Below are 66,479 nucleotides of genomic sequence, written 5' to 3' on the forward strand. Positions count from 1 at the left end.
GCCGTCGCTCTGACTCTGTGGAACGCTTTTTCAGGGGTCTCCCTGTTGCCGAGTGCAGTCATCACTCACGCAGAACCATCTGTTGTCCTTCGCAGGTACACAAGGAACCTGGTTGATGAGGGCAACGGCAAGTTCAACCTCATGATTCTATGCTGGGGTGAAGGGCACGGCAGGTGAGACGGCAGGGATATGCGACATGCGAAAATGTTGAAAAACCTTTGTCGTTTGGCTGCATAATAATTTCCCTGCCATTATTATTTTATTAGTGAGTGAAGATAAGCGGGTCCAATGTTCTAGTGACAGAACGGTTGTGCGAATAACGTTATTTGACGTGTCGCATGCGCCGTTGCGTCCGACGTTGCCCGAACACCTGACGTGCTTATCGTGACGCGCCGCGGCCGTCTGCTCTGACGCTTTGCAGCAGCATCCACGACCACACGGACTCCCACTGCTTCATGAAGCTGCTGCAGGGCCACCTGAAGGAGACGCTGTTCAAGTGGCCGGACAGCAAACCTCACGGGGAGATGGTCCAGAAGTCGCAGAGAATCCTGCAGGAGAACAAGGTTGCTTATATAAACGGTAGGAGGCGCGCCGCCGCTATCGCCGCCGCGCGTCCAGTAAAATGTGACGTTCAGAGGCAGCTGTCGGTTCCCCCTCAGACTCCATCGGCCTGCACCGCGTGGAGAACGTCAGCCACACGGAGGGGGCCGTCAGCCTGCACCTCTACAGCCCCCCGTTCCAGACCTGCCAGACCTTCGACCAGAGGACGGGCCACAAGAACACGGTCAAGATGACCTTCTGGAGCAAATATGGGGAGAGGACCTCATTTGTGAGTGGCGTTCTGCGTCGGGTCCATGCTTCGCTGCACGCGTTCACGCCTTAATCTGGTGTTTTACTGCAGTTTCAGTTGGGGTCCAAACCCAACTGGCAGGTTTTATTGTGCCTCGCACCTTTTCATTTAATAAGCACCCCTTGAAGTTTCAGGAGTTTAATGACATGTTTCCATTAATTATTACGTGTTTCCAGATACAGATGCAGGACAATAGGAGTAGAAATCATTATGTAACAAGTGAAAGCACCTTTTTAACAAGTGAACCTTTGAAGTCAATGCATCCTCTTAAACGATCGTCTCTGCCCATATAACGATTAATATTAGTCAACAGTGTTGTAGACAGGCTGCCTCCTGCTGTGCCACTCTGCCAGCAGCTTATCTGCAGCAGTTGTATAAGCACACCTTGACCACAACAATCAAGGCTCCTCACTGCGTTGCAACACAGACGAGATAAGATAGAAGTTAGGTAGAAGTAGTGCACTCAGGTGAAGTTAATGAGGCGTCTGTGAATGCACAGAGGCACGCTTTAACCCCCTGCTTTGACCCCTCAGGACAGCACGGTGTCACAGGAGAACAACTAAGGCGACGCGAAGGAGGCTGCCGACGGGGAAGACTCCACGTTTCAACGGTCGTCAAATTGATTCGAGGGAAACTGCTGGGAAAGCGAAATGCGGGCCTACTATGAGTGAGCAGCCCATTTAGAAATCAGGAGCGGGCCTGTTCAAAAGCATGGCCCGGTAATTAGAATGGCTTTATCGCTGCCCAGTGCGAGCTTGGCAAATACTGATGAGCACAGGACGAATGTGTGAATAGGCCTGGACGTGGGTTGAATCTGCCTTTTGTCTGCCGGGCCTGAGGAGACCTCTTTCCAATAACAACATTCCTGTGTAACCACACTTTTGTAAAGTTATGGCCCATAGTGGAAGAACGGAGCATGAGCGTTCTAAAATAATGAGAAGTATCGCTGTTCTACACTTCACTTCTGTATCTAAACAGCCAGCAGTTCCGTTCCCAGTGGAGCCCTTCAATAGCTGGATTTACCGTCGATTCATACTGTACCGCTCAAATTAGTTTTACCGCCTGTTTAACATTGTAATGAAATGTAACATTGTACAGTTTGATTAAAAAGAGTTTGTTTTCACTTACTTTTTGGGGGGGAGGAGAGAAATGTAAAGCTTGAGAAATGTGTTGTTTTTAAAAGTGTGACGCTTGTAATTTATTCACAGTAATGTGTTTACAGTAAATCACCAGGCCGTGTTCCTCCTAGACGTATGCGAGGAGCCTGTTTTGTATTAGACAGTTTTAGATGAATCTCAGGATGTTGGCATGTTTTAATCCTAGCTCTGTGCAACAATGACTAGTTCCACAGCATCATTTCTGCAATGCAGTAATTAATAAATCTGCCCATAACTGTAGACCATTAAACGCTTTTACCCTTTACAGAACCTCCTCTGTCCTGTGGTCATTGTCCAACGCGGTCCTCGCCGGTTTCGGCCCGTTCTGCTCGGCGCCGGTCCGACGAGCGGAGTCGGGCGTCGTTGCATGTGCACTTTGGTTTAGAGCGAGTGCAAATGGGTCATTACGGTGCTAATAAATTAATACTGCCCTGATAACAGTGTTACAGCATCGGGGCAATAGAATTTGTGGCAAACTGTCAAACGAGTGCGTTTGAATGGGAAGATAAGACAGAGCAGACGAAGAGCGGACGTGCGAAGCCTCGTCTCGCTGCACATGTGACCTCAGACTCAGACTATAAATATTAATGCGTCAGGTTTCAGCTGCAGGTATCAGGCCAGACTGTCGCAAACCTTAATGACCAGATAAGAGAGTGGGTAACAGTGGAGACGCTAATAATCTGCTGCTTCCTAATGTACTCATTACTTCAGCTCAGCAGTGAGTGAGGCCAGCGGTCGCGGGGTTCACGGCCTTTTTCCACAGTCTGACTCTTTCGTCACAGAAATGGCCGCTCGGTCAGCAAACGCATGGGGCTGCGTTTCCCCATTGTTTGCGTTGGCTGAGGGCACGCGGCGTGCGGGTAAACAGCCTCCCTCCGGTTGCCTGTGCAGCAGGTCACCGCGGAACACGCTTATGTAACGGGACGCTGACGGCCTTCGTTTCCCGGCGAGGCACCGGTCGATAAGAGGCCGCGATAAGACGGTGGCAGCGCGGAGGCTCCTGCAGACGCCCGCCATCGGCGCCGGGCCGTAAACGTAGCGCTCAGCGCCTCCTATCAGCGCCGACCCGGCAAAAAAAACGGGAACAGTGCGGCGTCAGAACCTGGACGGACGGCGGTCCATCAGCAGGACAACAACAACAACCCTGTTGCACTGAACCACGGGCGCTGCTCACTTTGTTGTTGCTAAAGCAGAGAAGCTGCTTTCAACCTGAAGGCCTTTCAGTTTGAATAGGTTCATTATGATGTGGGACGGCTGTTAACGAGAGCAGGGCTGTGATTGCTTCTTCTGGGTGTAATGACCTCACAAGACCTGCTTCATGCATTACTGCCATCTATTTCACTGGAGTTACTCCAGTTGACCTGTTGCTTATTAATACATGTGTCACCTTGCTGTTAAACCTAATGACTACTTAAATTAAAGGTTTTCTTATTCTTGTTTCTCCTGTAGTTAGTTAGTTGTGATGGTTTTCACGCTGCCGTTGTCATGACTCACGCCCGTCTCCTCATGTTTCCCTCCGCGTTTCAGATACTGTACATTCCTCAGCATGTCACAAGTTTTACTGCGATTTTTATCTGACTAATATCTATTATTACCGCAGAGGTTAAATGCAATCATTTGGTTTTCCCTGTGTAGACGTTGCTGATTAATGCTACTGACCCAGAAACAGCCAACGTCAGCGTCGTAGTATCTGCTGCTTCAGGAGTGAGCGTTTGTGTTGTTCACATCATAAAGGTGAAAGCAGCCTTGTTTTTCTGTTTGTCACTTGTTCTGGCTGCTGAGACACAAGGTGCAAAGTAGAGTGTGTCCTGTGACGATAACAATTAGGCGGTGCTATAGAAAGTTCTATCATATAGAAGCGGAAGACCATTGATAATTTACTTATCGGCGTGCCCTCCGTACATTGATAGTGAAACACTCATTCATTCAGCAGGTTATTCTATCAAGGCTGATTTATTACATGGCTGATAACACCTGCTCTCGACCTCATGATTGGCAACATCCCAATAATAATGCAAAAAAACATTTTGTCATTATTCAGTGTTTTCTCTATGCATTTGTCTGAAACCCTGGATGGGGAATAGAAAAGAGGAACTTTAGCCATAAAGGAAAAGACCACAGCCCAGTCAAAAATCAATCAGCAGTGTGGACATTCAGTACGAGACCCTATGAGGGTAAAGAGCTGCAGCCAGCGGCTCCAGGGTCAAAGTCAAGTCTGGAGCCGGTGCAGATGTTCCTCTGCTCTGTAATAATGCTGTTTTGCTCTTCTTAAAGGTGTTTTTTCCATTTTTACAGCACTGAATCCTTATTGATTTAGTTCCACATTTACAGCTCTGCACACACGGGAAACAGTGATTTTAGCCTGCACTCATACTTTAATTGCACTAAGCTCCGCTCCGTGAATCAGACAGAGCAGAAAAGCTGTTGTTCCCAAACCATCTGTGCAGCTGAGTGTTTGTGAAGAAGCCGGTGTTACAGAGTGGAGCCCTCGGCTTCACCGTCCGTCCATGTGGACGTGGCTGATCATTAATCCGGGCCACAGCTGGGTTTGTTTTACATTTATTTACCTGCTCACTCGCTTTAGCTCTTTTTCATCCTTTACAGCAGTGATCTGGCTTCTGGTGTAGTAAAATGCAGTCATTTGCCAACCGTTGTGTGTGGAGATGGAGCATGAAGGAAGATTCTGCTGAGCCTTTGCCTGTTCTGCAGAGATCATCGCGTCACTGGGTCGTTCTTGGCCTCTTGCCTGAGAGGAGCATCCCTTCTGCTTTGTTTACCCAGATTCCAGTGAAGCCAAGGTCACTCCACTTTCTCAAGCAGTGGACCTTGTCTACCTGCCCGGCCTTCAGGCCTGTTGTTGCCTGTTCCGCCTCAGCCCACAGAACCTACATGGGTTTGACTTTGATTACTGTGGTTTTGGGACTTTGGACTCTTCTTTCTGCCTCTGGCCCTGTTTCACCTGAGCTCTGCGTCCTCTGACTTCTGAACCCGCGTGTTCTGTTGTGTTTATTTTTCTAGATGAACTGTACTTTTGGCCTTTTTCGTCCTTACTCACCTGTGAACACCTTTGGCACCTCCAGTCAACACGCGTCACCTGTATCAACACAACCCTGCATTCAACTTGCATCTACAGCAAAAAGAGCTCTAACACTCCAGAAACACAAACACTGCTTTAAACTAATATCTCCTGCTTTCATATTCAAATCATTCTTACTCCCTTTATTTTTCTCAGACTTTCTATCATCTGATCCTTTTGTATTTGTACAGTAGACTAGACTACCACTACAGTAGACAATAGACCAGTATCACGCTCTACTGTTTCCTCTGCTCCACATTCACACTCTCCTGCTTCTTTTTTTGTACTGTTGAGTCTGGAGTGACCAAACCTCATCCTATGATCTTGACACCCCTCCTCCTATTTCTCCCACTTTCCTTTGTTTATGCTCTGCTCTGACTCTATTGATAACACATTGATCGCTGATTGTGTATCCTTCTTCAAATTAATTTTTCATCATTCAAACATACCAACTCTTTCTCGTCTATTATCTCTTCTATTATTTCTATGTTTCTATCTCCCTGTCTCTCACTACCAATATCTGTTCTTTTTCGCTTTCTCTAACTTCTTACATGGATTCAATTGTGAATATTAACTCATGTTCTGACACAGTTCTTTTATGCATATAATATCTAGTTTTCTTTTTAGTTTGTGCTGTTAAAATGTTTGCATTCCATTAGCTCATCCCCATTCACTACTCATGCTTCTGCACCCGATTGCTCCTTCTCCTTGACATAGCTTCTTCAACAGCTTTTTTTAATATCTAAACATGTTGTTGCTGCTATCACTTTTATCCGCAGTTTATCCGTTTGTTTGTTCTCCATCTATTTTCATCTCCTGTTCTTTCCTGTCTCTCCCTGACTTGTCACTTCTTCTTCCTCCCTCCCTTTGACCTTTACCATTTGTCTGTATATGTTACAACTTTCCGTCCATTTTAATCTTATGAATCATCTCTGATAAGTCTACGTTGTCAAATGTCCACCACAATTACAAAACCTTGTTCCATCCTGATTCACACAGTCTTCATATTGAGGTCCTCCCACATCTGTGTTTACTGTACCCCTACACACATTTAAGCTAAATATATATCCTACATGATACTTTGACTCTATTCTCCTCCTCCTCAGACTCAGGTCGAGTGCCATCTAGTGCACTGGAGGACAAACTACAGCTCCCTGTCTAAGACTACAGAAAAGCAGAAATTGTCATTTTGCAGATAAATGTGCATTAATTTATAAGCAAATGCAAAAGCATTTCAAAGCTGAGGTGAAGTGGTTTTTGGTCTTTCATCACATATGCAGAGATCAAGGAAAAGAAGAATTTCAGCTCACAAGGAAACATCACACCCTGGATTTTGAAACCAGTACTTAGTCAGTCAGCGTTTCCATCCGGCACCATGGGACCGGCTCCACATGACATTCTTTGAGAATATTTGGTTCTGTACACTTTCATTTTGAGTCAGTGGCTTCTCCATTGTATTATTAGCTGCTTGTTATTAGTGTACCCTGTTTCTACACTGCCTCTATGTATTTTTTACTCTCCTTGACCTTTTAGTTTACAACAACAATGAACTACAGACTATTTTATTTGGCTTTTGCACTATGCCCTAAATAAACACAATCAACTGTGCTAATCTCTGAACATTACAGTATGTAAAGTACACATTAACAAACAAAACACTGGATAAAAGATTAGGCAAGACAGGGTGACATTTCAAGCACTGCTTGCCTCGGCAGGCTGCTTTTCTTTTGGCTTTTAGTGGCGTTAACTGCTGCTTTGTAATGGAAAACATTGAACACGCTCCAACAGAACACTATGTCCTATTCCAAGCCACCAAAGTCATACTTTGGGCCTGATCTCTCAGGACACGGCACCACAAGTGAGTGTAAACAGCATAATGCAATAAACAGATTGTCAGACTGGAGAAGGATCATTTTCTCCAATAAAGATTGTCTGACAGGCTGCATGAAGTACACGGTGGGGACAGGAAGGTTCCAGTCAACAAGCAAGTAATGTGGTTCAGACTGGCTAATATTACACTTTCATTTAGGGGCTAGTGTGATGTTACGTGATCACAGGAATCACATCACAACATGTTGAATTTATCTAATATGTAGCTAAATTCAATAGAGTGATCGTGCTGCCAGTACAGAATCCATGACATCACAAAAAACCTTGGTGCTGATGAACTGTATTTTATTTAAAATGTACCTTTGACAGTAGTGAAAAAATGTCATCAATAGAATTGGAATAAGGCAATTTTATTATACATCACTTCAAAAATAAAATATCTGAAGATGTGTGAAGTGAATAAAAACACATAAAACGAGCAGTAAATTTTTATTTGCTCTCATGTTAAAGCCCTCATAAAATAAGTTTAAATTTTCATCTGAACTCCAGCGTGTTATGGCATAAGAAACAATTACTCTGGGAGGAACTGGATTTGAGTATATGAAATGAAAAGCAAGACTGTTAGTTTACTATTACGCATAACTATATAGTCCCTAAGTGCAAAGTGTGTCTTCACAATAAATTACTGTCAGCAATAAACAGAATAAAAATGAGTCAAATAAATGAGTCACTTTAGTCAAAGGGCACACAGGAAAAAAGCCTCCCTCCCTTCAGCTGGTCAGAAGGATTCATTATCACAGATCACAGATCGCCCAGAGATCTGATCTGCTCTGCGGCCTCTCTCCCAGCGCAGGATGTCTCCTCCGACCCCGACTGACCTACTGCCATTAGGCTTCTCTTTCCCCTGCTCCTTGACCCTTCTGACCCCACAGACTCTGCCTTGTCACTTAAAATTTCACTAACACTTGACCTTGCTGAAAATCCACCATGATGCCCATTGCCTTGAGATGCATAATTATTGCTATAACTGTATCCATGGAAACTGTTACTATGATGAGAATCGCTTCTGTTGGAGCTACTCTTGTGGCTTCTCGGTTGACTTCTGGTTGATTTTTGGCTATAAACACTTCGCTCAGAGCTTGAGTCAAGCTTGGTAACAGGCTTGAAAAATGTATCATCCTCTTCTACAACAGGTCCAATAACCTTATTAAAAGTCACATCAAGTAGCCTGTCTTCAGGTGCAGACTCCCTCAAAGGGACCAGAGAGCTAGGAGTTCGGGTGTCAGCCAGGCCAAGAGGAGAAGCAGTCCGGAACAATGCTTCAGAATGAACACCCTGATACTCCCCTCTAGTCAGAGACGCTGCACCATCCAAGCGTGGTCCTGCAGTAGAGGAGAGCTGTGGTCCTCCAAGATGCTGGAAATCGGACTTGTCTATTCCAGCCAATGATGCTAGCTGGCCTAAACTACAGAGACATAGAAAAACACAAAATATTAAACTAAAGGTCCAGAATAGACAGCACTTTGTTTCCACTAAAGCACCTACTGAAGTGTAGGCTGAAAGAACATGAGCTGTTCCTATCTTTCATATCGGTGAGAAGACTTGGATCTGTTGATGCAAAGCAAGTGCAAATACACAACTTAAAAATAAATGAAAATCAAGAAGTAAAAAAAGTTCTGAATGATGAAACGGCAGGGCATTGGCTTTTGTGTTACACCATTCATCATGGCATAATGAAACTTGGGCTCAGAATCAAGTTACCAAACACGGGAAGCAGGACCAAAACAAATAAGTGGGTGTTGGGGACATTTCAGAATGAAACAGAAACCTGGCAAAACGTATAATCAACTTAAGAAATATATATAACAATGTTTTTTCAGGTACATAAAGTGTGCCCTGTGAGCCTGGTGTACTTGCTACAGTTATACTCAGTCACGTGTAAAAGTACATACTGTAATTCACGTGTTGTGGATATTTTTAGGTAGCATGATTCACTCAAACAAACGGACTAGAGAAGCATAATGAAACTGAAAGAGCCCTGATTAAACAACCCAGAGCCAAACCCAAACGGATCCAGTCCAAATTAAAGGTGAACTTTTGTCCTGGCCAGATTTCAGAAGACTCACCCAGCATCTTTGAGGAGATCCAGGAAAGCATGAAACTTGTTAAATGAGCTCTCAATGCTCTCGAGAACAGCCTCATCTTCAAGAGCACTGAAGGCAGGTGGTGCTGATGCAGAGCCAGTGGCTGCAAGCGCCTCAGACAGAGAGTGGTTGGCATCACGGAGACGAGCATTCTCTAACTCGTACTGAATAGAAATAAGAAAATACCAGGCATAAAAGGTATAATATAGTACTGTGACTGTTTAATCTAAAGTGACTTTCAATGCCCATGTGGAGTTTTAAAAATGACAGTGAAATAAAAACCCCACTGGCTGACAGTAAAGCTAAGGCTATTACAATGTGCGTATTTACTCTTTATAGAGCATGTCCTGCAGATGAAATGATACAATTATTGTAAGCATTGTTAATGTCATCATTACCTCCATGAGCCTTGACTCAGCTTTCAGTCTGGCTCTGCGCTCCTCTGCCAGCCTGAGACGACATTCCTTCAGCTCCATCTGCAGGGCACGTAGAACATTCACACATATACTGTACAGTCTACTGGAAGTGTTGCTAAGTCAAATATTTAGGTGCTCAAAGTTCACATTAGTGGATAAATAACCTAAATGTGACTTTTCATAACAGACCTGGATACGGTCGTACTGGCGTCCACTGATTTTGTCCTGGAGACTGGGTGAAGGTCTCTGCTCCACTTCAACCACCACTACTTTTTCCTCCTCTGCCTCTGAATCTGACTCCATGTCAACTTTTACAGTAGCTCCTCCCTAAGGAAAATCATGTATTTAAAAAATCTAATGTAAAATAGTAGATTTAGGGAAAACTGGTCTTCTCAGGACAGTGGTTAAGTTAATACAAACAACTTAAATGCAACCTACCTGAAAGCTTTGGTCAATCACAGTAACTCCCGGTGGCAAACCTCTGTAACAGACACGAAAAATATAATCTAATTTACATTAGGTTCTATGCTGGATCTAGAAAACCACAATATGATTGAACACCTTGTGAAAGTGAGACTTTCCTGACACCAAAGGTAAACTTCTCACCTCTGACGTTCAGCTCGTGCAGCGGCACGCCAAGGCACGTATCGACCACGGGAGTATGGCTTCTTGTTTTGGGTGACACCTGAACTCCGTCCTGGAGGAGATGATCCTTTACGAGGGGCTGCATCCAAAAGAACAAATAAATAATAAAAAAAAATAATAATTATAAAAACAAACAGAATGGAAACCAGGACACAGATAGGACTGCCAGGGTTTACTGGTAATGAGGAAGTGATAGCTACAAGGTGCTGTCTGTCTAAAAAAGCTAATTATCACAAATAGGATAAGCAGTGCTTGGTAGAACTGTCCAATGTAACAATGGGAGGACAGGATGGAAACAAATTACATTCTTACCAAGTCTCCAGATGACTTAAACGCAACAATGCAAAAATTCAGAAATAGATAAATTAAATAGGAGATAATAAAAAGTCAAGAGATTTTAACATATTGATTAATGTGTGTTGTAGTCCCCCCTGCACTCAGAGACATTCAACGCCTCATCTGCAGTTTGAGAGCTGACAGATTTCAGGACTCGAAGGCTTGTGTAGTGAATATGAAGTAGGGAAGTCTGACGACATCGCGTCAAACAAATTGTGTCTTAAGAAGATAGTTAACCATTTTTATAAGGTCCAACAACAATACATAGAATATACCTATTCTGAAGGTAGGTTTTCCTCTTGCTGAACTAGGCACTACTCCTTTTCTTGGACCAGGAGACCTCTGTGTCTCTGTGGCTGCAGGCTTGATCCAGGAATACTGTAGGTGAAAAATACTAATTATCAAATGTTTTTTATTCTAACATTAGGCATCTTTGTAAATACAGAAATGATGTCCTTTTTTATAGCTGATGACATCATATGCTAACACTGACCTCTGTTGGCTGTCCGTCAGCATTCATCAGTACTTTCTCTATTATCGTTTTAATGAGGTCTTTGTCTATAAAAGGAAAAATACAGGATTATGGGGGTACTGTATAGGCTGTTAAAAAATCACAATAATAAATTGCTTTTAAACAGGAAAACAATAATTTTTAGTCCATGACAAAGTGGACACAGTGCCAACAACATCTTACCAACCAAAGGGTTATTCCGAACATCCAGTACACAAATAGTAGTATTTGTTTTCAAAGCTTCCAGCAAATGTCGAGCTCCTACATTGGACAGGCCACACTTCTGTAGGTCCACCGCTGTTCAGAACATGAAACCAGAAACAGAATGCCTGAACAAAATTCCCTCAAACAGGAAAACTGCTACTAAGTATCTTTGTACTCCTTTCAAACCAAGATTCATCTACTGTACTAACCTTTAACCCAGAGGTCCTCTGTTATTTCATGTGCAAGTGCAGCAGCACCTCGGTCCCCAATTAAAGTGTTACAGTTAAGGGTGATGCGCCGAAGACCTCCCATTCCTTCAAACTGTGGTTGTCTGTACCTCAGAGACTCTGCCCATGCAGTACCATGTCTCTGCATCCCCTGATGCTGAAAAAGAAATACACCAACTGATACAAATATGCTTTATATTACATATTTATAAATAGCTATTTATTTAAGTCTGGTTTTACAAGCAATAGTTACTGCTTTACTAGATACACACATGGATATTTTACTTCCTTTTACTCAGTCGACAAATATTTGTTTAAAATCAAGGTCACTTTATTCATCTCCCTTGGGAGAAATGTGACTCCGACAGAGGGCCAAAATAAAAGGTTGCTGAGCTAAGCATAAAAAACAAGTACTACACAAAGGAAAGAACACAGAGAAAAGAACAGCACAATTTTAAGTTAAAAATAGATATTGCACCTTTATGATGTTGGCCATATACTCTGCTCCTCTCCAAGTGAGATTGCACCCTGTAAAATCAATTGCCTTGATGCTTGAAGAATACTTCACACTTTGGCAAATGACTAAAACATATAAAAATAACATAAAAAAGACATTGTCACATACAGAGTAGCATTTATAGCATAGCATGGCACGTTTGTACAATAAAATAAACTAATATTATCATTATAGATACCTTCTAAGCCCAGATCAGTAATTGGACACTTAGCCAGGGACAGGTTTTCCAAGGAAATACTTTTTGCCAGACCCTAGAACGTATTACATATGGCTAATTATATATATTCTTAAAACATTAGCAGTGGAGCTAAACTAAAAAATAACAACAGCGTAGTTACAACTTTTTTGTGTGCATCAAATTGTAGCTGTTTTTACCTTAGTCAAAGTGATGAGGTCTCTCTCTCTCAGTGGAAGTCCAATAAGCTGAAGAGTCTTGAGGTTTGGAGAGACAGTCAGACACTCTCTTAAAGCCTTGCACAACTTAAAGGTCATGTCCTTAGTGCGGATGGCTGGGATCTTCTTCCTGATGCCAGATCTATACAACCTTCTATCTGAAAACGTGATTACATGTTGATATGCCTAATTGGTACATTGTTCGGGTCCTGTGAGTGCTTGAATAACAAAGTGTTGCTTAATGTGCCAGGTTGATTTTATATCTTACCTTCATTTCCAAAGCCCAGACTAGCCTGATACGTGCTACTTATTGCAATGTGGTGCAGGTGTTTGTTGATGGATATGGAGCTGAGAATGGGGGGCCAGTCGGTTAGTTTAAGTCTGTCCCCATTAAAGTCAAGCATCCCTTTATCAAGGTTGATCTTGACAGCAGGAAGAGGCACTGATTCCTGCCGAGCACAAGAAAAGTCATAGTATGCCATAAAGTTCTGGGCACCCTGGCGCCGGATCTGAGCGTTGTCTTGAACCATTGTTGACCTAGGAACACAAACATTCTTACAATGTAATTACAAATGCTTTGAAATGTCATACTATGAGAGCTTTAACTATCAGATGCATGATGTCACTTCTTTAGATAATTCTGTATGTTTGGTTAGTTGTTATACAGTAGTCGCCATTCCACTGCAAAAAGAAACAGTTTTCCTACTGTGTTAATTTACAGCTTTCCACAAAGCTGAGATTCAGACTATGTAGTTACGTGTCCTGTTATTACAGATAACAGTACATCGTTAACCTGTCTATATTTATCAAGGAGGACGAATGTTAGCGTTAACTCTTATTAAGGAGTTGCACATCTGACAACTTTACTGCACTAACGCTAATCATTATAATAACTTTAACTCTGATGCTTAGCTCATAACGTTACTTTGGTTTGGTAGTACCTACTAAACAGAAATTAATTTAAACCTACATGTTAATGTCCCATGAGCAAAAACAAATTCCCATAGCACTTCAAGGTCTTTGCGAACCAGCTGGTGGAGCTATAGTAGCCAGCTAACTAAGCTCCTAGTAACCGTCGGTCGTAAAGGAAGCTAGCAGATTCTGCTAAAAAGTTAAAGATTCAAATATCCCATGCATTATTCGTTTTTAAACGAGGTCAAACAGTAAAATGTCCCTTACACATAAACCAAATGATCGGTCGCAGTGCCTCCGCTCTCCCAGCCTTCCACGAACACTGCCCGTTAGCTACTGCGGTTTGTTATTGTTGGACGAGTTGATCAACCGCTCAAAAGTGGCGCTGCTGCCCGTCGCCCACGTCTCTTACTCGGTGTATGACTGTGGAAGCACACACAGTTCTGCTGCCCCCTGCTGATACGGCAGTAAAATTACGTGTCCTGGGAAGATTGTTAGGCAAAAGGCCATACTGTATATGTGTAGAATGTGCGTAGAATTGCAATGTTTTTATTTTACAAGTACAAATTTAAATTGTACAAAATGTAAAAAAAATGTTTTTATTAATTTACAGTGTTCTTTTAATTTGTTGGACACATACCCAAAGGTTCTGGCGTTTGGGCGTCTTTTTTTGATTTTACATAAACAATATTTAGGAATGTATATTTTTTTATACAAAAAGCATTTCGTCAATTTGTTGTATTTTTGGCAGAAACCTCCGTGTCTGTTTTACCGTTTAACATGAACGCAGCACGTTAGTGGTCCATCGCTGCTGCATCCCTCGTGGGCGAAGCGGTTTGCTTGAAGCTCATTGGTCTGTGGTCCTGTCAATCAAGCCGTTGGTTCGTTGTATTCCAGTAATCCCAGCCTCTTCTAAATCCAGTGGGAATGATGTAACTACGCGCCTGTGAAAAGCAGTTAGTACGTTGTTTACGAAGCAAGATTAGCAGAAAAGTCGACGAAATACCATTAGTGGGTATTTCTTGCTGCATCACAGGTGGGTTTGGTCTCATTTCTAAACTCAGTGACCGTTAGTTCGTGGATGACAGCTAACGCCAACTAGCCTTAGCTAATGTTTGCTCCCCACACCAGTGGCCTGGCTGCGTGTCCGTGGCGTGCTCTGAGTGCTGGGTGAATTTACCGTGTAAACCAGTTCATCCCTGTTATTCACACCGGGTGCATTAATGAGACGTTCCAAATAAGTTTTTTATTCATGTTGTCTGGCTGGTGTTTAATCCTCGGTGTATTTAAAAGGGTCCATCAAGCTGCCCTGTTGCTAAAGCTAAGAATGGAATTCGTAACGTTAATACAATGATGTGCTTGAAGAAACTAATTTCGGTCAATTTCTATGCTGTGTAAATGAATATGAATAATTGTATTAATGTTTTCGTATAATTGTTATGTGGTTGGTGCCCAATTTACATTATATTGGTATTGTATAGTCGTTAACAGTACTATAGTAAAGAGGGTCGGATAAATGAGCTTTAATCATAATATATACATTTTATACATACTTTTTTTTCAGTTTACAAACTAATATGATTGATGTTTTTACTGCGGTCATCTGCGCTATGTTGTTTGTTGCTCTAACATAAGCACCATACACAGACAACTGTTCACTGATTTTTCTTCTCTCCTTCATTTTTTCACCCTAAGGAAAAAGAAGTTAATAAATTAATGATGATTGCGTGCACATCTGTATTCTGTACCAGTGCTGAGCTGCACCAGTACTGCAAATTAGTGTTGTAAATAGGACCTATATCGGACATATTGAACTGTTAAATACTAATTTAAAATGTTAATAACTATCAAGAAACCCTTGATTATATTTTTAAAACATTTGATCCTCTCTAAAGCTCCACCCTGAACGAGTCTCCATAACAAGCTGAAAAAATACCTATCTAGCAGAACACGTTTTTCCTGTCCATGAATTCCTCAGCCAGAACATCAGAAGTAAGAATTCGAATTCGAATGTATATTTTTAAAATGACTTTTTTTTAATTCCTTGTGCCCCTGAGTTCACATTTACATTCCTAAAGCTTCACTGGAAAAGGAGTGAAGGAAGGAAACAGTCTTTGGCAGTAATTCAAAAGACACACACACACACACACACACACACACACACACACACACACACACACAGAACTGAATGTTCTTTCTCTGCTGAGGTCAGTGCACCAGCAATTCATTCAATCACTTTTTGTTTGTCACTTTTTTTTCTCCAGCATCCGGTCGTCCTGTCGCCCCCAAGCAAAGGTCAGACATAATTAGCTGCAACTGTAGGTTGGGTTTCAAAGTGTCACCATACTTTTCTAGTACAGCCACTCGGTCCTGGTGATCATTTTGTGATGGTGTAATGATAGTTTTGTGTGTGGGCCGCGAACAGAAGCTCAGGAAGCTAAATTTTTCTTTAGGTGCAAAGTGCTAGCGCTAGTGTTGTTGTTTCTATGACGTTTAAACATCATAGAAATTTAGGGTGGACAAATTAAGACTTTCGAATACCTTTGAATTTGAACTCCTGAGACCAGAGTGTGGGGAGTCCTGCACCGTGCATTTTGTCTAACATTTTCCCTGGTTGTCTCTAAGAGTGTCCTACAGGGTTCGAGTGTGTGTTTGTTTAATAAAACTACAGCAGACATATAGAGGAGGTGTAGTTGGCTTGGATTTCATGTAATAACAATGATCCTGTGATGTTTTTATGATTTGTGGTGACATTTATTACTGCTGCAAGGACAGGACCCAGAGCCTAGCAGAGCAATATTGATTTGTTTGTGGGTGTTCAGTTGCAGCTATCACTTTCTTGCTGAGATTTCCCAGAATTGACAACTTTTTTTTCCCCACTTACCATCGGCGTGTTTCACTACCTATCACCATGTTTTTCCTCGGTCTTAGCGGTCAAAGATTGTAAAGTTCTGTTTAGAATGTAGAGCTGCCGAAGCAGACAGTAGGCTCAGAGACTGAACAAAAACACATCTGCTGTTATGTTGGTCTGTCCCCCTGAATTTCATCTTGTGGGTGAAGTTCCTTAAGCAGGAAGAACACCGGAAACCTATTATAATGCAGCCAAAACAAACATCTGGATGAATGTGAAGTTAGTCACTGTAGGCCACAGCAGATTTCTAATTAAGAGTTATTTTGAAACCAAATGTGAAACCACTTTAGCCACTTGTAGGAACACGAAAGGGATTTGAAATGTGTCTTTCCCTCTACCGCTGCTGCATTATGCAAAATGCTGGAATTCACATGTAGATGAGTATGAAGGTGTTGTTAAAGTAGCTCCTCATTCGTGCAAGCAAACAAAGTCACAGTGTTTTGCTTGTTCCACTCCTGCTGCATAAGCGTGTGTTCCATGAAATCAGGGTGTATTTGTTTTTCTTGTCTTATGTGCATTGACTTTCTCCATTCGTGCCAAGATGTTTGCACCTGCAGCAACTTGTTTTTTCAACTTCAGTGTTTTGTTTTATTGTCAGATTTTTATAGTTTGCTTCCACTTGAAAGGAATATACAAGTACAGGAAAAGAAGAACACTTGCTTTGTTTGTTTTTTTAAATCTAATGGAGCTATAACATGGCCTAAAAATATCACAGATGAGGATCACAATATCAGTCCAATAAACTGTTGTTAGGGTTGTAATAGGGTCACACCTCTGTGTAACTGTCAGGGTTGTTTGTAACAGATTTGCACCAACGTTTAATTGTTGCAGTAACGGGTTTGGCATTGTTTAAGAACACAGTATTACTGAGGCTGCCTAGCAGCTGAGGCCTGTCCCAGCCTGTCTCAGTGCAAACCAGACGAACAGCACAGCAACGTCTGTGAAAGTCAGACACAGAAGCAGAGTTACATACACAAACATGCTCTTCCTGTTCTGGCTGACTGCTGCTCTCCCACACACTGAACATAAACAGCGGAGGAGTCACAACCCGAGCTGTCAAAGTACTAACAATTAGTCAAAGCACCTTTTGATTTTTGGTTAGCACCCATTATGCACAGTTTCAGGCAGTAATAACACTAATATAATACCAATACTGAAACAAACTTTAAAGTAATTTACTGAATGTGTGTACTGTAAGTGAATGCTTGGCTGTGTGAAGCAAAAGCAGCGAATTCAAGCATTCAAATGCTGCTTAGTTATCAGTAAAGCATAGACTTCTATGACTTATGTTTTCCAGCATGTAGCTGCCAGACATAACTTGTTGAGGTCACTCTTCTTGGCAGTGGTACAGGAGCTCTGTTGGACTTGGCCTGCAATCAGAATGCATCTCCTCCCTAAACCCCGCTGCAGCAGTTAAACAGCAAACCTTCCAAATCTGATGAGTTCTCATTGAGTTTCCTCACAGCTGGGTTCGAACATGTTTTTGGTATGCATGTGTCTTTGCGTGTTCATAATAGCTTAACTTTTTTTTTTTTTCCTCCCTCCTGTGTTTTTTTTCTCATAGGCTGCCTCTGTGTCTTGCCTCGCAGAATGTTGACATTACTGTCACTGTAGTGGAAAGGACCACATCTGTAGACAGCCGCTTTGACAGTTCTCCACCATGTCCTGCTTTAATGTCAGTCCTTTCACCCTGGTCTGGCTCACCTGTGTTGTCCTAGGCCTCTTGGTTGGACACACTCATGCCCAAGTTGGTAAGAGCAACACTGTGTTAAAATGGCAGCCTTACAGTAATATTGAAATGAAATTAGCAACTCATTGTGTGTAATGTGTATCCTATGCTACACCGCAGTCCTTACAGTACCCCAGGAGCTGAGCCTGTCACCCAACAAGAGTACACAGCAACTCTCCATATCCTGGTTGGGAGGAGATGCAACATACTTTGACCTAATGATCCTCAGAACGGAACTCAATGAAACTGTCTTCTATGTAAGATCATTTAATATTTAAATGTTTTATTGCATTTGTTGGATAATTTGTCATGTCAATAAGATACAAGGATTTTTGAGGCTGATATTGACATTTGAGAGTTTAAGAAACTCTCAAATATCCAAATAATAATTTTTTTCATCAGCAATCGTCTGTCAGCTTCATGTTGTTGTGGTTGTTGGTTTCTCACTGTGTTTGTGTTCTGTGGTTCATCTATAGGAGACCGTGTCTTCACGAGTGAATCCATTGAGTGGTCGACACCACTGGACCTGGACCTCAGTTGAACCTCTAGAGTGTACCTCACTGTCAGTCCAAGTCCGCTCAAGAGATGGACAGGCAACAAGTGAATGGAGCAGCACTCAGATACTTCAAGGTCAGAGAGTTAATAATAACTTCTAGATTTAATGCAACATTAATTATAACTCAAACCTAAATACTGCTATAAATAATTATTAATATATTAATAATTTATTCTGTGGCCATTCCTCATAACAAAACTCTTTCTTTTCAGGAAATGATATTCCCAGCATTGAAAAATCCCAGATGTTTCCCCAAGACAGAATTGTATATGTGGGGTCAAACACCACTTTCTGCTGTATTGTGAAAGAGGGAAACCAATTTGATACCATCCACTACGGAAGCACAGTCATGAATGTAACAAGACTGAGTAGACGAACTTACACCATCACAGTGACCAATCAAATGCCATCTCAACCCTCGGGAACTAACGTTTTTTGTAGGAACAAACCAGATCTTTGTGGAACAGTCGTTTTTGTTGGATGTAAGTTGGCTTTTAATCGTCATACAGTATGTAGGATAGAAATGTGTTTGGAGTGGCAGTGATATAGGAATTTTGTTGCATACTTTTATGTAGAGAATAAATTCGTATTTATGCTTGTTGTTCACATCCTCAGACCCACCACAGCCCAGTGATTTTGCGTGTGAGACTAAAGATTTAAAATCAGCTGTGTGCTACTGGAATGAAGGCAGAGACACACACCTGTATGGCATACGACGAACACTATATTCCCTGAACAATAGGTATAATGGCCGTCTGCAAATACACAATCTTCCTTTAATTACCTGAAAGCCAAAACAAACAATAACTGGCAAAGGTCGCAAAATATTTGTGATTTTCAGATCGGTTTCTAAGCAGAACAATGACTTGTTGATGAAATGCTACTTTATTAAAAACACCTGCTGTCACTGAGGAGACCAGTCATACCAGAGCTACCTGGATTTAGAAAAGAGCCCACAGTACTTAGTGGTATCTACAGTATCATTCCATGTCATGCATACATCACATGCATTTACTTAATTATGGGAAAAAGTATATGAACCTTTGTAGATTGGTTTGGGAGTTGCTAAGCCTGCTGACGGGATGAACAGAAAAATCACTTAGTCTAAGTAACCACTTGCTGCTTCTGTTGATCCATTAAATGCTGATAGCGGCGTAGCTGTCTGCCAGACCTTTACATAAATCATTGAAAGACTGTCCAGAGGACCAAAAATAATGACAGTTTTTGGGTATTTGAAATCATTTGATTTGCTTGTTTTGTTGTTTTTAGGACCTGTGTTGTCAGTGATACAGAGAAGCATAAACAGTGTGCTTCAGCTCAGTGGGAGGGGACCTGGACACTGAAAGCTAAGAATGATCTTGGCCAGTACACACTGAGTGACTCGGCAGAAATTCGTCACAGAGGTACAGTTGGCAGTGTCCTTTAATTAGAATCACAAATCTGATGCAAATCACCTATTAAACATCTGATTGTTGAACTTACTTACTACAGGGTTTTTATTTAGGGGTACCGTTGTTTCTTTCTCTTCAGTAATTTTTTTTCTACTTCTTTCCTTAGTGCATCCAGTAGCACCACAGGAGCTCACCTCTGTTGCCTTTTCCAGCAATTCCACTGTCCAATGGAAGTGGAAGTATGACAGCTATGCCTCCCTAGCTCTTGTCTGTGAAGTAGTTCTTACCTCCCAAGAGTTTGAAAAAAAAGTAAGGGGATTGCGTCTGTTTGTCTGCCTCAGCAGCTTTTTTTATTTTTGTATTTACATTATTGCAGCCTTCAATTATCAATATACCAGTTATTAACAAGTTTACTGTATGTGTACAGTATACGTTCTCAGGTGTGGGCCTGCAGTCTGCGTTTTTCTCAGACCTGTATCCTGATGAAGAATATGTTGGTAAAGTCCGCTGTGGTGCTCAGCAGAATTTCTGGAAGTGGGGAAACTGGAGTGAACCATTTAACTTTAAAACTAAAGTTTCTGGTAAATATTTATATTTTTTTATTCTTTCTTTTTTTATAAATCTTAAAGTCACAATCTTACTGTAACCAGTAGGTACACATTAAATATTTTGTTTTACTATTAGAAAAATAACAGTCAGGGAAATTAGACAGCAATGCCTTCAATTTAAAAGCTCAATTCTAAAAAATTTTAAAAGCTTTAATTTAGAATTAAAGAATTTTAATTTTAGAATTATTGCTTTGTTGTCTCAGCTCCAGATCCTCCTGATGTGTGGATGCGGATGAACGGAGACGACAGTGTTCAGATCATTTGGAAGGTAATTTTGTTTACTTTTGATTGATTTTGTTTTAGACTTTGATGATTTTTTTTTTATGTAGAGAAATATCTTAGAAATAAAACGTGACTCCAAATATTTCTGTCTTCTTTTTAGCGTCTGTCACGAAAACAGAGTCATGGTCGTATCACAGGTTTTATTGTTACTCTCTGGAGCTCTGAAGAAGATCTACAGCAAAATCATTTTTCGGCAAATACTTTGACTGTCTCTATCAACTTGACAGAGATATCTACGTTGAGCAGAGACAGGAAGGTCACAGCAAGCATTTTTGCAAAGAATGCTGGCGGGTTATCTCAACCCGCAAACCTAGTTCTACCTCTACATTTCACAGGTATATGGAAGTCGGGGAAAAATGCATATAACTTGTTTTTGCATATTACAAGCGAATACGAGTGCAAAATGAGATGTTTATTAAGCTATGCGTTATTTTTCTCATGCAGAACCCACTGTTGTGTCGAGGGTAGTTTATTCCGATGGGGGTTTCCCTCTGTCCTGGCAGAGTGATGCCAACGCCCCCTGTGGTTATGTGGTGGATTGGCATGATGCCTTCTGCATGCCTAACTGCTCTGTGGAGTGGATCAAGGTGGCTGCTGAAATCACTGATATCTCCATTGAGTCAGGTATGACGACTCCAAAAATAGTTTTCACCATTTTGTGTTTCTCTTGATAGCCCATAATACCAATCCTTTTTGTCCATTAGTAAACTTTGAGCCGGGTGTGAGGTACAACCTTTCCCTGTACAGCTGCTCCTCAGAGGCACCAAAACTCCTGCACCGTTGGCAGGGTTACATGCAAGAGCTGGGTAAGGACAACGCTGCATATATAAAGCTTATTCTTTTAGGACAATAGACAATGACAATTGAATTCATACTCTGCATTCTAGGGCTGCAAATAATGATTATTTTGATAATTCAGTTAATCCATTAATTGGATAAAAAAATAGAAATTATTATTTGATGTTTTGCTTAATAGAAATTCCTTATCAGGGTTTTTTAAACAAAATTTAGATTTTGACTGTTTAAATCCCAAACAAAACACAAAATCCAGCGTTTGAATAATAATAACCTCAATATACAAAATATAAATAAACAAAGCAGCAATAGAGTTTTGTTCCAACGTGAAAATGTAGAGCAACTCAACTCTCTCCTGACTGGAGTTTACATGTTCTCCCGTGTCTTCATGGGTTTTCTTCCACAGAAACTCCTGGGCTCCTTCTGGCTCTGAGGCAACAATAACAACCACTAAAAACCATGCCGTCATATTTTAATGCTGCTGTTAGATTTAGTGTCTGCACTGTTTAAGTTGCTGTTCCGTGGTGGCACCATTCATCACTATGTAGCTGACAGTCACGACAGAACACATTAAGTAACAAATGTGTAGTAACTTAACTCTTAACACAGCAGCACAATCAAGCGTCTTCACGTGTTCAATAAACAGCGTTTGTTACCACTGCTACATTCGGGACACAAGTGTTTCATTCTTATTTTCTCCTGTGTCGCTGTAGTATTTACAAACCACGAGCTGAACTGAAGAAATTAGGGCGCCCGTAAAATGAGTAGTCTGACTAATCGGTAACAGCAAATCATTATTGATAAATTTCCGTCATTGATTATTATCAAGTCGTCGATTCGTTGTTTGCAGCCCTACTGCGTTCCTTTTGCTTGCTCCTTGGTTTTTCTCTTGTTAATCATACCTCCCCTCTTTCTCTTCTGTTGTTTCCACAGTCCCCTCCAGTGCCGTCTCACAGCTGATAGCCAACCAGCAGGACTCTGCTGTTCTCCTCACCTGGAAAGAGATCCCATTGTTTAACAGAAGAGGCTTCCTCCAAGGCTACAACATTTACATTTCCAATGGCTCACAGCTCACACTTCTAGGTAACAGTTATGTGTACTTGATAAATTGTACATAGCACATATAATTCATACCTACCTTTTATCAAATTAAGTTGACAAAAGTGCATTTTGTGATTCCTTAAACTCACTCTGCTCTGTTACTATCTCCTGCTTCTCTCCTTGCCTCATTTTTTTTCTTTCCTCCTGTGCCCTGTCCTTGGAACAGCTAATCTGTTAGACCCAGGAAGAAGAGAATACAGAGTACAGGGCCTTTCTGAGGGGTCCTATAAATTCACTGTCAAGGCCTATACCTCAGCAGGGGAGGATACAGGAACTACGTCTTCCATAACGCTGGAAACACCCAGTATGTGAATCTATAGATATATGGACACTTTTAACTTGTATGAATAATATGGGTGTTTGTTATAACAATTTAAAACATATATCCTTTTTTTCATACGTTTACGTTCGGTTTACACTGTTTTTTGCTCTGTAATATAACAAAATGTTGACGCTCATATAAAGTCTTAATTCAGTTCTCCTGCCTTGTCTGCACAGTTTATAGGTTCATCCTGGCAATCTTGGCTTCTTTGGGATTCACATCCTTGTTCATGGTGGTTGTCGCCTTCTTTTGCTACAAGAAAAGAAAATGGTGAGACTGCTTTGGACTATAAATGAAGCATTTATATAACCAATCACCAAAATGTGTTATTACAACACACGGGGTTCAGAATTACAGTAAATGTTACATGAAAATTTGTCGCCAGGGTGAAAACGGCATTCTATCCTGACATACCTGAGCCCAAGCTGCCTGGTGATTGGTCTAGAACACAGGTACAGTATTTGTTAGATCGAGCCTGCCCTCTGTGAGTAAAGTCTCACAACTATTACATTTTAACATTTTGTATTCATACCTGGTGAGAATGACAATGTTGTCAGCCGTTTAAACAGAGCCTGTGTTAAACTACTTTGTATGTTTTACAGAGACCGCTGGATGTGAAGCCATCTCCCCATAGTATGGTTCATATTGTCGAAAAGCCAGAATGGGACTCCAGTAAGGAAGTGCTCATCGCTATTCCTGAAGACAATGAGGGTGAAGATGGGTTGGGAGATGAGCCGGCTGACACCGATGAGCCTACATCACTGCGTTACTACAACCAAGTGGTAGATGAGAGGCCGATTAGACCACGTTTCCCAGACTCTTCTCTTTCTTCTACGTCTTCTCTGGATTCAGGACGCACTGATGTAACATACACAGGGATACAGACTTCAGGCTCTTCGTTTGTATTCCAGCTTGATTCAGAGGCCTCCTCTGAGGACCACAAACAACAGTTAGCAGTCGAGCACTCGGCCAGCTGTGAAGATGGGGGGCTAGGTTACCGGCCTCAGATGCAGCCTAGTGCGCCAAGTGATGACATGGGCCCAATGTCAGCAGAGGCTTTTGATGATCCCCAGGGTGGCCCTGGTTCTTGGGGCTACAAGCCCCAGTGCTCCTGGCATTTAGACTCCCCCGTGGAAGCAGAGGAAAGTGCTGGTTTTGCGCCTTCTCTTGGATCCCCGACCTCTGTTGCTTCCACTCAGTTCCTCCTCGCTGATGGTGAGGAACATGTAGAAGAGAAACGACAGTCATCAACGGCAGCAACCTGGTTCACCAACCTGCTGTCATCCACAAAACAGTGATAATATCTCTGTGTAACTAGTAGCAGCCAGGCCAAAGGGTCTAACAAAAGACTTTCAGATTTAATAACAGTATGTGAATCAGAGTTGGCTGGGTAAATCTGCCTTTTGTTATAGCACTACAGTGTACATTCTTCACAAATCTATAGTATATTGAATTCATACTATAATGTTTCTCTTTCGTGATCATGAATTGGAATCTATATATTCATGTCAACACCATTCTATTTCCATATCAAAATATATTTTGAGAACTTATTTTTAACCTTATTTATTCAATCCCTTTGGCAATTCTCTGATGGCGACTATATCCTTTCACTGCCTATTCAATGTGTTTCTAGAGCACATGCAGTTTTTAGAATACTTTCAAATGTTTTTATTTCCAGTGAACCTTATTACACTACAAAAACTGAATGGAAGGACATTTTCAAGCTACATAGCAGCTTAAAGGAAATCTTAGGACAAAAAAATGTGTACGGCTAAAGCTCTGCGTTATTACACTAGCAGTGTCTTGTTCTGGTTACTCTTGCCTGCTTTCTGACAGCTGTAAACAACTTTTATGTTAAGATGGAATTATTTTTGAAATGTTACTGTAGAATCAGTGACATACTATTATAAATGAGAACAGGCATTACTGTATTTCACAGATACAGGAGTGGTGCTTTCTGTAAATGGTCTGGAATTATGTGGGTGATGAATACACTGATATAAGCTAGAGCAAACATGAAAAACCGATGTGATTCAATGACCAAATACAATATTATGCTACTTAGTACTTGTTACCGTTTATTTTGTCTTCCTCAACCAGTTCACCTATTTTTCATAAGGTATTACACAATAAGGCCAGTGTCGTCTTTACATTGTGACTCGTCATTAAGTTGATTATTATTGATATTGAACAGCTTGTAAGATTTGACTTGAATTTAAATTTTCTAGTTAAACCAATTGCTTCCACTTAATTGCACCATATAATTTCACATGCTGCCTTACTCCTAAACAGTACTTCTAATGAAAACTATATTTGACTAGTTCACCAATCCAGTATACTGGACATCCAGAGTCCACCGGCACTGAGTGTAATATACAATGTTCCGTTCTGTTCATTCTAGCAGTGCTGAAACTCCTCCTCATGATGTTACTTACAACCCCTCTTAGTTACTGTGTGTTTCTGATGAATCCTGAAAGAGAGAGAGATGAATTTTTTTGTCGCTGTTCTTGGAAGCCTGTTTATTTTTAAAAAGCGTTAATCCTACACTACATTTAAAGAACTGTGTATTTTTTATGGAAAAATGGAGAATTTACAGAAATGCTGCCAGTTTTAATGTGGGGAAAATAACTTGGATGATTGATAGTTTCATAATTCTGTCAAACACTGGTTCCTAATTGCCCAAGTTATTTCACATTCTCTATTAGCTTTCCCACTTGTGCTACTTAGTGGTTGTTTGTGAGTCATCGTTGACTGGATTTCTCAGAATTCTCATTATGCAAATGATATCCTTTGACTCTCTAATCCAATGTTAATCAAGATGTTTGCTTTATTGTATTTTGTGGTCAGCTGTGGCTTGCTGATGTGGCAGTCTGTGGTTGACTGATGCACAGTGCCTCCAGCCAACAAGCTTTAAGTAAAACTACTGTGACATGAACATGACTTCTAATGGATGGCTTCACTGATTACTATATACCCGGCTGGCAGTCTTCTTTACTACTGAGAAATATGCATCTCTTTTTGTCTTTGTCAAAAAACACTGATCTTAACTGTAACCTGCAAATGAGGGAAATGGTTGACAGAATTTGCCACATCCTGCCCCAGTGAAACTGAAAGAAAAATCAATTTTCTTACAGTTATCAGTGATCACTTCCAAGACCGGGTACAGTGGATGTAGCTTTGGGTATTTAAATGTGGCTGCAAACAATTTTTCTTAGCTCACTGTTAAGCAAAGCAAAGCTTTAGAGACTAACCGATGAACGCTGTATGCTTTAACGTTGACTTGGATCAACAAATGGCGCACTTTTATATTCCTCGCTTTTATGCAACTAACTGTAGATAATTGTGAATGTTATTTCATTTGTTTCAAATGTAATTTCTTGTTAAAATGCAAAGTTTTAAGTTACATTGTAAATAATATTCCTATCAACATGCAGATTTAATGTTGTCTGACCACTTTTCTTGTGGCAGATGTTACTGTTGACAACACCAGATTTGTAATCCCATCCAATGATGTGGTGTCACACTACTTGTTGTGTGTTTGCCCTGTAGAAACGTAGGTGTGAGTGAAGAAACATGTACAGTATGATAAAATGGCTTGGTATAATGGTGGAAATCTGCTTTGCAACCCTGTCAGCAGTGTGTGTTTGCCAGACGCTTTGAAAGTAGGGAGGAATTCTCACCATAAAGACCGGTATGTCACTGGTGGCGAGCTACAATCCTTTCATTGTTTGTGTAAACATAAATGCAGTTTTTGTCTCTTCTGTGGATTGTACACCTGCTGCCTTATATGTGCCCCTACGTATTTTGCAATACTGAAGCATGCTGTGTAAACTATAACTGCAGTATCAAATTTTTTAACCATGTTTATGTTAATCTGTAGCTTTAACACTAACACAGACTAATGTGCATGAGAATGTGATTAAAGCAATGTGCACCTAAAGAGTTTTTATTTCTGAAAGTGCTTTGCTGTTTGTGATATTTTGATATATTGATTGACAGATGGTAAAGTGCTTCTGAACTTAACACTAATAACACGAACTGAAATGTTATGTTTAAAGGCAATAAAGTTTATTAGCAGACTATACGCTGTTGTTGTTTACTTTTCTATTTGTCTAAAATCTACTTGAATGTATAGTATGTATATACAGTACATAGTATGTATATGTGTGTATATATATATATATATATATATATATATATATATATATATATATATATATATATATACACATATTTATTAATTTGTATTTATACTTAATATCAGTGTAACAGACCACAGTTCAAGCATAGCTAGTTTAAAAGTGTTTGTAGTCATTTTACATTTCGGTAGAGATATAAAAACTGATGTACGAGGCGCGAGGCCCGCCCGCTCCCGCGAGAGCCCTCCTGCGGCATTCTGGGCAACCCTGTTGACTTGTCGCCATGGTTACAGTTTACCGCTGGGATTTTGGTGTTTTTTTATGTTTGTCGGCGAGCCAAGGAGCCAAACAAACAAAATAGTAACATAATAGTGATATGTAGATGATTTAAACTGAATGTAAAGATGTCGGAAATATTATGCAGGTGGCTGAACCAGGAGCTGCAACTATCAAAAGCTGTTGGTAAGTGTGTTTATCATTCTACCCTAGCTACAGTATTTTGCTAACCTGGCAAAGCTGCTAGCTTACTTGCGAACTCAAATTATGTGATCTCTCGTTATTTTGTTGCTTTAGTAACTGTTACCCTTAAAACGTAGTAGCTGGTTAAATATTAAAGTCATCTAATAACGTTACTCGGTAGTTATAAACTAGCAGTATAGTTTATATTCAATCAAGTGTTATCCACCAGTATCCATTATTTTTCAAATAAACTAAACAAAAGACAAGGTTTAGAGACCATATCATTCATGATCATATTAAAAAAGAGTTCCAAAAGAAAGGGGAATTACGTAATTTGTCTTTTTACAATAGGAGATTAGTATTGTGTGTCTTTTTTAAACTTAAGTGATTAAATTAATTATAATACAGTTACAATTATAATAAAGTTTTTTTTTAAGTTTTTTAATAAAAAAATAAATTGTGTGTTAATTTCCACAGAGCCAAAGACCTTTGCAAAAGATTTCTCAAGTGGTTACCTAATTGGAGAGGTCCTACATAAATATCAGTTGCAAAACGATTTCAGTATGTTTATGAAAAATGAGTAAGTTGAAATCTCTGCCCTGTCTATCTATGCTCTTTTATATCTCCTTTGTGTTTAGCTGTTTATTTAGAAGGATCACAATCATTAATTTTAATTGTGCATTTTATCACACTTGTAGCACCTCCATCTCCAAACTCAACAATTTTACCCGCCTGGAGCCGACTCTTCACTTACTGGGGATATCTTTTAACCTAAACACAGCACAGGAACTGATACAGGAAAAGCAAGGTGTTGCCACCCACCTACTTTACCAACTGTATGTATCACTTGAAAAGAAGAAAAGAGTGGAAATCAGCAGGACCATGTTGGAAATGATGCAGCCTGTAGCCATTGCAAACCTCCACAAAAAGGAGTTTGACAACTACTCTGACGTAAGGGTGGTTGTTTATGTATATTATTATGTGAATGTGGGTAACGCAGTCACTCCGTTTGGGCAACCGCATGTTTTGATTTGTAGAGACATATTAAACAGGGTTTCCTTGTATTACTAAAAAAACTGTAGGATGTATATAACGTCTAATAGTCTTTTAGTCTATTTTTAATTTTTGATTTTCACTTCATTACTTCTACGTAACATCATTGTCTCCAGAAAACGTGAATTTTCCAACATCATAATGTGTTTTTTTTAATAAAGCGACTGCATCACGTAGTTAAACGTGACACAGAGCTGAAGCTGCAGAAGATTTCTCAGCACTATCAAGAGAAATTCCAGCTACTGAATGACAGGTCTGTCGTACCCCATCCCATCTATCAAAACAGACAACTCCTCCAGAGTGAGAAAAGAGTGAAGAATATTGAAAAGGTACTAGGAATAATGTTGACTCAACAGTGTTGTAAAACTTAACCTCTGTATACAATTACATTTAAATGAAAATGCTGAACTGTGAAAATGTTGTATGTCGTTGTATGCAGCTACGCTTGAGTCGTCAGAGGCACAATGGCATCATGCCTTTTAACCCGGCCACTATTATCCAAGTTCCCAAGCCACCATCCTACACTTCAAAGTTCAGCCTAAAGAAGACACAGCAGGAGCAGCAACAGCAACGCAGACAAAGTCAAGTACAGGTGCACCAAATAATAATGTTTATAGCTTGCTAATCAAGGGGTCTTGAGTTATGTTCTTACATAACGTAGCGTACAAAGAGAATTGTTCATAAAATACAATATTATTTTTTAGTTAGTTAGTTAGACACAGTTGTAACAGTGTTTATTCTGCACTAGACATTGTTTACAGAGAGGTAATACTTATTATTTCCTGTAATTTATTTATTTTATGTACGTTGTCAGACTTTTCAGATTTACTAATAATTATTTGGTAGATGCATGCAAGATATTTGACCTTTTAATAACATTGCACTTTGTGTCATTTTTGTCATTGCAGAAGGTGCAGACTGAAATAGACCAGTTTGAGACAAACAGGAAGAAACTTCTAGTTACACCTGGCTTTGCTTCATCTACAAGGCAAGCAAAAACAGACCTGTACTGTACAGTACTTTGTTTGTTACTATTAACATTATTATAAGGGCAATAAATATGTTTTTACATTTCTAATTGCAGTGGCCAGCCCTTCCATATAAATTCCCCCCTCGTGGGCAGTAGCCTCGACTGCGAAGTCCCTGAAAGTGGAACAAAGTTAATATTACAGTCCAATAGCAAGTATATACAGGAGATCCGTCAAAGGCTGAAGGAGAATGCTACAGCTCAGGAGCACAGGGCGAAAAGACGTGAAAGATTCATTGTGGAGCAGCTCAAAGCCCATGAAGCCCATGAGGTGAAACTCCTTTCAGTGAAAAATATTAATACAGTACAATAATAGAAATAAATGCCCAAATAGGTGACATAAGAATACATTCTTCAGTCATGTATATCTAGTAAAATATCAATATTTCAATACCATCAAGATACTCTCTCCTAAATTAATCCTGCACACTATGCTTTCTTTGACTTTATGATTTTTCTCAGAATTTTTTCAGAATTTTAATTCAGTATCGATTGTGTGATTTTTCATTTCTGTCTCACCCTGCAGGAGTCAAAGCGTGAGGATCAGCTGGTGAAGCGCCTCACACGTCAGACTCAGCAGGAGCAACGCCTGGCTGCTCAGCTCCTCCAGATTCGCATGCAAAAGGATGTGATCTTTGAAAACCGTCTGGCCAGAGAGCAGCAGTACCAGCAAAGAAGAGAAAAAGACTTCCAGGAAGCTCTGGAGAGGGAGGCGGTGAGCTAGGATGGATAATGAATGAATAAAGAAGATGAATAACTCACTTTTGTTGCTTTGTTTTAGACTGTTATTGTTAATACGGTTGGTGTCTTAGGTAAAACAGGTTACAGTAGGTAAAGACAGGATGGATTATGATAATTTGTATAGTATCAAAAGGTATTATGTAAAATTAATTATGACAAATCAAATACAGTTGAACCCAAATTAATTCCCTAAAAATTCTTAATTTTATATAAGTTATTCTTTAAATACATTTTATTATTTAAATTTAATTTAAAGAGTTTAATTAAACAACAAAGATCTCCACTAAGTTGGATCTAAATTTTGTTTTTGACCTTTTATTTGTTGTTTGCTTTTTTTATGAATTTAGTTACCAGGCATGGTCCAGCAGTGTTAAATATGGAGCATGTTGTAGAATCTTACAGACCTTGTGTGCAAAATAACAGAATTTGTTAAACAGCAACAGAAGACATTGTCATCATTGATCAATCAATCACTGAGTTAGAGACAAAATCATGTGTATATTAAACTCTTGTATATTACTTATACAGTACTATCTATTGCTGTCTGGTGAAATAGGAAGCTGAGATCTTACCGCCTGCATAATATCAGATGCTCAAGCCAACAACATATAAATTTACATTTCTTTTTTTTCTGCATAATGTTCACTAGAAAACTGACAAGATGGTGATTGAGTGATATGTACACCTGTCTATGTGTTTCAATATTGTAAATCATCTACATCAGTGAATAGTGGGAGAATTTACGCTATGCTTTCTCCGCTCATTTCATGTTTCTGACTGGCACCTGGTGCAGGCTTTGGCTCAGCAGGCTAAGCTGGACTTTGCGGAAAATATCAGAAAAGAGCTTGAACTCTTTAACAAGACTGCCACTGAGCGATCACAGATCAAACACCAGAAGCACTTTAAAACCTGCAAAGACATCTTGGAGCAGATAGTGGACTTGGCCACCAAGGTTGGAGAATATCGACTTCTTGCAGGGTAGGTAGATGCTAGGGTAGATGTAACGCTTCTGAAATGACTGGCTGTTGTGTGGAAATTTCAAATCAACAAGCATATATGTACAGTATATCAAATAGGTTTTTTAGCTGTAGGTTTGTTACTATTAATGGAATTGCCCGTTTCTTTATTTCTTCGAGAATATATTAACATGTGACACTACTGTACAGCCCAGTTACTGTACTTGCATTAAATAAAACAGGTCAACTCAGTTCAACCATTGTCAGATTGTATGAGATTTTGTTTTCACACTTCCTCTTTTTAATTAGAGCTTTGCACTCTTTAATTCCTTTGTATTTTTATTCTGCTACCATGTGCAGTTTGATTCCAGAGAAGCAAATGAGAGAGTGGAAGGAGTTGCTGGTCAGTGGTCTACCTCTCTATGAGCCCATCGAGAGCCAGCAGACCACTGCTGGGTTCTCTACCATACTAGATCCTGTAGAGCTTCAGAAGCAGAAGATACTCAACAATCAGGACTATGATGAATACACTGTGAGTGAGTGTGGTGTGTTTTCAGGTTTATACGTGTGTGCTTGTATGCCCTGTACCTGTGTAGATGAAAAAATAATTTAAGTTCCTATTTTCAAATACATGTAAATGCTGTTGGGATTAGATGTTTAGTACAGGAGCCAAAAAAGCCGTGTCTAAAGCGTTTAAATAGTTAAAAAGTTGGAATTGTGCTTCAGACACAATAAACTACCTAAATGCTGAAGATAATCTTTATCTTGGCCATATTTTATGTTTGTAGAACATGGCAGGTGAGTGGGTATGGCCAGAGGAAGCAGGGGCCGCCTCATTTCCCCCAACCAACAACAACATTCTCGGACATGTTGTCCTGCGGCTGAGGAACATAGTTCATCCACCTGTCATGGAACTCTCAACCCAACAATGTCAACCATGTCCTCACTTCACCTTAAAGGCCTGTGTCCTTGGCAAATTCTGTTCTGGCAAGACCACCTGTCTGACCAAGATGGCTGAAGGCATGCTATGCAGACCTGTGCACACACAAACACTATGACACAACATTGAACTATTTTACTGTAATATAGTAATATATGGATAATATTGAATGACTTTTTGGTTGCTGAGTGTGCTTTATTTTCTGCATTAGCCCATGGGATCTATGTTTTATCAGCTGACAGACTGATTATGGAAGCTTTGAATGCTTATCATGATGGAGCAGTTAGTCAGGTAATATTCACCATTATTGCAATCTGAATATTATTTGTTTATTTATTCAAGTTGCTCAGGACCACAACATTCAGAAATTACCTACCAGTGCCACCAGTAAATCTGTTAAACTCTTTACAAACTGAGAGCTTCCTCAGTGGTTAAATAATTTGCAAGTAATTTGCAAATAATTGCAGACTGTACCATTGATGTACAGCTCGCCTGTCACACATCACTGAAATCTAGTAGGTTGCTAATCTGTTGCTTAAATGTGTTCAGGCCATGCAGGGAGCAGTTGTAGAAGAAGAGCTGAGGAAAGGCAACGTCATCCCTAATGAGTTATTAGTGGACATCATAGTGGAGGCTATTAGGTACAGTAAGCACGCTGCCTGTATGGAATTAAAGTACTGTATATAGAATCTGTCATTTCTTACATGTAAAATCTATTACTGTAAGTCTACATTGTTAAAATTAAATTCTGAATTACACAATCAGATGTTTTTACAATTTGCATTACGTAAAACAATGACAAAGCATGTGTGTCCTTAAAAGGCAGGTTCCAGTTGAGTCAGGTTGGATTCTGGATGGTTTTCCAGTAGACATCACCCAGGCTCATCTGCTAGAGAAAGCTCTGGGAGGGTCTGTAAGCATAAGGAGTAAGACTGAAGACAGCAGAACGAACCTTGCTGCTCATCCTAATCCACCCACACCTCCACCACCACCGTCTCCTGTACTGAACCTGGCTCTGCTGCTGGATATCCCTGATGAGAGTGTGGTCCGACGTGCATACAGTCACATTGGTGAGAGTTTAGTGCTATGTATTCAAGAGTACCCGAATAGTATGCGTTAGATGTGTGTGCATATATGTTCAGAGAAAAGTAAATGTAAATGGTATATTTATCTTTTATTCTCAAATCTGGTGCAGAGACTAATTCTGCTGCAGATACAGGGTCCTCTCCCATAGACCAAAATCTGTATTTGGCACAGATTTCAAATAGGTACATCAAGATGAATCAAATAGAATGGTGAATATGTTGGAGTATGTGTATAATAATATCACATCTTTCCCCCCCCAAAAGACTCACAGCTTTTCAGGATTCTTGGCCAAAACTAGAGAAATGGTTTGGTGGAAAGCAAAACATTCTGGTCCGTGTTGATGCCAATACAGATGAAGACGAACTATATAAGAGGGTGGAAGCTGTTCTGCTGCAACTGATGTCAACAAAATCAAAAGGTAACTAATTTCAGGTGAATATTAGTGGACTAATAATTAGTGGACTTTATTTTGTCATAATATTACTTATTATGTATGGGATATTAGGTAGTAAATAAAAATGAAACCATATACTTAGTAAATATTCTGATGCATTCTCTCATGAGCTGCCCCTCCTCCTGTTGAAGATGGTTTGGACAGTGGAAAACCTCCAGATTCATCTACTTCAGACACACCTCTTCCTGTAGATCAACCCTTAGCTCCTGCAGATGAAGCCCCTGTACCCATGGAGTCTACTTCAAACCTCAAGGCGGAAAATGACCAAAATGAGATGTCAATTAACAGAACCAACACACAAGCCACCAAAGGTGATTTGATCATTAGATTACACTAATATGTTAACTGAAATAACATTTATTAATACCAACAGAGGCATAACAAAACTAACTCACTCATCAGGAAAACTATTTTTTATACCTGATTGTACTTCAGGATATGTTGATATGAGATGAAATTTTATTGTATCTTTTTCACCTGCATAATAAACAGAACCCTCTAGGAAGGCATCAGTTTGTTCAGTGACCTATCAGGACACTCAGGGAGTTACCGAGAACTCACTTGAGGCTACCGCTCCATATCCAGGTTCAACCACCTGGGTCTACGTGGATGAACCACTTCCACCAGTGAGAAACCTGTTTTTTTTAATTCACTTTCTCAACCTAAAAGTGTGTTTCCTTCTATGTTTAATTTCTACCTGTATATGCAAACACTTTACTATACTAAATGTAGTATACAAGCTGCAACATAGTATTCATCTTTTCCCATCTATATCTTTTCTATTTGAAGGAGGTTCCAGAGCACTTATGCTCCTACTGGGGCACAGTATGTGATTCCTATGTGAGCAACATAAAGACAGTGATGCAGCAGCTGCGCACACAGCACACATTTATTCACCATCATCTATTCAGTATCAGGTGTGCCAAGTGTTCTATATAGTTTTCATTCATGTTAAATACATACTAGCTTTTGAACAAGCTTTGATAAATACACTTAAATAGGTAACGTTTGAATATGTGGTAAAATTCCATTTATAAGATAATTCCAGTTATTAATCTCATTCTGTATAGAGAGAGGTTCAAGCATTACCTGGAGCGTCCGGACTTGATGCAGGAGTTAGTGTGTGAATGGCAGAAGGATTTCAACAGCATATCTGATGATATGAGAGAAGATGAAGATACCAAAGCAGAGCTTCACCTGAGACTGGACGTAAGAAAAATGTGTAATATAATGCAACACAGATGTTTCTACAGCTATCATGAAACTCATGTACAATCCAAAAAAGTATGAAATATATGTATACAGGAACTGCGTGAACGTTTGTGGGACATCAGTGATAAGAGTAAGGAGCTTGACGAGCAAGAGAGGACTGCTTTTATAAGTGATGGCTGGTTAGAGGATCATATTTCTCAGCTCATCGAACACCACTCTAGACTCATACAGGTAATAACTTCTTCAGTAACACAAATTTAGACCATTTCAATTCTGACAAAGCTTTGCTATGGCTCAAGAGATAAAAAACACTGGATGAGCAACCAACTAACTGGAAACAGGATGAACAGATGTATTATTGTAATTTAAAATCTTATATTATGGCCTATTATTTGCCTTGCACCTTGCCCACTTGCTGTATATTTATCTCTGGTATGACTAACCTTTTAGCAAAACCCTAATCTTGAATCGTTTGTATAATATAGGTGGAGTTGGACCGTTTCCAGGAGACAGCGACTATTCTTAAGGTCTACTATTCAAGCATGTGCAAGCAGGTGTTGCCAGAGCCACATTTGGCTTGTATCCCCCCTCTGACCACCTTGAAAATGAAGGATGAGAGGCAAGACTAATGTTGCAATTCTAATATGATACTGTACTGTATGATACACTGATGTAAGGATGAAAAGAGCAGAATGGATTGTTGTGATTTAATTGTAGCCTAAATAAAACTGATCACAGTGCAGACACATTAACATAAACAATGTGCTATTGCTCTTCAGTGCTCCCCCACACCCTAAACGTCCTGACACCTCTAGAGAGGCTGTTAAGATGAAAGACCAGCGTCAGCCAGAACCTGTCAAGGTCGTTCCTGCTTTAATTTATGAACTTTTAATTCATTTAGAGTTTATTTTTAGAGGTTCAAAAGTAAAAGTACTGTAACCAACCCTGTGGTTGGTTACAGTACTTTTGCAATTTTAGATTGTGCTACAATATTTAACTTGCACTGAAAGGGACAAACCTATTTATGTTGTTTTATTGTTTACTCCAGACACGGCATGAAGAACTCATGTTCCACTATGAGGAGGCAACCAAAATCATCAGTAACTTGGTAATGATACTATTCCTACTACTGCATTACATAATACTACTACTACTACTACTACTACTACTACTACTACTACTACTACTACTACTACTACTAATAATAATAATAATAATAATAATTATTATAATAATAATTATTATTATTATTATTATTATTATTATTATAAATGTAGGTGTCAGCAGAAGTCCATCAGGGGGAGACAAAGGAGCAGAAGGAAAAGGACTGGAGTGACAGCAAAAACCCAGAAACCAGCCAAAAAATACATGAAGAATATGCAGCTGCACTGGATCATGAGGGTGTGCATACAGTACACGTGTCTTTACATACAACTTTGTATACAAGTTGTATGTGTTCATCCTTTTTAAGTATTATATAATGCCTACACATTTTTACACCTCATATCTGTCCTCTGTACTCTCTCTGTACACTCCAGAGAAGGCAGCCAAGGTGCGCATTGCACTTGTCAAAGGTCATGGTCTGCAGATGGTTCACACCCTGGAAAGCAGAGCTGAGCAGACTTTTACCAACATGCAGAGCCTGTTAGAAGCACACTATCTTGCCGAAATGAAGAGGTGTGGTACAGTATAACGTGGTGACATTTAAAGTTAGCCTAAAGGTTATAGTATTAGTATAGTATATACAGTAGTATAGAGTAAGTTACTATTGAAACATTTATACTATATTTGTGTTTTTAATGTTCTTATCTGTCTGTGATCTTGTTTATAGTATTGACCAATTAACAGAGGTGGTTTGCCACCACATAGAGGCTGGTGCTAAGCTGCAGAATCCACTGGTGTTGGTATGAAAATATCTGCATGGTTTTATTCTTCATATCGTACTAGCAGTATTAGTGATATTAAGTGGAAACTAGCTATAGCTGAAATCATACGATGAGTGTGACATAGTGCTTTATCTTTCTAAATGTTCTGTCTCCAGGAATGTACAGACTTCTATCTGAATGGAGACTGTCACATGGTGGCCAACCCTTTACATCCTCTTCGTCCCGCTGCTGTAGAGAAACCCACACTTTCGACCCCAACTATTGATCAACTAGAGTCTCTCTGCCAACAGCTGTACAATGTTTCCCCTTCAGGTGCATGCGGTGGAGGCAGATTGGTTTAATAATGAGGCTATCACGTACCACCTATCCAACCTTCAAAGTTTTCCTTTCTGACTTTCAGGTCTCATGTCGAGTTCTGAGTTCTTCAGGTTGCTCAGGGATTTGAGCTCTGTTAGCATGTGCCGAAACACCTTGCCCGAGCCTTGGATCGACAAGAATGAAACAAAGGTTCACTTTAAAGCATTTTAGAGACTCAAAACAAAACGTTGGGCAGTGATTTATTTTCTCTTCACTTGATAGCATCAAATGATACAAAAGTTGCTGTGTAGACAGGTTTTGAATTATTTACAAACACAATAATTTAGCATTCTTATGTTTTACTAAAATACCTTGTTTAATTTACAGATTTGTCCCTTTGTCTCCTGTTTACAGCTAAAGAAAATTGTGTCTGTACTAACAGACCATCATGAGCTGATAGACTGGAGACGGTTTCTGCTCAGTGCTGCCCTCCCTTGGCCTCTTCCTTCACTAACAGAGCTGCTGCTTGTGCTACAGCGTTTTAGAGCAGCAGATAATGGAAATACGGGATATATCAATAAAGAACAGTATCTAAAGGTTAGTCTCTACCCTTGGCTGTGTAGTCTATGGTCTGTACTCACACTCCCTCAGACCTGTACACTGTGGTCTGCTCACATAAAGTCCTTCTGTCCTTATTCACCCTCTATCTACATCTGAACAACTGTATAAACAAACTGTAGCATTCTAAATATAACCACAGTTAATGAGGTGCTCCTATTGCTTCCTTTGTTACCAGACAGAGTTGTGGTTTTACAGTGAAAGTGTACAATCTGTACCTGAGGACCCCTCTGAGCCTCTGCCCTATGACCGCCTGGATAACCTACGCAAGGTAACACAAACACCATCTGTTTGCATTTATGTCATGTGTCAAATAAAATTCTAATTTAGAATCTCACTGGAACAACTGTCTGTGTTCTTTCTTCCTAGTTCTTTTTCCAGTTATTTGCAGATCACTCTTTCTCGTCTCCTCGTCTGGACTATGTGTCCATGCTACTGTACTTTGCAGCTCATTTGAGCCCCAGACAGGGTTTTATCAGAGCACTCAGTGTTGTACTCGGACATCATCTCAGGCACTCATCACCAGACCAGCTCGTCATAGTGAGTAAATTAATGAACACTGAGAAGTAAACAGAATATTCTCACAAATGTATCTGAGCCCAAACCTGTAACATTTCAAATTCACATAACATCAAGTTTATTTGTTACAGATCTGTTGCTTTTTCCACGATCACTTTGTTTATTTAAAATACTCACTGAATACATTGGAGATCAAGGATCTCTGTTTTTTGTCAACCCGTGAATCTTGTTTATCAGAAATTAATTTTCCTTCCACTGTTTAGTCTATGCCCAATATAGAAGTGTCTACAGAGCTCACCTCTTCAAATCCTGATGAGGAGCACAACGAGAATGAGACTCTTTGTTCATCAAACAGTTCACTAGGAGATCAGGAGGTTTCTGTACCTGCTCTTCTTGCTGTCATCTGCTACAAAGCCACCAAAATAAAAGTCTTTCCCCAAAACTGGCTGAGTGATGAGGAGCAAACTCAGGTATACTGGATTAAAGTTCACACTTTAATCTCTTACGATCTGAAGGAAATTTCTAGGCATTTTTAACTTAGATGACTGGGAAAAATACAGTACATAGATTCAAATGAAAACTGTTCTTCAACAATTTGGGGTAATAAAAGCTTGGGCTTTTTGAAAAGGTAACACTGTAGTTTTAACGACAGTTGTCAGATTCACTGTAGATCTAAATGGTAAATAGTTACACACTGTAGAACACAGTGCGCCTGGATTTTTCCCTTATAAAGACAAGCAATTTTCACCATGGTGTATATTGGACCTATTAAACAGTTATGATATTTCAATTTGATCCCCCCGTGTGAGGGCTGTGCACTTGGAAATATATAACTTTTTAGTATGCATGAAAAAGCATTTTGGAAATAAAATAAGTCTTTATGAAATGAAATGTTTTTTAAGCTTTTAAGCATACTGTAATTAGTAACCTATTATTAAAATTACTCTTTTTTCTCCTCTTCAAACTCCTCTTGCTCTCAGCACCTTGTCAGTACATTCAGAGAGCTGGGCTACAGTCCAGATGACTATGTACCCTTCAACATTCTCTGTCAGCATCCTTTCATCCAGGGCCTGATGGATTCTTCAACACGCTACCAGCTTATAGTAAGTCTGTGTTTAGGCTCATTAGCTTGTTACTTGTTCTGATGCTCACTTACTGACTTGTTGGCTAAATGACAGTAGAACAACACGGCATATTGACTAGTCATTATCTTTCCTCTATCATGTGCTTTACTTCTCATTACCTCCTAAAGTCTGACAAACTTGCATTAGGCTTCACCTGCTTCCTATCCTTAATGTTTTCTGTGTCTTTCTCTTAGAATATTCACTCAGTGCTACTTGACCATCAAGGTGAAGAGGAGTCTAAAGGCTCATCAGTTTCCTAAAGAATGAGACGTGCACTTTGCAAGTGTGTACACTCCATAGTACTGGATGTGTGATAAAGATCCCTTTTTAAGATCTCTAATTTTGCATTTGACATGTCTGTTGTATTGCTCATTGCAGTATTAAACAAATAAAACTTTATATCTGGCTTGTTTCTATTTGTAGAATGTCTTTAAATGATGGAGGTTAATGAGGTTGTTGATGAGGAAATCGTCCATGCAACAGTTTGTCCATGTACTCATGCTCCTTCCAGCTTCTCTTGCAGTACTAGGCTGAATGGTGTTGAAAGCACTTGAGAAATCAACAAAAATGACTCTCAGTGGTTCTGTCAGTTTTCAGGTGAGTCAGCCGACGGCGTCATCATACTTTAGGCAAACAGGTCCAGCACTGTGCTGTCTGAACCATGGTGGCTGAGGATGAGCCTCCTGTGGCTCTATGAAATGGCAGGTCAAGGCTACCGGTTGTCTAGTTGTTTGTCTCTTTAGCATGTTTTTCTCACCTCTCCCACCTCATAGAGCTGGAGCTTCCTTCGCAGTACAGTCTGATATCATCTGCTCCTGTGGTTTTCCACAGGCCTCAGGTCTATGTGGTGTTAGAGAGAGGGGGTGTTAGTGGAGAAGTGAGAGTGTGGAGAGTGTTGTAGAGTTAGAACGATGGAGAGAGGTGAAGAAGATGCACTGGGGCTGAATCAAACCTGTTGAAGAAATCTTTAAGAGTTGCTGAAACATGCAGAAAAAGAAACAGATTTTTGAGTTTTATTGTAAGTTGTTTGGGAGAAGTTTCAGATACAGTGTCTCTCACTAGTGACTGAATGAGGCAGGATTATTATTACAGCTCTACTGTCACAAATTAAAAAAATATATGCTTGACGGAGTATGAAATATTAATGACTACATTTTTTGTAACCTAAATATCACTGCTTTGTTTTGGAATTTGGGTGGTGGCAGAAAAATAAGTAATAAAAGACTGTTTTGTCAGATAAATGTTCTGAATTAATTAAATTAAACTCTGTCTCCACTATGTGACTTTGTGTCTTTAAGGTGATGGACAGAACAGAGGAGAGTTTGCTTTTAAAATGTTTATTTCTGAAACAGCAGTAGACCCATAAATGCATCGCATACTTGTCCAGGTTGAGCTATAATATTAAATACATGCTAACAGTTTATTGTATCATATCTTCGTCTGTGTTTGATGCACATGAACGACACTTATGTGTTGTAGCTACAGTATAGTGTAGTATAGTGTAACTGTAAAATACTAAGTGGCTGGTTATTACAACTGACAACAAATTAAAAGCTCATATTATTGCGTAAATGCAATGCAGCTGCAGTCACTCCTGCCTTATAATTAGAAGCTCATTAGATTGTGTTGATATTCACAAATCTCTTATTTGAGAGGGTCGATCAGAAGATGTTGCATTTACTGCTGTATTTTTCATTAGGAAAAATCTCGATCTCTATCTCATACTTTTTTATTACCTCCATGCACATTTTTTCCAGTGCTTCAAAGTCTTTGGTGTATTCCTGTCTGAAGTCATTGAATTCTTCAGCCAGTTTTCTGGCTTCTTCTTCATATTTCTTCTTCATGTCCTCCACTTGCTTCGTGTATTTTTCCTGTAACTCTTGTCTTTCTTTGTCGTCTTGTTCTTGTTTCAGCTGATCTTGTTCTTTTCTCTTTTCATAGTCTTCTCGTTCTTGTTCATATTCTTTTTCCAGCTTTTTCAGTTTTTCTTTCTCTTCTTCACGCCTCTGTTCATTTTCTCTGTGTCTCTTCTCCCACCACTCTTTTCTTTCTTTTTCCCAGGCCTGTTGTTGCTTCCTCATCTCCTCTCTGTTCTGTTTCAATTCTCCCTCAGTATTTTCCTTTTTGTCTATATCTTGAAGTTTTTGCTCTAATTCCCGTCGTTGTTTTGCATCCTCTCTTACTTTTTCTTTCTCCTCTTCATCTCTCATCTCCTGTTCTTTCTTTCTCTCCTTGTTCAGTCTATTAATTTGATTTTTCATTCCCTCAAGTTGTTTTTCTTTCTCTTTTCTGACTTGTTCAACTTTCTCTCTTTCTTCCTCCATTCTTCTTCTCCTTGCTTCCATTTCTGCCTCATGTTTTGTTTTAAGTTCTTCCTCCTTCCTCTTCATCTCCTCTTCCTTCTCCTTCAGGATCTTTTCCACTTCCTTCTTTATCGCTGCCTCAGCTTCTTGGAACATTTCGCTGCTGTAGCAGCTTCCTCCACTTTCTTTCACCATTTTGTTGGCCATTGTCAGTAACTCTCTGACCTGAGCGTTATTTGTCTTGTTCTCATTATTGAAGACCTGGTACCTTCCTCCACAGTCATTTATCAGTTTTTTGACTAAATCATCAAATTCTTCTATATAACTCTCAATTGTCTGGTCTTTGAGATCATCTCCTCTGGTGAAGAGAATGATAATAAAATGTTGTGCATTCTTTCCAAAATATTTCTTGATCAGCTCCACAGACTGTTTTTCTTCTTTTGTGAAGCGACCGATCTGCAGAACCAGTAAGATCACATGAGGTCCAGGAGACAACAAGCTGATGCATTTCACCAGCTCCTCTTGAATCTCATCATTAGAAAGACTTGTATCAAACAAACCAGGAGTGTCAACCACAACAACAGGTCGTCCATCAATCTCTCCTGAGGCTTTCTGACAAACCTTCGTCACAGATCTTGGACTGGCTTTTGATTGAAACACTTTTTTTCCTAGAATCATGTTTCCAGTTGCACTCTTCCCGCTGCCAGTTCGTCCAATCAGAACCATCCTGAGAGGCTCTCTGCTCTGGTTTTCATCACCTTTAGTCTCACTGCTGTGTTTGTTAACTTTTGTGATCTTCTCCATCAGAGCTCTGGTGAATAGGTCCTTAGTGAAGAAGCTCGATCTGTCATCTCTCATTTTTTCCAAAGCTTTTATCAGATCAGGGATCTGCTGCTTGTCCCTGATGTTGAGAACAACAGATCTTCCTCCACACAACTGACAGAGATCCTGGATTTCCCTGTTTCCATTTACTAACTCAGCAACACCTGGATTTCCAGGATCTGACTCCACAGTGAACAGAATCATGGTGAAGTCATTGATTCGAGAGCCAAACGTGTTCTGGACGGTCTGTAACTCTGCCTTGTCTTCATCAGTGAGTGGAGCCACAGGTAGGACCAGGATGAAGGCATGGACCCCCTCAGGGTCACAGAGGGAGACGCACCTGAATGATTCTTCCATCACTGTCTCCTCTGGTTCTGCAGACAAGGCCGGCAGCTCCACCAGAGAAACCCAACGTCCACACACCTCTCCTTGGTGTTTGACACACTGTGATGAGCTGGAGACTGCATGAAGCCCTGTCTGACCTACAATGGCCTCCGCTGCTGATGTTTTCCCTGCTCCTTTCCTCCCAAACACAACCAGGTTTAGAGGTTTTGACCAGCTGGACAGTCGCGTAAAATCATATTTTCTATTCAGTGTTAAACATCCTCCTCTGTTGTCTCTCACCATATTTTCCATTTTCTGCATTAACTCTTCATCAGTTTCTATCCAGTCCTTTTTGTAATGACTGATACTGTGCTGCCTTTGTTTACAGTCTTTAATCAGTTTTTTCATTGTCTCATTCTCGCCCTCATGGGTGAAAACAACCATTGAATATTTAAAAGCGTCTCCACCAAACAAACTCAGGATAAATTCCAGTCTTTTTCTTTTCTCCTCTGTGAAATCAGAAGGGTTCACAAACAGCAGCAGAACATTTGGTCCAGGAGAACAAAACCTCACACAGACCTTCATCTCTCGTCTCACTGCTTCCACAGACTGACTGATCAGGTCTCCAGTTTTCACTACTGTTAGTCGTTGTCCTTTCCATTCTCCATAGGTTACTAGAGCTTTGGGTGAAGTTGTTTGGCTCCTTATCAATGTGGTTAATATTGTCTTTTCACTCTTTCCAATCAGCACAATCCTGAATGCAGATACTGTTACACAAGAGAGACAAAATTAAATGATACAAACTCGTATTATTACACAGAAACATGTGTACAAAAACAATAAAGGTAAAATTCACAACACACTTTTGTTTGTTTATAGAGAATGACACACACTTAAAACCTGAATCTAATTGTTTGACATAAGATTTAAAAAGAATTACAATTTAGTTTCAAATGTTAAGGTCAAACATAGTACACATTTACTTTATGCAGAGACATACACTGGACCATATAGGAAATAGTCTTTAATCTTTATCGCGTAGTGGATGAAAAGTTTGTGTGGTAGCTGTATTCATTGGCCTTAAATAATTTCCATATTGTATGAGAACATCATGAAAAGACAAACTATATTAAACTATTTTGCAAACACGAAGCACCTAAATATAAACTTACCACATTGAAGCAGAGTAATGTTAATTATTTAATTTACATCAGGAAAAAAGCCATGTTATTCCCTGACAAGCAGATTTACACAAAGCTTTCTGCAAATACAGTAATAGCAGTGGGATCAATTGAGTTCTTACCTGGTTTGGAGAGATGCTGAGGGATTTGTTCACCTGCAGACAGACCTGTTAATTAACAGAGGACAGATTTATTCACGGATGGAAAGAAAACCTTAAAATAGATGAGAAAATCGAGGGGAAGCTGTTGGAAGCTCTCAGTGCAGTTGCACTGCAGGACTTTGTATGCTGATAAACCCACGTTTAGAGCCTGTCATTGTCTACTCTATACTTTATACTATATGATGTCTGTGTAGGGAACAATAGAGCATTAAACAGTATAAATACAGAGAACATGGAACTGGAACATCCGATTTAACCTACAAACATTTAGCATTCATGCAGCGTGTCTAAGATGCATAATCAATTTGTTTTAATATTGAGCCCTTCAGAGTTTCATGACTTACCAGCAACATTCCTGGAGCTCTGGACATCACTTAATGCTGTTGTTGGTTCCTCTATGTCCACAGATAGTTGAACATGCTGTCCATTGTTCTTTTTTACAATCTGACCCAAGCGTTTTAGCAGCTGTAAACGGTCAATGTTCCTCCAGCTTAAGTGTCTGTATCTACATTTTTTGATCATTTCATTTAATGCTAGATTTTTTATCATCCAATCAGGTGTCATCATTTTAGGAGTTGTCATCAGAACCAGAGAATGATCAAATGATTGATCACTGAAGTTTCCAAGGACTCTACAGAGCTTCTGTTTGTAATCCACAGTAAAGTCATCAGGATGTAGAACCAGTAAGAACACGTGAGGTCCAGGATCACAGAGTTTATCACACTGTTGTATAAACTCTGTCAATTTGTCCATTTTGGAAATCAGCCCGTCTGGGGTGTGAATGACGGTTATTTGTTTTTCTTCTAGTTCTTTACTGAACATCAGACAATGGTCACGTGCTGAAATGGTTGTACTTTTTCCCAGTAGAAAGTTTCCCACTTCACTCCGCTCAGACCATCGGTTTCCCAGCACAACAACCTTCAGCTCAGACACTGAAAATGAAGAAAAATAACATTTCCATCTAATACTATCTTATGTAATTCCAGACTCAGTTCAGTTCATCAGTTCAGACTCACTTCTGGGTGGCAGGAGTTCATAGCTGCTGTGTGTCAGAGAATTCACATCTGTAAAAACAAATTAACATAGTAAAAAGACTTCCCAGGAACATCAGACTCGAATCACACTAGAATGTTTGTGCCTCTGAGGATCCAGGATAACAAACTACCTATTTTTGCAGTGTTTAGGGTTGAAATGCATGAAAAACCAAGATCAACAAGTCTGAGAAGGTAACACAAGCCTTACTTGGATTTGCTCTCGCCATGATGTTCCTCTGCTGGTACTAGCAGTCACTTTAATCGACAAAGAGGCTCAGGATACACCATGGAAACTGACTCCCTGATAAAACACATGGGGTCGACAAAGATGTAAATAAAGCAACGTAGTGAAAGTAATGGACGAACACTATGGCTGCACAGATGCCTGAGATATAATAGACATTTCTCCGAATAGATGCAATCTTTGATACTATTTTCAAGTTTCAAAAAATTACATTTTGCACTGGTTATAACAGGGTAAACTCATTTTGTGACAGGCCACTACAGTATTTGATGGCATTATCATGGATACTATTGGCCTCTGTTCTGCCAACTGTACCTTGGTGAATTCAGAGGGAAAAGATGCCTAGATGCACTTTATGTATTTGTGTTACAGGTTACTCGACTACTGTACATAAATATTTTTAAACATTTGCTGCACAACATTTCAGAAAACTAAGCTAAACAGGGCTAAGGGAAGTCACTAAAGGCCTACTGTAGGCGTGAAATTAGCTAATATTAGAGGAGAGATATCTGATTACGTTGCTATGTGCTAACGAACCAATAACTTGGTTAGGCCTATCAATCACCCGCTGCTCACCACAGTCTCCCCATCACCCCCCCCCACATGACTCGACCACCCCCACCTTACACGTAATCACAGCAGATCAGGTGAGAAGGAGACGGAACAAGCTTTACCACACATGGGCTGCAGGACCAGATGGAATGAGTCCAAGGGTGCTGAAAGTCTGTGCTCCCCAGCCAGGTGGTACAGTATGTGGGTATGACCCACAGCTCCAGACCAGCCACCGCCCACTGCATCACTCTGAACCAGGTTAGGAGGGACTCAAGAAGCTCCAGGCTCCTCAGGGAATGTGCAGACCAGCTCTTTGAGGTGTTCCTGTACATACTCAACCTGAGCCTCAGCTGGAGAGAGTACCGGTACTCTGGAGGACTTCCTGTCTGGTTCCAGTTCCAAAGGTACCTCATCCTAAGGAGCCGAACCACTTCAGACCCATCGCCTTAACCTCTCATCCCATGAAGCACATGGAGGGGATTGTCCTCAGTCACCTCCACACCCAGGTGAGCTCAGCACCTGCTGCAGATTGCTTATCGACCTGGCATTGGGGTGGATGATGCCATCATCTACCTGCAGCATCGGGCCCTGTCCCACCTGGAGTCCCCTGGGAGCACAGTGAGAGTCAGGTTTTTGGACTTCTCCAGTGCTTTCAACACCATCCAGCCATCACTGCTGAGGAAGAAACTGGAGGTGGCAGGTGTGGACCAACATCTGGCTGCTTGAACCATCAACTACCTCACAGACAGGCCACAGTTTGTGAGGCTGCGGGACTGTGTGTTAGATGTGGTAATCTGCAGCTCGGGGGACGACGCTCTCCCCCCTTTCTGTTCAGGCTGTACATATTGGACTTCCAGTACAACTCAACGACAGTGCCATTGTTGGCTGGGTGGGGTCTATGACACCGTGGTGGCCTCAGTAGTCCTGGATGGAGGTGTGTGCTGGGCGAGGGGCAGTACAGGCAGACACAGGAAGTGACTCAACAAGCTGGTTCAGAAAGCCGGCCCTGTCCTGGGCTGCACACTGGCGTCCATAAAGGAGGTGGTGGAAACAAGGATGCTGGTAAACTAACATCCATTATGGAGAACCCTCCACCCCCTGCACCACTGTAGAGGCTCTGAGCAGCTCCTTCAGCACCACACTGTTACACCCACAGTGCAGGAAGGAGCTACTGCAGGTCATTCCTCCCCACAGACACCAGACTGTACAACGCAGCACTGCAGTGACACACGATACGTACCTACACGGAGTATTTTCATTCATCATGGTCGTGTAATTAAAAAAAAATCCTGTCTTATTTAATGTATCCTGCTGCTGGAGACAAAAGAAGTTCCCCATCGTGGGATTAATACAATCTATTATATCTTATATTATCTTATCTTACCTGGTGATCCAGTTAACGATCGCTTCTGTTGAATCAACGAGTCACTGCACTTGAGTTATTTGTTGGTGTTTTATTCGCTGACTTTCACTAGTAGATTCTATAGCGAGTCAAATAAACGAAAGTGAAAGAAACCCGACAATGCGTCACAAGTCGATACAGTGGTAAATGTAACTGCGGTCCGATAGCAGTTACACTGCTTCAATATCTGCAGTTGTTTGGTTAATATTTTAAATAATGTTTATATGAAAGAAGGGAAATTTAGAGAAATTTACATTGTTAAGAGTAAGCGTTTTCAACACTTGTTTGGTAGTTTGTTGAGGCGGAACCAATGCTCGTTAGTCGAGGTGACGTCAGGGTGTTGTTGTTGTAACACGATCTGCTGCAGCCAAACGTGGATGTGGTGCTGAACTATGTTACAGTGTGGAGCTTTTCATAAACTATTAGTCAGTCAAATGAAACATCAGATGTTTAAACTTGATGTACGATAGGGCACAAGAGATTAGTTGTTTGTGTAAGAATGTTCAGTATTGCACCTAACCAGCACATGACAACTGTGTTGGAGAAGAAGAAGCACAAAGGCACAATTTTTCCATTACAGTTACTGCACATTTATGTTTGTGTCTGTAAGAGTCATTGAGTCATTGTATTGTGACCGGGAGAGTCCTGCTCAGACACAGCCTGGGGGAAGAAGCTGACTGTGTCTGTTGATTCTGGTAGCCATAGCTCTGTGACACCTACCAGAGGGGAGGAGTTTAAACATTTTGTGTGTGGGGTATTAGTTCAACATGCGGCATGGTGGTGCGGTGGGTAGCACTGTCGCCTACAACGAGAAGGTCCTAGGTTCGATTCCAGTGTGGAATCAGTGTGTCATGTGACATGGTCACGTGGGGTCTCGCCGAGTGGTGGATGAGAGGACCCCACGATGGTAACCTGATCTGGACGACGTGGCTTCCTCCGTCCGGCTTACCGGGAGCCGGATTCGTCCTCTTCTCTGGTTTCTTCCAGAGGCTTCTCCACAGGCTTCTCCACAGACTGCAATTGTCTTCTGGAAAACTGCAATTGCATTTGCATCTGCATTGCATGGAGCTTCTCCCTTCTGGAAGATTGCATTTGCAGCATTTGCTGCATTGCATAGACGGAGGGCGTCTGGCTTCCTCCGTCTGGCCTCCTCCACGAATCCACAGAATCCACAGGCTTCTCTAGCTTCCTCCGTCTGGCCTCCTCCGTAAGTCTTCTGGAAGACTGCATTTGCACGAGTGCATGGAGGGAGGAGGGCGTCTGGCTTCCTCCGTCTGGCCTCTTCCGTCTGTCCCGCGGAGGAGCCGCCATCAGACACGAAGGAGGAGGCTGAGATGCGGTCTGGCCTCCTCAATACACAACACAAACAAATAACAAATACAGTAAAAGCAGCAGTGGGATTTGTTCTGCACTCAGAACTGTCAATTCATTTAGGAGTTTGCAGGAGTGTTAGGACTGTATAAGGAATAAACACACAACAGCATATGGTCTCATGTCTGCAGCAATAAACTGCCCTGTTAGTTCAGCCGTAGCCTGATTTGACTCTGCAGCCGAGGTCTGCTTACATGCTGCAGCAACAAGCTGTCCCCTCCCTTACCGGAAACACTGGGTTATTGTTGCATTGCCTTAAGATAACTTTGTTGTGATTTGGTGCTATATAAGTACAACTGAATTGAATTGAAATATTGAAAGTAGGTCTCAATGCTTTGACATCCAGCTTTTTTAAACTGTGTAAATTATTCATTTTCATACCAGGTCATTCAAAGTTGTTCCATGACTTACCAGCAGCATTGAGAGTCTTTGTGATGTGAAGTGTTGAGCGTAGGGCATCACTCAATCCTGTACTTGCTGGTTCCTCTGTGTCCACAGATAATTGTACATGCCGTCCATTGTTCTCTTTTACAACCTGACCCAAACGTGTTAGCAGCTCTAAACGTTCAAGGTACCTCCAGCTTAAGTGTCTGTATCTACATTTTTTGATCATGTCTTTTAATGCTGGATTTGTTATCATCCACTCAGGTCTCATCATTCCAGATGTTGTCATCAGAACCAGAGAATGATCAAATGATTGATCACTGAAGTTCTCAAGGACTCTACAGAGTTTCTGTTTGTGGTCCTCAGTGAAGTCTTCAAGATGTAGAACCAGCAGGAACACGTGAGGTCCAGGATTAGATAGTATATGGCATTGTTGTATGAACTCTGTCACTTTGTCCATTTTAGGAAACAGTAGATCTGGGGTGTGAATGATGGTTATGTGTTTGTCCTCAAATTCTTCTCTGAGCTTCAAACAGTGGTCAGGTTCTGCAATGGTTGTATTTTTTCCCAGTAGAAAGTTCCCCACTTCCCTCCGCTCAGACCATCTGTTTCCCAGCACAACAACCTTCAGCTCAGGCACTGAAAAGAAAGAAAACATTCCCCTCTAATACAGTCCAATAAGATTTATATATATATATATATATATATATATATATATATATATATATATATATATATATATATATATATATATATATATATATATATATATATATATATATATAATCAATGTTACTGCACAGAACCATGAGCTTTAGGTTACATTAAAATACTTTTTAAATCAGACCAGCAGCTTAAGAAGTTCATAATCAGTTCAGACTCACTGTCAGGTGGCAGGAGGTCATAGCTGCTGCTGCGTGTCAGAGGATTCACATCTGTGTAGACAAAGTAACAAAATCAACAGTTAACAAAACCTAAAACATTGAATACAATGTTTGCTGCTCTGAGGACTAAATTTGTCAAACTATCTATTCTGTCAGTGTTTGTTATTAAAGTGAATGAACCAACAAGTCTGAGAAGTTAATACAAGCCTTACTTTGAGTTTCTCTCGCCATGATGTTACTCTGCTGGTACTAAATTCCCTGATAAAACACATGCAATAGAAACAAACACATAAATATAACCCTAGTAATGGAAGCAGCTTGTGGCTGCACAGACTAGATATTTTGAGATATTTCGAAAAGGCACTGTCTTTTACACTTACAGTAGACATTGAATTTCAAAGTATAGAAAATCAGAGGATGTTGGATCAGGGCCATGCACAGACAATCTTTAAGGCCAGTGGCCCAAAACAAATACAAAATATCCAAAAAAGGCAAGACACTAGTTTCCTGTCATAATTATATAAATAATGATATAAATAACACTCAAATTGGGGAAATGAACCTCAGACCTTTTGCTTTTTAGACTACCCTAGCTGATCAAATTTTTATTGAAATATACAAGTGTCCATCATCCAGTCAAACAGTTATCTTACTTGTAACTGGCACACCCACGACCTCCCCTCCACATAAAAGGTGAAGAGGTTGAGAGAGTTAACAGTGTCAAATGCTTGGGTGTACACATAAAGGACTTGTCGTGGACCACTAACACCTCCCTATTAGCAAAGAAGAAGCTCTTCTTTCTACAAAAACCTCAGAAAGGCTAAGGTACAATTTCAGCTCCTAGTGAACTATTATAGGAGCACGATGGAGAGTATTCTCTGTCAATGCATCACAGCTGTACACCAGCTGCACTGCAGAGAACCAAATAGCATTGGCAGAGGTAGTTAAGGCTGCACAAAGCAGCTAGTCTCTAACATGTTTTTACTTTTATTACTTCATGTGCATTATATAAATAATGCATGTCATTTTATATAGCATATAATATGTATGACCAGGGTGTAGTTTAAGTGGCGCCAACACTAAGACAAAATCATAGTCAGTAAAGATCTTTCTGATTCTGACAATACACTAATAATACAAACGTGCCTTGCTGACATACAGGTGATTGCGTCCCACACAACTAGCTGTCTCGGCTCGGCTCAGGGTCCACTACCCGACCGGTTTGCAGCTCACACTGGATGCCTCCGTGCCTAGAACACTAGTGTGGCTGCGTCGCGATCCAAGGATGGGCACCTCTACCAGATGCTAATAGATCCTCTAACAGATATATAGAATATATATCTTTGCACCGTTTTGCTAATATTTTTATATCATCTCACCTAATTGCAGACACACGGCTTTATATTGATTGTTTATCGTTTTTCTCCGGTGACTAATGATCGTTTTCACGTGAATAAGTATCACTAATGTGCACCATCACTGTTAGAGAACATCTTACAGCAATAAGTGAAAGTGAAAGGTACCAGAAAATGTGCAGCAGCTCATGCGAGTCGATACACACCCAGTAGTAAAGAACTGAAGAACCACACGGAAGTACAAGTAAAATACATTTTAAGTCTCTAGTGAAGTTAAATTACTGCTTCCATGCGCTTACATTATAAATGCACACATTTACTTGTATTTAGTTTTAAACATATTGTATGGCTCACACGGAATAACATTTTAGGATATGAGGCGTTCAAGGCTCTCACGGCTGCACATTCATGAACCGTTTGCTTAGCCATTACCTGTTTTATTTTGCATCCACTTCGGGGTTTGGTCCGTCCATGTTAGGTCCCACTTGTCACCGAGTCAGCTGCAGTTTATTTCTCATTAGTGTCTCTCTATTTAACCTCCAGTACTCACTTTACATATCTGACAGATTGTTGCGTGAACTCACCACTTTCCAGCGTTTTGTTCTTAATCCCGCCTCCTGTTTGACTTAGTGCCTGTTTTTGACCGCCTGTCTAGTACCTTTGCCACCGAGCTAATTTTGCTACCGACCATTAACCGCTAACGCCAACCGCGATCTCGACACAGAACGAGACCGCTCGAAAACAGAAAGACGTTGATTTAGTGACCGTCGATAAGTTATTTGGAGAGCTCCTGTTTGTAATCCACAGTCAAGTCATCAGGATGTATTAAACAACGGCCATGTGCTGCAATGGTACAACCATTGCATTCCATTCCATTCTTTCCCCAGTTTTTTCCCCAGTAGAAAGTTCGCCACTTCCCTCCGCTCAGTCCATCTGTTTCCCAGCACTCCCCACTACGGCCAGTGGGCGAGCTGCTGAAACCAAGCAAATCTGTTAAGTAAACAATGGGAGCAAAATAAGAAGCAGGGATGTACCTTAGGCTAACACATTCATAACTAAACAACTTTTGTACTGTGGTTTGCCTTGGAGATTAATACTAATACCAATAATAGTGTTAGGGTATGTGCACATACTCATACAAACATATACATATAATATACATACATATGTGCATTATTATACATATCCCATACTACTTAATAAAAGTCATGACATACAACACCACAAATTCCACATTCACACATTATTGATATTGGTAATGATAAGTATCAATAATACTTACAGTTGGATTTGGAAAGTGTCCCACTACAAGGTTAGTAAGGCTGTAGCTTGATATTATTCACCCAAAGGGTGAGGCAGACGTTGGTGCATGAACAATGCCACTAGTGAAACCCAGGGTCATGTGAGGGGCTCGGCCACTACGCCCCTCCAACGAGCAGAGGAAGGAATCCCAGCAGCCAGGGAGCCCACGCACCTTCAGTTCCAGGAGGGCAGGTGTTGTGACCCAAGCCGCCCACTAGGGCAGGGTGATATGGCCAAAAATTCATATCACGATATAAATCAGAAAATTTGCAGTAACGATATAATTGACGATATAATGGACGCTATAATGGACGCTAGACAAAGTGCTTCAAAACTGCACAATTTTATTAGTGCAAATTTAAAAAAGGAGAACATTTTTGTTTGAATATAACAACAGAATCATATGTAGAATCCTGCTTCAACAATATATATATATATATATATATATATATATATATATATATATATATCTATATATATATATATATATATATATATATATATATATATATATATATATATATATATATATATATATATATATACCACTCTATTCTCACCCTCCGCTGGTGGTCTCATCCACTTTCCAAGCTCGGGTCCTCTACCAGAGGCCAGGGAGCTTGAGGGTTCTGCGCAGTATCCTTGCTGTTCCTAGGACTGCACTTTTCTGGACTGAGATGTCGGATGTTTTCCAGGGATCTGTTGTAGCCACTCCTCCAGTTTGGGGGTCACAGCCCCCAGTGCTCCGATCACCACAGGCACCACTGTGGCCTTCACCTTCCAAGCCTTCTCCAGTTCTTCTCTGAGCCCTTGGTATTTCTCTAGTTTCTCATGTTCCTTTTTCCTGATGTTGCCATCGCTTGGTATTGCCACATCCACCACTACGGCTTTCCTCTGCTCTTTATCCACCACCACAATGTCTGGTTGGTTCGCCATTACCATTCTGTCAGTCTGGATCTGGAAGTCCCGCAGGATCTTGGCTCGCTCGTTCTCTACCACCTTGGGAGGTGTTTCCCACTTTGACCTTGGGGTTTCCAGTCCATACTCCACGCAGATGTTCCTGTATACTATGCCAGCCACTTGGTTATGGCGTTCCATGTATGCTTTCCCTGCCAGCATCTTACACCCTGCAGTTATGTGCTGGACCGTCTCAGGGGCCTCTTTGCACAGTCTACACCTCAGGTCTTGTCTGGTGTGGTAGATCTGGGCCTCTATGGCTCTGGTGCTCAGGGCCTGCTCCTGTGCAGCCAGGATGAGTGTCTCTGTGCTGTCCTTCAGCCCAGCCCTTTCAAGCCATTGGTAGGATTTGTTGAGATCAGCCACTTCAGTTATGTTCCGGTGGTACATCCCGTGTAAGGGCTTGTCCTCCAATGATGGTCCCTCTTCCAGCACCTCATCCTCTGTTCTCCACTGCCTGAGACATTCACCCAGCACGTCGTCTGTCGGGGCCTTATCCTTGATGTACTTATGGATCTTGGATGTTTCATCCTGGATAGTGGCTCTCACGCTCACTAGTCCTCGGCCTCCTTCCTTGCGGCTAGCGTACAGTCTCAGGGTGCTGGATTTGGGGTGGAACCCTCCATGCATGGTGAGGAGCTTTCGTGTCTTAACATCTGTGGTCTGTATCTCTTCCTTTGGCCACCTTATTATTCCTGCAGGGTATCTGATCACTGGCAGAGCGTAGCTGTTTATTGCCCGGGATTTGTTCTTGCCATTGAGCTGGCTTCTTAGGACTTGCCTTACTCTTTGGAGGTATTTGGCTGTTGCCGCATTCCTTGTTGCCTGTTCAAGGTTGCTGTTTGCCTGTGGTATTCCAAGGTACTTGTAACTGTCCTCAATGTCTGCTATTGTTCCTTCTGGGAGTGAGACCCCTTCTGTGTGGATTACCTTGCCTCTCTTTGTCACCATCCTCCCACATTTCTCGAGCCCGAATCACATCCCGATGTCTGAGCTGTAGATCCTGGTGGTGTGGATCAGCGAGTCGATGTCTCGCTCATTCTTAGCGTACAGCTTGATGTCATCCATGTAGAGGAGGTGACTTATGGTGGCCCCGTTCCGGAGTCGGTATCCATAGCCAGTCTTGTTTATTATTTGGCTGAGGGGGTTCAGACCTATGCAGAACAGCAGTGGGGACAGTGCATCTCCTTGGTATATGCCACATTTGATGGATACTTGGGCTAGTGGCTTTCCATTGGCTTCAAGGGTGGTTCTCCACAACCTCATCGAGTTTGCAATGAAGGCCCTTAGTGTTCTGTTGATGTTGTACAGCTCCAAGCATTCAGTGATCCATGTGTGTGGCATTGAGTCATAGGCTTTCTTGTAGTCGATCCAGGCTGTGCACAGGTTGGTGTGTCGCACTCTACAGTCTTGGGCGACTGTTCTGTCTACCAGGAGTTGGTGTTTGGCTCCTCTGGTATCCTTACCAATGCCCTTCTGTGCTTCGCTCATGTATTGACCCATGTGCCCACTTATCTTAGCTGCGATGATGCCTGACATGAGCTTCCATGTTGTGGAGAGACAGGTTATTGGCCGGTAGTTGGATGGGACTGTACCCTTTGAGGGATCTTTCATTATCAGGATCGTTCGCCCTTCGGTTACCCATTCAGGGTGAGTCCCATCCCTTAGCAGCTGGTTCATTTGTGCTGCCAGGCGCTCATGGATTGCAGTGAGCTTCTTTAGCCAGTAGGCGTGGATCATGTCAGTAGGCGTGGATCATGTCAGGGCCAGGTGCTGTCCAGTTTTTCATACATGAGACTCTATGTTGGATGTCTGCCACTGTGATAGTCACTGGATGGAGGTTGCTGTGGTCTTTCCTCAGATCCACCAGCCACTGTGCATCACTGTTGTGTGATGCCTCCCTTTCCCATATACCCTTCCAGTACTGTTCAGTTTCCAGCCTTGGTGGGTCTGCTCTGTTGTTATTACCCTGCCATTGAGAGTACACTTTCGCAGGTTGTGTTGCGAACAGCCGGTTTATTCGTCTGGCTTCGTTATCTCTGGTGTATCTCTTTAGGCGGCTGGCCAATATATATATATATACACATATATATATATGTATATATATATGTATATATATATACACACACACCGCAGTACTACTGCCCAGGCGCCACACGCAGCACAGCCAGAGCCATCCTCACCCTTCTTTCACACTTACCTATTCTCTCGCTCAAGTATGCCCATGCTCGCCCCGTGTAGTGCTACACTCAAACCCACACACATACTCTGCGGTTGTGCATTGAGGGCCAACCTTCGCCCAGGGCCCAATGAAGGTTCTAGCCTGAGTAGTCCGCCAACCCCCCCCCGCAACAGGCCTGAGCAGTCACCAGAGGGCGTCGGACCGCTAGGGCAGGCAGCGCCCCACCCGAGCAGGGGCAGCGCCCCAGGGGAGAGACACCCCTCCGGGCACAGGCAGGCACCCCCGAAGGGAGTCCCCCAGACGCAGGTCACCCAGGTCTCCACCCCCAGGCCCCCCGCACACCGGCAGGGAGGCCCCCCTCCGCTCCCTGGAGACAGGCACACGCCAACCCTCAAAATGGTCCCACTCCGGCACAGGACCGCCGGTCTCAGCAGCCACCACACCCCCGCAGCAGGGGACCCATGCGGCCAGCCCAGAGTCCACCAACCCGTTGTCCTGGTTCGTTAGGTAGGCAGGCACCCCCAACCACCAGTCACCCCCCCACCACTGTACTGAGTAATGCTTAATTTATTTATAGTTTTCCAGTTCATAAGGATGATTTTCTTTGCGACACAGAGGGCAGAAAGAAGTGTGTGTGATGAGTTTGTCTCTAGATCAAGCCCACTTAGATCTCCTAGAAGAAAAAGTGCAGGGGCCGCTGGGATTGGACAGCTTAACTGGGTTGACAGGTGTTCACATACTCGTTGCCAAAATTGCTGCACAGGTGAACATGATGTTATATATGGAGTGATTTTTTCTAATCTTTTAGCTAGTTCTTTACACACTATTTTTAGATCTATATTTATTAGTGAAATTGGTCTACAACTCGATGGGAGTGTAGGGTCTTTTCCTGGTTTTTGGAGCAGGCTTATAAAGGCAGAGTTCATATTTGTGGGTAATGAATGCTGTTGTTTAATTTCAGCTACCATTTTGTAAAAGCTGGGTGCCAGCATGGACCAGAACTCTTTATAAAATTCAGTTGGGAATCAATCTGGTCCTGGAGCTTTTTTATTCGGCATCTCCTGCAGAGCTTCATGTAGTTCTGCCAAAGATAACAATGAGTCTAGAGTTGAGGATTGTTCTTCCTTTAGCTTTGTCAGTTCTAGTTTATTCAGAAACGCCTCTATGGCTGAGGTGGATGGATCTATTTGGGACGTATATAACTTTTGGTAAAAGTTTTTAAAGGTATCATTTATTTCATGGGGATCACAAGTAATATTGCCTTCCTTATTAGTAATTGAATGGATGATTTGTTTTTCTTTATTATTTTTTAATTGGTTAGCTAGAAATTTACCACATTTGTTAGCATGGTCAAAGTTCTCCCAGCGTAATTAGTCTATCTGAAACTGAGTTTTGCAATCAATTATATTGTTTAATTTCAGCTTTAGATTCCTTAGGTCTTCTAGTATTCTATCATTGGTTGGAGAGGCATCATATTTAATCTCTAGAGATTTTATTTTTTTCTCTAATTCAAGTAATATGTACTTTTTTCTCTTGTCCGATGAATATGAAATAATTCTACCGCGCATAACTGCCTTCCCAGTCTCCCAAAGAACACAGGGTGAGATTTCCGGTGTATCGTTGATTTCTATAAAGGTTGCCCATTCTCTCCTGACATAACTGATGAAGTCTTGATCATTGAGTAATGATGTATTAAACCTCCAATTCCTGGTTGATGGTGTGACTGTCTTAATCAACGAAATGGACATTGGTGCATGATCACTGATTGTGATAGAGTGAATACTGGTGTCAGAGACATCTTGTAAGACTGAGTTATTTACTAAAATATAATCTATACGGGAGTGAGAGTGGTGAACTGGTGAGAAAAAGGTATATTCCCTGGATGTAGGATGAAGAGAACGCCATGTGTCACAGAGACCAAAGTCATCCATGTACTGTTTTAAGGTCTGTACTGATTGCCAGTTCCTGTTGCTCACAGCTTTGCTTAGCCTGTCCAACTCTGGGTTAAATACTAAATTAAAGTCCCCTCCTACTATTAGTTTGGAACCAGAGTGAGCAGACAGTGATGTGAAAAAGCTGTGAAAGAAAGAGGGGTCGTCAACATTATGGCCATACACATTAGCTATGCAATATTCAATGTTTCCTATCAAGATATTATTGATTATATATCCCCCTTCTGGATCTACAATGGTATCGTTATGAGTAAAGTTAATCTTTTTACTTATCAGGATGGCGACCCCTCTTTGTTTAGATTTGTAACCGGCTAAGTAAGCATGTGTCAGGGGGCGGCAATGAAAGGACCCACATGCGCAGCACGGAGGCAGGGTTATGATCAAAAGGAAGTTTATTTTCCAAAGCACGGTCAAACGGTCCAGGTCATACACGGGAGGGTTTAAAGCAGTAACAAGGGGAGCAGGCAATCTCGAGTCCAATGTCCAGGCAGGGTTCGTACACAAAGAGGCTCAGCAAAAGTACAGGCAGGGATGAGACAAACTCACGGTCAGTAGCAGTCCAGGGTCAGGCGATGAAACATACATACACTCATGGAACTCGAATACGCTGATGAAACTGGGACACTGAAGAAACACAACAATCTGGCAGGGAACTAAGGACACAGGTGGTGGTTAAATACAACGGGACTCGATTACTGATGACGTGCAGGTGTGAATAATGACCGGGTGAAACAAGAACAGCTGTGACGTGACATAACCCGGAAGTGAAGCTAGAACACAAAACAGAGACCGGGAGACTACCAAAATAAAACAGGAAACTGGGATCGAAAACAGAAGAGTCCTTTCAAAATAAAACCAAGAACGAAAACCTGACAGTACCCCTCCCTCTAGGGCGTCTTCCACGGCGCCCACGGAAGCCCCCCCCCCGAACCAGGGCGGGCGGAGGGCGGACACAGGAGGAGGGACTGAATCCCTCCCCTTCCAGGCAGACAAGCAGGGTGGGTGGAGGGAGGACCGGAGGAGGGTCAAAACAAGAGTCCACAGAACCAAAACCGAAAGTCCATGACAGGGAGAACAGAGTCCAGGAGTTCCTCACGAGGGTGGTGGCAGGAGAGTCCACCACGACGGCTGGCGAGGTCCGGGAGAGCAGGGCTGAGCCCAGCCCCCTCCCCGACGGAGATGCTCCGGGGGTCCCAGGGTCGCGGCGGACGACGACGGCAGAGGCTTCGCCATCGTCGTGGCAGGCGGGGACTCACCCCAGGCGAACGGCCGTGGCGGTGGCGGAGTCGAGGCGGACGGCGCCGAAGGAGGCAGCGCCATCCAATCAGCAGGCGAAGCCGAGGGCGAGGCCACCAGTCCGGCAGCCGAGACCAGGACGAGGCAGGAACCGATGCAGGTGCGGCCGGAGCCGGGCCGCCAGGAACAGATGCAGGTGCGGCCGGAGCCGAGCCGCCAGGAACTGATGCAGGTGCGGCCGGAGCCGAGCCGCCAGGAACCGATGCAGGTGCGGCCGGAGCCGAGCCGCCAGGAACCGATGCAGGTGCGGCCGGAGCCGAGCCGCCAGGAACAGATGCAGGTGCGGCCGGGGCCGAGCCGCCAGGGACCGATGCCGGTGCAGCGGGAGCTGCGACGGGAACGACCCCCTCCTGGAGGTCCGCCGGGACTGCGACGGGCGCGACCCCCTCCTGGGGGTCGACAGGAACTACGACGGGCGCGACCCCCTCCTGGAGATCCGCCGGGACTGCGACGGGCGCGACCCCCCCCTGGAGGTCCGCCGGGACTGCGACGGGCGCGACCCCCTCCTGGGGGTCGACAGGAACTACGACGGGCGCGACCCCCTCCTGGAGGTCCGCCGGGACTGCGACGGGCGCGACCCCCCCCTGGAGGTCCGCCGGGACTGCGACGGGCGCGACCCCCCCCTGGAGGTCCGCCGGGACTGCGACGGGCGCGACCCCCCCCTGGAGGTCCGCCGGGACTGCGACGGGCGCGACCCCCTCCTGGAGGTCCGCCGGGACTGCGGCTGGCGCGACCCCCTCCTGGAGGTCCGCCGGGACTGCGGCTGGCGCGACCCCCTCCTGGAGGTCCGCCGGGACTGCGGCTGGCGCGACCCCCTCCTGGAGGTCCGCCGGGACTGCAGCTGGCGCGACCCCCTCCTGGAGGTGCGCGGGAACTGCAGCTGGCGCGACCTCCTCCTGGAGGTGCGCGGGAACTGCAGCTGGCGCGACCTCCTCCTGGAGGTGCGCGGGAACTGCAGCTGGCGCGACCTCCTCCTGGAGGTGCGCGGGGACTGCAGCTGGCGCGACCTCCTCCTGGAGGTGCGCAGGGACTGCAGCTGGCGCGACCTCCTCCTGGAGGTGCGCAGGAACTGCAGCTGGCGCGACCTCCTCCTGGAGGTGCGCAGGAACTGCAGCAGGCGCTGCCTCCTCCTGGAGGCCGGCGGGCGCTGCGGCTCCGAGGGTGAGAGGGACTGGAACGACCTCTCTCGGGCCGACAGGAACGGGGCCTGGGGCGACCTCTACTTGGCCTACGGGAACGCCCTCAACTTGGCCTACGGAAACGCCCTCAGCTTGGCCTACGGGAACGCCCTCAGCTTGGCCTACGGGAACGCCCTCAGCTTGGCCTTCGGGAACGCCCTCAACTTGGCCTACGGGAACGCCCTCAACTTGGCCTACAGGGACAGGAACGGCATCTACTTGGCCGACAGGAACGACCTCAGCTTGGCCGACAGGAACGACCTCAGCTTGGCCGACAGGAACGACCTCAGCTTGGCCGACAGGAACGACCTCAGCTTGGCCGACAGGAACGACCTCTACTTGGCCGACAGGAACGACCTCTACTTGGCCGACAGGAACGACCTCTACTTGGCCGACAGGAACGACCTCTACTTGGCCGACAGGAACGACCTCTACTTGGCCGACAGGAACGACCTCTACTTGGCCGACAGGAACGACCTCTACTTGGCCGACAGGAACGACCTCTACTTGGCCGACAGGAACAGGAACAGGGACTAGAACGGCCGCAACATGGCCGACAGGAACGGCCGCAACATGGCCGACTGGAACGGCCGCAACATGGCCGACAGGGACGGCCGCAACATGGCCGACAGGGACTGGAACGGCCGCAACATGGCCGACAGGGACGGCCGCAACATGGCCGACAGGGACTGGAACGGCCGCAACATGGCCGACAGGGACTGGAACGGCCGCAACATGGCCGACAGGGACTGGAACGGCCGCAACATGGCCGACAGGGACTGGAACGGCGTCCCCTCCGGAGCTGGCATGACAGCTTACAGCTGCCGAGCTCGACGGGGGAGACGTCGGGCCTGATTGGGCGTGCATAGCACCTGTGCGACAGGTGGTGCCCTCTGGCTGGGACAAGACCTGCGCGTGACTGGACTGAACTGGGACCGGAACGTGACTCGACTGAACTGGGGCCGGAACAGGACTCGACTGAACTGGGGCCGGAACAGGACTCGACTGAACTGGGGCCGGAACAGGACTCGACTGAACTGGGGCCGGAACAGGACTCGACTGAACTGGGGCCGGAACAGGACTCGACTGAACTGGGGCCGGAACAGGACTCGACTGAACTGGGGCCGGAACAGGACTCGACTGAACTGGGGCCGGAACAGGACTCGACTGAACTGGGGCCGGAACAGGACTCGACTGAACTGGGGCCGACTGGACTGGACTGAAACCTGGACTGGGCTCGACTGGACTGAAACCTGGACTGGGCTCGACTGGAGCGGGGCTCGACTGAGCTGGGCTCGACTGGACTGAGACCTGGACTGGGCTCGACTGGACTGAGACCTGGGCTGGGCTCGACTGGACTGAGACCTGGGCTGGGCTCGGCTGGACTGAGACCTGGGCTGGGCTCGGCTGGGCTGAGACCTGGGCTGGGCTCGGCTGGGCTGAGACCTGGGCTGGGCTCGACTGGGCTGAAGACTGAACGGGGCTCGGCTGGACTGGAGACTGAACAGGGCTCGGCTGGACTGGAGACTGGGCAGCACGCGGCTGAACTGGGGACTGGGCAGCACGCGGCTGAACTGGGGACTGGGCAGCACGCGGCTGAACTGGGGACTGGGCAGCACACGACTGAGCTGGAGACTGGGCTAAACACGACTGAGCTGGAGACTGGGCTAAACACGACTGAGCTGGAGACTGGGCTAAACACGACTGAGCTGGAGACTGGGCTAAAACCGACTGAGCTGGAGACTGGGCTAAAACCGACTGAGCTGGAGACTGGGCTAAACACGACTGAGCTGGAGACTGGGCTAAACACGACTGAGCTGGAGACTGGGCAAAACACGGCTGAACTGGAGACTGAGCGGCGCGCGGCTGGACTGGAGACTGAGCGGCGCGCGGCTGGACTGGAGACCGAGCAGCGCGCGGCCGAACTGGAGACCGAGCAGCGCGTGGCTGAACTGGAGACTGAGGACCGCGTGAGAGCAGGAAATCCTCCCAGGGAAACAACCAGGGAGCTGGGCAGGTTGGTGCAGGCACGACGATCCGACGGGGCGGGGAAGAGGAAACCGAAACCATCGGCGGTGCGACCGGCGCTGGCGTGGTGCAGAGCGCGTCGCTTAGCTCGTCAGACTTCGCGCACAATCGCTCATAGAGGCGACGAACACTGGGGTGATCTAACGCGGTGTCATCGTCCTCCAGCGTCAATATCGCCACCTCCACGGCGCAGCGCTGGTCCTTCGGGTTACTAGCCCGTCGGTAATCCTCCGCGAGGATCTCGAAATAAACATGTAGGTCGCTGGGTAGCTCGGCGCAGGTAAACTCCATACTTCCGCGGGAGAGTTATACTCGCCGTAAAAAAAAACAAGGAAAAACAGTCACTGACCTGACCGGAGGCTAAGTGCTGGCTGGGTCCAAGTTTGGCCAGATTGTTCTGTCAGGGGGCGGCAATGAAAGGACCCACATGCGCAGCACGGAGGCAGGGTTATGATCAAAAGGAAGTTTATTTTCCAAAGCACGGTCAAACGGTCCAGGTCATACACGGGAGGGTTTAAAGCAGTAACAGGGGAGCAGGCAATCTCGAGTCCAATGTCCAGGCAGGGTTCGTACACAAAGAGGCTCAGCAAAAGTACAGGCAGGGATGAGACAAACTCACGGTCAGTAGCAGTCCAGGGTCAGGCGATGAAACATACATACACTCATGGAACTCGAATACGCTGATGAAACTGGGACACTGAAGAAACACAACAATCTGGCAGGGAACTAAGGACACAGGTGGTGGTTAAATACAACGGGACTCGATTACTGATGACGTGCAGGTGTGAATAATGACCGGGTGAAACAAGAACAGCTGTGACGTGACATAACCCGGAAGTGAAGCTAGAACACAAAACAGAGACCGGGAGACTACCAAAATAAAACAGGAAACTGGGATCGAAAACAGAAGAGTCCTTTCAAAATAAAACCAAGAACGAAAACCTGACAGCATGTGGGAACTCTGCTGATGCCAGAGTGTAATTTATAATTTTGGGAATATGAGTTTCCTGTAGTAAAACAATGTCTGCTTGTAGGGTTTTCAAATGATTAAATATTTTAAATCGTTTCTCCTTCTTATTGATTCCACGTACATTCCAAGTGACAATCTTCAGTGGTGTCATATCTTACCTGACTGCTGTGGATCACTAGTCTTGTGTGTATGTAGTGTGACAGACTTTAGGTGTGTGGCTAAGCTTAAGTACCTGTGTATTCTGAGTTGTGTGTTATCTATGTATGTGTACGTGTTTTCCCTGTGCAGTAGATGTTTGTGTGTGGCTGCTGGAGGGCTACATAGCTGGCTGACTACGTGGGAGAAGAATAGAGAAAAGGATGTAGACAGTGTGGAGTGAAAGTAGGTGAAGGAAAAAGAGTAAAGGGAAGGAAAATTAAAGTGAAAGGAAAGTGAGTGATTAAGTATGATGAGCGCTTTGCAAAGTGAGTGAGTGAGTGACATTGGATTGACAATAAACATTTACATGAAACATCTGCGAGAGAACGAGTTTGAATACTGGATGTAAAGTTATAACACATAGTTGCATTGAATCTATTATTTTTTAACAAACCTTTTATATTAAACAATTTTTTTACATACCACCTGCTAGTAGAGACATGGAGTTGCTGACAGGTGTCGTGCCAAACAGTGACTGTCTGCCAGAAATTGATTTCCGCACGCGGGAGCGCGCACCGCCTCGTTAAGGCGTTTAGCTCGGTTTGTGTAGGACTACAGCTGCTTATTTCGGTTTCAAACGGCCATAACTTGTAAATATTGTCCGCTACACCTTTTCTAGTGGACGTAGTGACGCCACGTCTTTTAGATTTTGTGTAAACGACGGCAATAATCATCGTAATTCTCTGTACAGCGATCGTCGATCGTGGACAACTGCACGAGTGACCACCAAGTTGTTTCACCACTTTTAACTTCCTGTATGGGACCAGTTAAACCAGTAAGATGCTTTCACGTTGCCAAAACGTGATTATTAGAGCCAAATCTTTTGGTTAGAAGCTTAATTATGTCTTATTTTAAATACACTGAGCTCTGCTTTGCAATGTTTACAGATGTAATACACCAAGACCAGTAGAACCAGTAGCATGCTGGTTTTATGTTGCCACAAAGTGAATAAAGCCAGTATCTGTTTACTGAAAGCTTCTTTCTCCCTTATTTTATGTTCATGGAGCTCTGCTGGATTATAATAATAGATTTAATGAGCATCCGACTCATGGCGTTTGCTAAAGGAATGACAGGTCCGTCATCTCGCCACCGTCGGGTCACTTACAGAATCACCTGCCAACAAAGCTACGTTTTCTGTGCATCCTGCTTCATTAGACTGCAGCGATATCACGACCTTGTCGACACCTGATGAGGAAGAATTTGGCGCATCTGCGGTTTTCCGGTGATTTTCAGTTTACAGTGAGACTGAAATCGCGTCCTCCCGCTTGGCCGGTTGATGCTCTTATGCCCAGGAAGACGCTCTAATGTTGTGCCGATCTTTGCAAGTATTCTAAACAGTGATTTATTACAGTTTATTGTGGCTGTTTAGACATGCTCCATCATTGGACTTCCTGTCTCAGAGCCTGCTTTACCTGCGGGACAATAACAGCCACTCAACCTGCCTCACAATAACTGAACTCATTGTGAGCCATGACTGCCGTAATGTGCATCGCATCATCTTTGTGATGCAGATTCTGAGGCAAAGTGTGTGCGGAAACGAAACACAGCATAAAAAGACGTTGTTCAATTTTCATTTTACACATGAATAATGAATTGCACTCCATGCACGGACCAAAAAAGGCTTTTGAGGTGAGGTTTTATTTAGAAATAGAATTTGTTCTACGGTACGAGAGTTGAGTCTGTTTCTTTTCTTTGAGACAATATCTGCCTTAGAAAAGATTCTCTCACATGGTACGGAAGATGCTGGAGGGCACAAAAACTGCAGTGCAAGTTTGTACAGATGAGCGTAGACTGACCTCCTCTGGGGAACTAATGGATCTGCCATGTACTGCTGTACTTCTACTGTGGCACCTGCTGTGGGATTCCTCACCTACCTCTCCACCACATGACTGTCCAGCAGATCCCACAAACCACCACATACAAATGAAACTGCTGCATGTTTCATTATGGAAACTTCAATACATAATATTAAGTGAAATTAATTAATTAAGTGACCTAACCAGAGAGTGTCTCTGGTTGTAAGGACGTGGATGGGACAGGGGGGGCAGGTGCATGACTTGTAATTTCTGCACCTATAATGGTTGCACACTCTGCAGTAAGATGCTTCACTTCAGTTTGAGCGTTGCTCTGGCTGCAGAAGCCCACAGCCTTAAATCTGGGGTCAAGCAGTGTAGAAATAAACTTCCATCCGTTTTATACCACTGAATCCCGGGTGGGGTAGTGGGGGGGCAGGAGCCTATCCCAGCAGGCTGAGGGCTGATGTTTGGGTACACCCTATACAGGTGTCCAGCCTAATGCAGTTAGTCACGTTGCCTAGTCTATTGTTAGAAATTAAAACACTAATGAACAGCTTATGTTCACATACAACGACTGCTTGGGTTCACTGTTGGTCTATTCTCAGAAGGGATGACATCATGCTTAGCAGGGTAATGTCTCAGCATTGACGAGGTGATGCTGTAAGACATCTGGTTGCAGACTAAACACCAAACCTACAGGTTTTTACAGGGATTTTTTCCTGACAAATCAAGCATAGACACAGTGTTTCTGACACACATTGACTCCCTCAGTATTTACCTTTTTTCTGATTCTAGTTTTATTGTTTTCTTTATATCTTCTAGTTTTTGCTCTAATTCCTGTCGTCGTTTTGTATCTTCTCTTTCTTTGTCTTTCTCCTCTTCATATCTCTCACCTCCTGGTCCGTCTTTCTCTCTTTACACTCTGTGTATATTTGATTTTCCATTTGTTGAAGTTGTTTTTGTTTCTCTTTCCTGATGTGTTCAACTTTCTCTCTCTCTTCCTCCATTCTTCTTTTCATTGCTTGTCATATTTTTACCTGTTGTCGTAGTCATAGTTACCATTTCCTGTTTATTTTGGTAGTACTTCCGGTTCAGTTCATTGCATTTCAAGTGCTAGCTTTACTTACTCAAACCTTGTTACCGCCACTTCCCAGCATTGTTTTGTTGTGGATTCCT

The 66,479-nt window shown here is 42.7% G+C and overlaps 6 protein-coding genes across 12 annotated transcripts in view; 3 read left to right on the forward strand and 3 right to left on the reverse strand.

Moving 5' to 3' along the window:
• The window catches only part of cdo1 (cysteine dioxygenase, type I), a 3,363-nt gene extending 1,086 nt beyond the window's left edge, over positions 1 to 2,277 (forward strand). Inside the window, exons 2-5 of the mRNA XM_029163647.3 lie at positions 96 to 173; positions 422 to 579; positions 660 to 829; positions 1,384 to 2,277. Of these exons, the coding sequence (XP_029019480.1) occupies positions 96 to 173; positions 422 to 579; positions 660 to 829; positions 1,384 to 1,413 (436 nt within the window). The 3' untranslated portion in view covers positions 1,414 to 2,277. The remainder of the gene's footprint in view (positions 1 to 95; positions 174 to 421; positions 580 to 659; positions 830 to 1,383) is intronic.
• Positions 2,278 to 7,236: 4,959 nt separating this feature from the next.
• Positions 7,237 to 14,124, reverse strand: cep78 (centrosomal protein 78). 2 transcript variants are annotated; one of them, XM_055511717.1, is made up of 15 exons: positions 13,991 to 14,124; positions 12,575 to 12,843; positions 12,289 to 12,464; positions 12,092 to 12,164; positions 11,875 to 11,978; positions 11,379 to 11,553; positions 11,149 to 11,262; positions 10,948 to 11,012; positions 10,730 to 10,832; positions 10,080 to 10,197; positions 9,912 to 9,954; positions 9,663 to 9,800; positions 9,456 to 9,533; positions 9,040 to 9,221; positions 7,237 to 8,378 (listed from the first exon to the last, which is right to left on the reverse strand). In XM_055511717.1, the coding sequence occupies exons 2-15, from the start codon at positions 12,834 to 12,836 to the stop codon at positions 7,715 to 7,717; spliced, it is 2,295 nt and encodes a 764-aa protein (XP_055367692.1). In that variant the 5' UTR covers positions 12,837 to 12,843; positions 13,991 to 14,124; the 3' UTR covers positions 7,237 to 7,714. The 2 variants fall into 2 exon arrangements, with proteins under 2 accessions (XP_055367692.1, XP_029019685.1); XM_029163852.3 differs by lacking the exon at positions 13,991 to 14,124 and adding an exon at positions 13,486 to 13,655.
• On the forward strand, positions 14,116 to 26,998 carry lifra (LIF receptor subunit alpha a). Of its 2 annotated transcripts, XM_029162627.3 has the most exons (19): positions 14,121 to 14,254; positions 15,483 to 15,513; positions 17,694 to 17,880; positions 17,979 to 18,115; positions 18,335 to 18,488; positions 18,627 to 18,896; positions 19,030 to 19,156; positions 19,684 to 19,817; positions 19,972 to 20,114; positions 20,233 to 20,386; positions 20,617 to 20,681; positions 20,796 to 21,030; positions 21,140 to 21,319; positions 21,400 to 21,501; positions 22,424 to 22,573; positions 22,758 to 22,895; positions 23,090 to 23,183; positions 23,299 to 23,365; positions 23,516 to 26,998. In XM_029162627.3, exons 3-19 carry the CDS (start codon positions 17,790 to 17,792, stop codon positions 24,209 to 24,211), a joined length of 2,937 nt encoding a protein of 978 aa, XP_029018460.1. In that variant the 5' UTR covers positions 14,121 to 14,254; positions 15,483 to 15,513; positions 17,694 to 17,789; the 3' UTR covers positions 24,212 to 26,998. The 2 variants fall into 2 exon arrangements, with proteins under 2 accessions (XP_029018459.1, XP_029018460.1); XM_029162626.3 differs by lacking the exon at positions 15,483 to 15,513 and having other exon boundaries at positions 14,116 to 14,254.
• Positions 26,999 to 27,301: 303 nt separating this feature from the next.
• spef2 (sperm flagellar 2) lies at positions 27,302 to 39,826 on the forward strand. 4 transcript variants are annotated; one of them, XM_029163232.3, is made up of 36 exons: positions 27,302 to 27,517; positions 27,992 to 28,094; positions 28,213 to 28,465; positions 28,729 to 28,896; positions 29,007 to 29,159; positions 29,476 to 29,555; positions 29,652 to 29,865; positions 30,121 to 30,309; positions 31,129 to 31,313; positions 31,652 to 31,823; positions 32,080 to 32,311; positions 32,443 to 32,522; positions 32,781 to 32,872; positions 33,054 to 33,301; positions 33,427 to 33,499; positions 33,581 to 33,735; positions 33,882 to 34,082; positions 34,264 to 34,397; positions 34,561 to 34,688; positions 34,842 to 34,980; positions 35,077 to 35,214; positions 35,469 to 35,602; positions 35,763 to 35,844; positions 36,032 to 36,091; positions 36,261 to 36,384; positions 36,522 to 36,660; positions 36,815 to 36,887; positions 37,025 to 37,181; positions 37,270 to 37,376; positions 37,581 to 37,763; positions 37,963 to 38,055; positions 38,154 to 38,324; positions 38,567 to 38,773; positions 39,284 to 39,406; positions 39,622 to 39,686; positions 39,743 to 39,826. In XM_029163232.3, coding segments are annotated over exons 1-36 (4,914 nt in total). In that variant the 5' UTR covers positions 27,302 to 27,459; the 3' UTR covers positions 39,744 to 39,826. The 4 variants fall into 4 exon arrangements, with proteins under 4 accessions (XP_029019065.1, XP_029019064.1, XP_029019066.1 ...); XM_029163231.3 differs by having other exon boundaries at positions 39,622 to 39,826; XM_029163233.3 differs by having other exon boundaries at positions 33,903 to 34,082; positions 39,622 to 39,826.
• Positions 39,827 to 40,748: 922 nt separating this feature from the next.
• Positions 40,749 to 47,697, reverse strand: LOC114862668 (uncharacterized). 2 transcript variants are annotated; one of them, XM_029163238.3, is made up of 7 exons: positions 47,433 to 47,697; positions 46,171 to 46,655; positions 45,461 to 45,553; positions 45,235 to 45,282; positions 44,563 to 45,150; positions 44,180 to 44,224; positions 40,749 to 43,643 (listed from the first exon to the last, which is right to left on the reverse strand). In XM_029163238.3, the coding sequence occupies exons 3-7, from the start codon at positions 45,477 to 45,479 to the stop codon at positions 41,089 to 41,091; spliced, it is 3,255 nt and encodes a 1,084-aa protein (XP_029019071.1). In that variant the 5' UTR covers positions 45,480 to 45,553; positions 46,171 to 46,655; positions 47,433 to 47,697; the 3' UTR covers positions 40,749 to 41,088. The 2 variants fall into 2 exon arrangements, with proteins under 2 accessions (XP_029019071.1, XP_029019070.1); XM_029163237.3 differs by lacking the exon at positions 46,171 to 46,655.
• A 1,509-nt stretch (positions 47,698 to 49,206) lies between these two features.
• Positions 49,207 to 50,320, reverse strand: LOC114862912 (GTPase IMAP family member 2-like). Its single transcript, XM_029163673.1, has 3 exons — positions 50,302 to 50,320; positions 50,090 to 50,140; positions 49,207 to 49,844 (listed from the first exon to the last, which is right to left on the reverse strand). The coding sequence occupies exons 1-3, from the start codon at positions 50,318 to 50,320 to the stop codon at positions 49,207 to 49,209; spliced, it is 708 nt and encodes a 235-aa protein (XP_029019506.1).
• Between the last annotated feature and the right edge of the window lie 16,159 nt (positions 50,321 to 66,479).

Source organism: Betta splendens, chromosome 9, assembly GCF_900634795.4.
Source record: "Betta splendens chromosome 9, fBetSpl5.4, whole genome shotgun sequence".
NCBI classification, from domain to species: Eukaryota; Metazoa; Chordata; class Actinopteri; order Anabantiformes; family Osphronemidae; genus Betta; species Betta splendens.

Bases quoted from the DNA above. Each gene is read 5' to 3' on its own strand.
- cep78 (XM_055511717.1), bottom strand. From the start codon at position 12,836: ATGGTTCAAGACAACGCTCAGATCCGGCGCCAGGGTGCCCAGAACTTT. The intron at 12,465-12,574 runs GTAAGATATAAA...TCACGTTTTCAG, and splicing joins TCTGGGCTTTGGAAATGAAG to ATAGAAGGTTGTATAGATCT. The intron at 11,979-12,091 runs GTATCTATAATG...TATATGTTTTAG, and splicing joins TACTGATCTGGGCTTAGAAG to TCATTTGCCAAAGTGTGAAG.
- lifra (XM_029162626.3), top strand. From the start codon at position 17,790: ATGTCCTGCTTTAATGTCAGTCCTTTCACCCTGGTCTGGCTCACCTGT. The intron at 19,157-19,683 runs GTATAATGGCCG...TGTTGTTTTTAG, and splicing joins CTATATTCCCTGAACAATAG to GACCTGTGTTGTCAGTGATA. The intron at 21,031-21,139 runs GTATATGGAAGT...TTTCTCATGCAG, and splicing joins TCTACCTCTACATTTCACAG to AACCCACTGTTGTGTCGAGG.
- spef2 (XM_029163231.3), top strand. From the start codon at position 27,460: ATGTCGGAAATATTATGCAGGTGGCTGAACCAGGAGCTGCAACTATCA. The intron at 29,556-29,651 runs GCAAGCAAAAAC...TTCTAATTGCAG, and splicing joins GGCTTTGCTTCATCTACAAG to TGGCCAGCCCTTCCATATAA. The intron at 34,083-34,263 runs GTGATTTGATCA...CATAATAAACAG, and splicing joins CAACACACAAGCCACCAAAG to AACCCTCTAGGAAGGCATCA.
- LOC114862668 (XM_029163237.3), bottom strand. The intron at 45,151-45,234 runs GTGAGTCTGAAC...CTTCATTTTCAG, and splicing joins TGAACTCCTGCCACCCAGAA to TGTCTGAGCTGAAGGTTGTT. The intron at 44,225-44,562 runs GTAAGTCATGAA...GTTAATTAACAG, and splicing joins GAGCTCCAGGAATGTTGCTG to GTCTGTCTGCAGGTGAACAA.
- LOC114862912 (XM_029163673.1), bottom strand. The intron at 49,845-50,089 runs GTGAGTCTGAAC...CTTTCTTTTCAG, and splicing joins TGACCTCCTGCCACCTGACA to TGCCTGAGCTGAAGGTTGTT.